Source organism: Equus przewalskii, chromosome 29, assembly GCF_037783145.1.
Source record: "Equus przewalskii isolate Varuska chromosome 29, EquPr2, whole genome shotgun sequence".
In the NCBI taxonomy this organism is placed as follows: domain Eukaryota; kingdom Metazoa; phylum Chordata; class Mammalia; order Perissodactyla; family Equidae; genus Equus; species Equus przewalskii.
Window position 1 is genome coordinate 35616265 of NC_091859.1, and position 68280 is coordinate 35684544.

At 53.4% G+C, this 68280-nt stretch overlaps 5 protein-coding genes and 1 long non-coding RNA gene across 7 annotated transcripts in view; 4 read left to right on the forward strand and 2 right to left on the reverse strand.

The window, feature by feature from the left end:
• The first annotated feature begins 17709 nt into the window (after nucleotides 1-17709).
• H1-0 (H1.0 linker histone) lies at nucleotides 17710-20068 on the forward strand. Its single transcript, XM_070600426.1, has one exon. It carries the CDS (start codon nucleotides 17879-17881, stop codon nucleotides 18749-18751), a length of 873 nt encoding a protein of 290 aa, XP_070456527.1. The 5' UTR covers nucleotides 17710-17878; the 3' UTR covers nucleotides 18752-20068.
• Nucleotides 20069-20090: 22 nt separating this feature from the next.
• Nucleotides 20091-26728, forward strand: GCAT (glycine C-acetyltransferase). Its single transcript, XM_008511755.2, has 9 exons — nucleotides 20091-20774; nucleotides 22200-22330; nucleotides 23586-23687; nucleotides 24157-24303; nucleotides 24816-24970; nucleotides 25103-25185; nucleotides 25388-25559; nucleotides 26010-26131; nucleotides 26409-26728. Exons 1-9 carry the CDS (start codon nucleotides 20306-20308, stop codon nucleotides 26558-26560), a joined length of 1533 nt encoding a protein of 510 aa, XP_008509977.2. The 5' UTR covers nucleotides 20091-20305; the 3' UTR covers nucleotides 26561-26728.
• A 3242-nt stretch (nucleotides 26729-29970) lies between these two features.
• On the forward strand, nucleotides 29971-33139 carry GALR3 (galanin receptor 3). The gene is made up of 3 exons (XM_070599476.1): nucleotides 29971-30342; nucleotides 31278-31655; nucleotides 32344-33139. Exons 2-3 carry the CDS (start codon nucleotides 31297-31299, stop codon nucleotides 33122-33124), a joined length of 1140 nt encoding a protein of 379 aa, XP_070455577.1. The 5' UTR covers nucleotides 29971-30342; nucleotides 31278-31296; the 3' UTR covers nucleotides 33125-33139.
• A 428-nt stretch (nucleotides 33140-33567) lies between these two features.
• On the reverse strand, nucleotides 33568-35727 carry LOC139080188 (uncharacterized). The gene is made up of 2 exons (XR_011534472.1): nucleotides 34614-35727; nucleotides 33568-33965 (listed from the first exon to the last, which is right to left on the reverse strand). It is a non-coding gene; the product is annotated as an uncharacterized lncRNA (long non-coding RNA).
• A 5666-nt stretch (nucleotides 35728-41393) lies between these two features.
• ANKRD54 (ankyrin repeat domain 54) lies at nucleotides 41394-53607 on the reverse strand. Of its 2 annotated transcripts, XM_070599198.1 has the most exons (8): nucleotides 53096-53607; nucleotides 51313-51360; nucleotides 46377-46475; nucleotides 44006-44077; nucleotides 43414-43461; nucleotides 43219-43343; nucleotides 42910-43017; nucleotides 41394-42559 (listed from the first exon to the last, which is right to left on the reverse strand). In XM_070599198.1, exons 1-8 carry the CDS (start codon nucleotides 53418-53420, stop codon nucleotides 42485-42487), a joined length of 900 nt encoding a protein of 299 aa, XP_070455299.1. In that variant the 5' UTR covers nucleotides 53421-53607; the 3' UTR covers nucleotides 41394-42484. The 2 variants fall into 2 exon arrangements, with proteins under 2 accessions (XP_070455299.1, XP_070455300.1); XM_070599199.1 differs by lacking the exon at nucleotides 46377-46475 and having other exon boundaries at nucleotides 53096-53589.
• An 8075-nt stretch (nucleotides 53608-61682) lies between these two features.
• The window catches only part of EIF3L (eukaryotic translation initiation factor 3 subunit L), a 24336-nt gene continuing 17738 nt past the window's right edge, over nucleotides 61683-68280 (forward strand). Inside the window, exons 1-4 of the mRNA XM_008544361.2 lie at nucleotides 61683-62086; nucleotides 62630-62678; nucleotides 63584-63794; nucleotides 67152-67231. Coding sequence (XP_008542583.1) covers nucleotides 62054-62086; nucleotides 62630-62678; nucleotides 63584-63794; nucleotides 67152-67231 — 373 coding nt within the window. The 5' untranslated portion in view covers nucleotides 61683-62053. The remainder of the gene's footprint in view (nucleotides 62087-62629; nucleotides 62679-63583; nucleotides 63795-67151; nucleotides 67232-68280) is intronic.

A 68280-nucleotide genomic window follows, 5' to 3' on the forward strand; every position in this document is an offset into this window, starting at 1 on the left:
TCCAGCACCTTTCACCTGTGTGACCTTGGGCACATCCCTTAACTTCTCTGAGCCTCCACTTCCTCATCTGCAAATGACGGAATGCTCATCCTTGCCTCAAAGGAAGGTCATGGAGGTGCAGTGATGTCATGACCCCAAGGCACTAGGCACAGTGCTAGGCACAGAGGGGCCCTCAGAAAACCCCCTCTGAGAGGTGAGGGAAGGGGCCACTGGACCCGGCATAAGTCTCTCGGCACTGGGACCGGGCTCGGGCTCGGCCACCAAGGGCCCTGGTGCTCTCTGAGTACAGCAGGAACCAGTTTCTTTGTCACTTTCTTTATATCCCCTCTAAGTTTAAAAAATGATTTACCATACAAGTGAGGTATGTTAACTTTTGAAAGTGAGAAAAACCAGGTAGCTAAAAGCAAAAAGAATCATCAATAAACCCACCACCTGGAGCTAAATCTGATTAGTTTATTGAATATCCTGTCAGACTGTTCTGTAACCCTGTGTGTACACATAACTACGGATATTTAAAGATTTTATTTTTCCTTTTTCTCCCAAAGCGCCCCAGTACAAAATTGTGTGTTTTTAGTTGTGAGTCCTTCTAGTTGTGGCATGTGGGACGCCGCCTCGGCGTGGCCTGGTGAGCAGTGCCATGTCCGCACCCAGGATTCGAACTGGCAAAACCCTGGGCTGCCGAAACTTAACCCTGAGCGTGCGAACTTAACCACTGGGCCACGGGGCTGGCCCCTGGATATTTAAATATTTCTTTTAATGTAAAATTTACATGCTTTTCACGGGATCACACTACACATAGGCTACTTGGAAATCTCAAAATGCTAAAAACTACCCCGTTGAAATACAGCTTTTTCACCTCCTGACGTACCACCATCTCTCCAGGCCAGCATATCGGGGCGCTCCATCGCTATTCTCCCCGGCTTCAGGAGACCGAGATTTATTCCACTGGCTCCTCCCTGACTGCTTCACACGGAAGTCTTCTCCAGTTTTTCTAGGGTTAAAAATAATGCCGCAGTGCATCCTCATATACAAATATCTGTGGGAGTTTCTGGTTATTTCCTTAGGCTGGATTCTTAGAAGTGGGCCTCTTCCATGTTTCAAAAGTTTTGGTCTCCCAAATGAACTGCATTCAGAAATAAGAGGTTCTGACACAGCCAAGCCCTACAGAACTGCCAGTGAGAGCTTGGGATCAGCAGGAGAAAACCCACTGTGCCCACTTTGAACTGACATAAATCTTAGCCCAGAGTAAAGACACTTGACATGTTTGTGAGTCTCCGCTGCCTCATTGTGGGTGAACACCTCATTTCCAGGTGTCTGAAATACCGACAATGATGACAGCTAACACTTAAACTGCAATGACTATGTGTCAGGCTCTCCTCTAAGTGACACATATATATATCATTTATTATGTACACATTACATACACACATATATATTTATATACATTTAGTCCTCATGAAAACTCTATCAGGTGGGTGCCACTATTATCCCCAGTTTGCAGGGGAGGAAACTGAGGCACAGGAGGGTCGTCTTGCCAAGAGCCTCATACCTATAAGTGGCAGGGCTGGGATTTGAACCCAGACAATATGGGTCTGTGGTGCTTGGGCCTCACCACTATGCTAGACTTTGTGGGCTTTCTAGTGGGTCAGTGAAGTCCATCCAAACCCTGAGAGAGTACATGTGCTCAGAGAGGGTTAGCCAACTACCTCAGGTCACACAGCAGATTACCCACCATCCCGCGTGCCTCCTAGGGTGTATTTAAACACCTTCAGTGCCCATGGGGAAAGGGTCCTAAACCTTTCTGAGGGAGCCACAGTGACCCAGAGTTTACTGATACTCATCCCAGGGAGCAGCACTTTGCTCTCCACCCCAGCCAGCACTGAATGTTTTGAACACCTGCAGGGAGTGATGCCAGCTGCATCTGGGCCCCAGGTGGGCATGGCCTTTGCCCATCGGCAGCCAGGACCAGTGTGTGGGCCTCCTCGCCATCCTGGGCATCCAGCCTCGGCTCCAGGTCCCTTTGGCCGCTGATGGTGCCCTCAAATATTTGAGACTGTGGTGCATGGGGTAGAAAAGCACAGTTTGCTCATCTGCCTGACCACTTTCCAGCTATAAGAGATTGTGCTTCTAATATGTTATATTTTAGAATCCTAACATAAGTGAGAATTCTAACATGAGTGAGTACAAGATTCTCAGCTTCCATAATTTGATTTTTCTGAATTTTTTGATTCTAGAAACCTTTGCTCTTCATTATTAAAAGCTGGGGCCGAGGAAAGCCATTGCTCCTTCCTCTGGACCGTGAGGATGTGGGGCTGCCTGGAGGACATCAAAGCACCGGGGGGGGGGAGCTGGTTTAGGTCCCTGGGACGGAAGGGGCCAAGACCTGTGTGCTTTGTCATCTTTTCCTGGAACTTCTGGTTTTATTTTGTGTTGTGTGTTGCTCCCAGGATGCCCTAGTCGTCCCCCTCCCCCGGGGACCCCTCCTTATCTCCTCCTCCAGGCGGGATCTCGCTCACGTGAGGGGCCCTATGGTCAAGCTCAGCTGACCGCTTCGATAGCAGAGCACGTGTCCCGAGGTTAGGAAAACAGCTGGCGCTGACGTTGGGTGTTATAGCTTTTTAAAAATAAGAAACACAAACAGCCCCACGTGCCTGGGCTCCCACAGCAGGGCCCGCACGGAGGGGCAGAAGCACAGCCTCGGAGTAGGGGTGGCATGCTCGGGGCCTCTCCTGGCAGACCCCTCCTCTGGGGCCTTCCTGGCTGTGGCTGCCCATCCACACGCTTGCCCATGGCTGGAAAACACCCAAACCCGGAGTTCCGGGGAGGATGGATGGGCAAGTCCCGTGAGGGAACCGTCCCAGGGCAGGGCCAAGGGAGAGACCCAGCAAGGAAGGTCATGGGCAGAGCCAGGACGGGACCCGCTCTGCTCGTCACAGCCCAGGTGTGAGTGCCAAGCTCTGGAACCAGGGTCGGGGTTTGACTTCATCCTGGGCCTCATGTGGGATGAGGGGTTGAGTCGCAGGGACTGGCTCAGGGATCCAGAGTGGGGCCAGAAGGGAGTAGGTATCGTGTGTTGTGAACCCACGCATAGGCCTGCAAAGGGTCTCCAGCCCTGAGGTGCTGTGGGTGGGGCTCTAAGGACCGGGGAGAGCAGGAGCAGGTTGGGTGGTGTTTGGGAGCAGGGCCAGGGCCAGCCTCTCTCACACAGGTGCGGGGCTGAGAATGGACTCGCTTGGCCTCGAACACTTTCCCTCCAACTTAGTCTATAGGTTTTCAAACCTACAGACGAGTTGCAAGAATAGTACAATAAATTCCCATACATCCCCTGCCCAGGTTCAAGATTGTTGCCATTTTGCGCTTTTTATTTCTCTCTTGCGCTCTCTCTTGACACCTGTGTCTACACATACACAGATCGTCGATCCATACAGCTGCATCATGTCTAAACACATGTATTTTGCAGACTGATCTGAGTTGCCGACATCACGACACTCTCAATCCTTCAGCACATGTCTCTCAAGCAAAAGGACACCCAGCCTCCACAACCACAATCCAGTGAGCACATTCAAGGCTGGAACACAGGGGCAGACCCTGTGGCCGGGTGGTTAAGTTCGCGAGCTCTGCTTTGGCGGCCCAGGGTTTCACTGGTTCGGATCCTGGGTGTGGACATGGCACTGCTCATCAGGTCACACTGAGGCGGCATCCCACATGCCACAACCAGAAGGACCCACAACTAAAATATACAACTATGTACTGGGGAGATTGGAGAGGAAAAGGAAAAATAAAAAAAGAAAAATCTTTTAAAAAAAAGACTGGAACACAGGCCCAATATCATGTAATATACAATTCACATTCAAATTTCCTCAATTGTTTCTATAACGTCTTTTAGAATCTTTTTTAAATCCAGGGTCCAGTCGAGGGGCAGGTATCGCACCTAGCAGACAGGGCTCTTCCGTCTCCTTCAGTCTGGAACGTCTCCTGCCTTCCGTAGTCTTCAGTGACTTCAACGATTTTGGAGGGCCCAGGCCTGTCATCTTGCAGAACGTCCCTCATTGTGGGTTTGTCCAGTTCTTTTTTCACGACTGGGTCCAGGTTGAGTCTGAACAATTCACGGCTCTGGATTCCTAGTGGCAAATTGTTATCTAACCACGCTGATCGAACGCACGGCGTCCCTGGTGAGCCGGGTCAGGGAGCGCCCCTCCCCCTCCGCTCTCGCCAGCACTGTTATCATTTCTAAGAATCTTGGTTAATGTGAAAGGGGACAAATGTGACATCACTGTTGCTTAAAGCTGCACGTTTTGCTGATTCATGAGATCAAATCAGCTCCTGGTATTTACTCGTCTATAAACGATCTGTTCACGTACTTTGTCCCATTGGGGCGTTACCATTTTTCTCTTGAGAACATGTAGCACTATTCTACACCATAAGGATGCTTAGCATTCGTCATATTTACTCTGAAGGGTTTTTTCTATATATATTTTTGCCTTTTCATCGTATGTAGGTTTTGACATTATGAAGGTTCTTTCTTTATTACAAAAGTAATACCTGCTTATTGTTTATCAAACTAAAACAATATAGATGTGTATAAAGTAAAAACTAAAAGCGCCCCATGACCCAATTCCACTTCTCAGAGAAAACTGTTGCCACTAAGGTGGCAGGCATGCAGGCACACACCCACGGCCCATTGGCCCAGCCTGGAGAATGACCCAGGTCACAGTGCCATGTGGCTGATTTTTCACCAATCTCTCGTGCACCCTCACGCATTTATTGGTAAGAAGCCCAGCGTCTCCCTCTTGAGGTGTCTTCCAGAATAGTCTGAGAGTCCTAAGGGATCCACTCCATCCAAAGGAGGCCAGTCTCACCACCACAAGGCCCTGCCCTGCCTGCCCGTGGACCCCGAGGGGATAGCCCTCTCGTTCATACCACGAGCTCAGTCCTTGCTCCCTGAAGCGGAAATGATGCCAGAGGGGTGGGCCCAGCAGCAAGCCCCACGTGGTGTCTGCCCCCATCCCAATGCCTGGCCTCTGGCTCTGAGCTTGGGTCACCTGTCCACTTCCCTTTTTCCATTGAGTGAGTACCCTCTTTTGAGGCACAGGCATCCTCTTTGCCAGCCGACCTTGGTCAGGACTGCCCCAGTGGGTCAGGTGGCCGCCAATCCCACTGACCTGCATGAGGAAGGGCTTGGCGCCCGGAGCTCATTCCTCCTGGGGCTCCTGAGGCCAGCCACAGATTTACCCACCTGGTCCCCTGCGTATGGGAGGGACAGCTTTGAGAGCTGGTTAAGAGATACAGTCCGGGGGCTGGCCCCGTGGCCGAGTGGTTAAGTTCGCGCGCTCCGCTGCAGGCGGCCCAGTGTTTCGTTAGTTCGAATCCTGGGCGCGGACATGGCACTGCTCATCAGACCATGCTGAGGCAGCGTCCCACATGCCACAACTAGAAGAACCCACAACGAAGAATACACAACTATGTACCGGGGGGCTTTGGGGAGAAAAAGGAAAAAATAAAATCTTTAAAAAAAAAAAAAAAAAAAAGAGATACAGTCCGATCCCTTTTGGCAAGTTCCTTGCCCATCTGTCCAAGGAAGTGACAATGACAGCGAAAGATCCAGGGCGTCAGTACCCATCAAGAGAGCACCTGGCCCAGTGCGGGCCTACAGTAACTGCTCAGTAAACGTGAACTATTATTGCGCACCTGTACGGAGCCCTCTAATTTCCCTATTCTATTAAAATGAGGGTCCCACACACACATTGTTCTTAGCTTGCTTTTCTCAGTGAACGTACCGTAGACATTGTCCCTGTCTACACGTGTGGCTCCTCTCCCGTGTGAGCGGCACGGAGCCTTCCCAAGATGCTGTCCACGCGGGAGGTTAGACTATCTCTGTGGGGTCAAAACCCTCGGTCTTTGCCTTGGTGATGTGTTCTGTTGCTTCAAATCCTGGGAAATTGGCTAAAGCTTAGTTCAGTGAACTCAGTTAAAGTTTAACTGTGAAGCTGTCACCTGCATGCTCAGGCCTCTGTCCTGCACTGTGAGTTTGTCTCTCTGTCCATCCTTTGACTCTCGATCCACGTGAGATTGCGATTGTTTTCCTAATTTGGGGGAAGCAGGTGAGAGGTCAGCTTCCACAGGGTGAAGCTGGATGAGGAGGGGCCTGGAGAGCTGCCAGTTAGGGCAGAAAAGGGGAAGGCCCACCGAGGAAGGGTCGTGGTGTCACCGGGCCATCACCAGCTTTGGACCCACCCCCATCCTTGCTTCTGCTCCAGGAACCAGGGACTCCTCCCTCAGGCCCCACAATGAAGCCTTTAGCAAATCCTGTGGGCTGGTCCTCCAGAATATTTCTCACATCTGCCCCTTCTTTCCACCTCCACTGCCACCTGTTAATTCAGTACCTGCAGAGCGGGGAGGGCCCCCAGTGGTCTCACCACCTTCATTGTGCCTTTCCCTAATCATCACCAAGACGGCAGCTTGTGAAGAGCAGCCGGCACGACCTGGTAAAGCCGAAGCTGTGCATATCGCAACTCCTTCCTGTTTGCGCCAGCGCACTTGCAGTAGAAAAGTCACAGCAACATTGCCTGGAAAGCAAGAAACTGGAAACAACCCAAAGACCCATCAACAGGAGTGTATGAGTTTCCAATGGCTGCTGTAACAAATTACCCCAAGCTTGGTGGCTTAAAACAACACGGGTTTATGCTCTTGTAGTTCTGGAGGTCAGAAGTCCAAAATGGGTCCCAGTGGGCTAAAATCAAGGTGTTTTTTGTCTTCTCCAGTTTTCAGAGGCAGCCTGCATTCCGTGACTCATGAGCCCTGTCCATCTTAAAAGGCAGCATAGGCCGGTTGAGTCTTTTCCATAATGCCGTCTCTCTGGATCTGACTTCTTGCTTCCCTCTTCTCCCATTTAAGGACCCTTGTGGTTACATCAAGCCCACCTGGATAACCCAGGATCGTCTCCCCAGCTCAAGATCAACACCCTTAATTCCATCTGCAACCTTAATTCCTTCTTACCATGTAACAGAACATATACCAGGGCCCAGGGATTAGGGCACGGGTGTCTTTGGGACCATGCTGCTGCCAAGAGAATGGAGATGAGCTGTGGCCTCTTCCTATATGGAACGTGCCACATTCTGGGACCAAGTCACTGTGAAGCTGACCTTGCTGAAGGCTTAGGGCCCCTCCGTTGCCCAAGTCCCTTGCAAGGCCCTGAGAGGGGTCCTAGCAACGTGGGTAAAAGAGTTAACTAGTAAAAATATTATATTTCTGGATTTTGTGATGCTTGTGATATTTATAAGCTTTAAAAATATATATATAATTTGTTGTGAGTTCTTTTCTCATTCTAAATATAAATCACTTCTTCCCTAGTATTCTAATTTTGTAATTTTTTTAAAAAGGACTCCAAAAATTGTATAAACTTCAGGTCCTCCAAAAGCACTATTTGCTCTGATGATAGCAGTGAAAAGCAATGAGCCACAGCTACTTGCACCAACGTGGATGACGTTCAAAAATACATGGAGTGAAAGAAGCAAGTCCCAGAAAAAAACACCCACAGTATGATTCCATTTGTATATGGTCCTAAAATAGGCAAAACTAAGCTGTATGGTGTATGGGGATAAGTACATATATGGGAAAACCATAAAGAAAAGCCAGACAATTGCTTACAATTTCAGGTCAGAGGTCACAGAGATGTGATCGGGGCACAAAGGGGGCTCCCGTGGCAACTGGTGATATTTCTTACGTTAACCTGAGCGATGGAAACACAGGTGTTTGTTTCCATATTAGTTATAGATTGTACATGCGTTGCATACTCTCTCGCATGAATGATGTGTGCTATAACTTAATTTTTTTATTTTAAAATATCTGGCTTCATTATTTTAAGAGACCTGAAATTTTAATCTTAAAATTCTGCAGTGGCTTCTCACTGCACTCAGAACAAAATCGACATCCCCTGCTGTGGCTTCCAGCCCCACGTGCTCTGGCTGGCTCGCCTCTCTGATGGTATCTCACGTCACACCCCCCCTCGCTGGCCCCATCCTAGCCACACAACCTTCCCGATCTACCTAAGCCCCCCGTCACCCCGTCATGGCCCCTAGTTCTTTTCCTCCTCGGCACTCGATACCACCACAATTTGCAATGATATCAATTCTGTCTCCCCCACTGGACTCTGGGCCCCATGAGGCCAAGCGCCGAGTCTGTCCTGTTCATCCCCAGCACCCAGCAAGTGAAGAGACTCAACTGGAGCCCGCCGGGGTGCCCTCGACTTCTGAGAGGCTTTAGCTTGTTCGGTTTGAGTGAAGGCTCACAATCTGTGAGGTAGACCAGGCAAAAGGGAGAACGGGGCCCCGAGGGAAAGGGAGCAGGACCTGGAGATGGAGGGTGGGGAGGACGGAGAAGGGGCCAGCAGACGGTCCCCTCACTCAGGAGGATGGCTGCTACACCCCGGAGGGCTAGGTCCCCTCTTCTCCACCAGGTTCTGTGGTTACTCTTTGTCTGGGGACTTGCTAGAAATACGAGCTGCCCATCACCCCACCAGGGCTAGATGTTGCGTAGATTCTTTAAACTGAAAAGCAACTGACGTTTAGGAGCCGTAGGAATCTAACGGAGTCCAGCCAAAGGGTTTTTACAAATGTCCCCACCTTTCCCAGCAGCCACACTGCTTCGAGGGGACCGGATGGTGGCCAAGCTGCCTCCAGCTCTCTGTCCAAGGAGGGACTTCTCAGAACAAGGGAACAGCCTAGACGGGAGCTGGGCCTCACCTGGTGCTGTGTGGTGCGGAGGGATGTCGCTCGCAGCCCCCAGGCCCTGCCGGGTTACGCCCGTAGTCAGCTGTGTGGGGGAGGCAGAATAACGGCTCCCCAAAGATGTCCACGCCCTAATCCCTGTGAAGATGCTATGCCACATGCCAAGGGGGAATTCAACTGACCTCGAGATGGGAGAGCATGCTGAATTATCCAGGTGGGACCAGGGTAATCACGAGGGTCCTCAAATGAAGGAAGAGGGAGGCAGAAGAGTCAGAATCAGAGACGGCGTCATGAAAAAGACTCGACCAACCAGCGCTGCCTCTTAAGATGGAAAGGGCCCACGAGCCAAGGAATGCAGGCCACCACTGAAGCGGAAAGGCAAGAAAACGGATTCTCCCCAGAGCCTCCAGGAGGAACGCATACCGGCCGACGCCTTGATTTCAGCCCAGTGAGACCCATTTTGGACTTCTGACTCCCAGAACAGCAAGAGAATAAACAGGTGTTGTTTCAAGCCACCACATTTGGGGTAATTGGTGCAGCAGCAGTGGGAGACGACACGCTGGGTAACCTATTCTTTTCCTCCCTCTCCTCAGGGGAGAAGAGAGAGCCCTGAGGACGGCAGGCTTTACTCTCTGACCTCATCTGGGGCCCTGCAGGGCAAAATGTTCTCTACTCCTAAAAGAAGCTGGATACACCCATATTCATAGCAGCACTATTCCCAGGAGTCAAAAGGTGGAAGCAACCCAAGCGCCCATCAATGGATGAAGGGATAAACACAATGCGGTCTGTCCGTGGGATGGGATATCACTCAGCCTTAAAAGGGAAGGAAGTGCTGACACAGGCTACTACATGGATGAACCTTGAGGACATTATGCTAAGTCAAATAAGCCAATCACAAAAGGATAAATGCCGTGTCATTCCACTTAGATGAGGCACCTAGAGGAGCCAAAGTCACAGAGACAGAAAGTAGGATGGTGGGTGCTGGGGCTGGGGGAGGAGGACTGAGCTGTTGTTTTCTTTAAACATACATACAAAATAGAGGAAGATTGGCACAGATGTTAGCTCAGAGACAATCTTCCTCACCAAAAAAAAAAAAAAAGTAAAAACAAAAGCTTCAAAAGTAGCAACATCATCTTAAATGACCAAGGATCTCTCACCAGGAAGAAAAATCTGCAGACTTTTTTTTCTCCCCTTGTTGTAATATGTATAATCTGTTTGCCAGGAAGGGACATACAAATTCATTCATTTATTCAGTAAACTAAGTAAGGGGTCCCTTATTTAAGGACAGTGGTAATAATCTATTACTTGATGAATTTCCAAGACAAGGAAGGATGGTCACAAGTGATTTTTTTTCATATGTGTATATATGACCACCTATGTGATTGGCATTTATTTTATTTTATTTTTTATTTTTATCTTTTGACCCCCTTCACCCATTTCTCCCACCCTTCACCCCCTCACCTCTGGCAACCACCAATCTCTGTATCTATGAGCTTATTGCTCTTTTTTCTTTTTGAGATTCCACATATAAGAGAGATCATATGGTAGTATTTGTCTTTCTCTGTCTGACTTATTTCACTTAGCATAATGCCCTTGAGGTCATCCATGTTGTTGCAAATGGCAAGATCTCATTCTTTTTCATGGCTGAATAATATTTCATTGTATATATATTTCATTTTCTTTGGATATATACCCAGCAGAGGAATAGCTGGGTCATATGGTATTTCTATTCTTAACTTTTTGAGGAAGCTCCATACTGTTTTCCATAGTGGCTGCACCAGTTTACATTCCCACCAACAGTGCACAAGGGTTCCCTCTCCACATCCTCATCAACACTTGTTATTTCTTGTTTTATTGATAAAAGCCATTCTAACAGGTATGAGGTGATAGCTCATTGTGGGGTTTGTTTGTTTTTTTTTAGGAAGATTAGCCCTGAGCTAACATCTGCTGCCAAACCTCCTCTTTTTGCTGAGGAAGACTGGCCCTGAGCTAACATCCGTGCCCATCTTCCTCTACTTTATATGTGGGATGCCTACCACAGCATGGCCTTCTGAGTGGTGCCATCTCCACACTCGGTATCCGAACTGGCGAACCCCAGGCCGCCGAAGCAGAATGTGCGCACTTAACGGCTGTGCCACCGGGCCGGCCCGTCAGTGTAGTTTTGATTTGCATTTCCCTGATGATTGGTGATGTTGAGCACCTTTTCACGTACCTGTTGGCCATCTGTATATCTTCTTTGGAAAAATGTCTATTCAGATCTTCTGCCCTTCTTAAAATCAGCTTGTTTGGGGTTTTTTTGCTGTTGAGTTGAACAAGTTCTTTATGTATTTTGGATATTAGTTCTCATCAGATACACGATTTGCAATTATTTTCTCCCATTTGGTAGGTTGCCTTTTCATTTTGCTGATGGTTTCCTTTGCTGTGCAGAAGCTTTTTAGTTTCATGTAGTCCCACTTGTTTATTTTTGGTTTTGTTACTGTTGCTTTTGGTGTCACACAGGTGATATGAAAGGGCCTCTGTCCCCTGAAGCATACTGGCTGTGTGACTTTGGCAGGTTACTTCGCCTCTCTGCCCCAGCTTCCCCATCTGTAAATCGGGGATAATAACAGTGTCCACCCCCGGGATGGCTCGGCAGATTTAATGAGTCTTGAACTAGCCCTGTGCTTGGCACACGCCAACATGTGCTGACCATCCCGGGACTAGAATTCATTGAAGTTCACATTGCGTCAAGTAACGTTCTCTGAGCATCTTTAACGAGAAAATTGAGCTTGGCACAGGGACAAATGAGGCAGGATGCCCCACCCTCAGGGAACCCCGACCTCACAGATTTTCTTTACACCACAGTTTCTCCACCTTGGCACTGTGGACATTTGGGGCCAGATACTTCTTTGTTGGGGGGAGGCACTGTGCTGTGGTAGGATGTTAAAACAGCATCCCTAGGCCGGCCCTGTGGCCGAGTGGTTAACTTTGCGCCCTCCGCTTCGGTGGCCCAGGGTCTCGCTGGTTCAGATCCTGGGTGCGGACCTAGCACCACTCATCAGACCATGCTGAGGCGGCCTCCCACATAGCAGAGCCAGAGGCACTCACAACTAGAATGTGCAACTATGTACTGGGGGGCTTTGGGGAGAAGAAGAAAAAAAAAGAAGATTGGCAACAGATGTTACCTCAGGGCCAACTATTAAAAAAAAGAGCTGTTTAAAAAAAAAAGCAGCATCCTTGGCTTCTATCCATTAGATGCGGGTACCATCTCCCCAGCTGTGGCAATCAAAAATGTTTCCAGGCATTGCCAAATGTTCTTGGGGGCACACAATCACCTCCATTTGAGAACCACTGATCTACACTGAAAGGCAGGAAGCTCCCAGTAAAGAACTAAACCGGGGGAGATGGCAAGTCAGCAGGCTTCCTGGAGGAGGCAGGCCAAGGGCTGGGACTTGAGGTTGGGGAGGATTTCCAGAGGAGCGAGGTCCTCACAGGGCCCTGGCCCTGAGCCCACCTCCCCATGGTTTTCGGCTCCTCTTCCTCCATCTGATCCTAAAACGCTGGGATCCCGGGGCTGTGTCCACGGCCCCTCCCCCAGTCTCTCTCCACACTTCCCTGGGAGAGCTCATGGACAAGGCTGACTCTTCACTGCAAACCCTTCAATTCCCCGTCTCTGGCCCCGACCTTCCTCCCTAAGCCCCTGATTCCTTGTTCAGCTGCCTCCAGACACCTCCGCCTGGAGCCCTGCAGGCTCTGCAAACCCCAGATGGCCAGAGTCACCCTCTCCCCTACCTGCCACAGTCCACATGCTGACACCCATGTTGACACTGTCAGCTTTCTCTCCCTCATCCCTCTCTTCAAGGCTTGTCAGTTGACCTCTTGGATGACCCTGCAGTCCAGCCCCCGCCATCCCCACAGCTGGCTTCACTGCCTCCACATTGGTCTCTCCTATTTCAGTCTCGTCCTCTCCAGTCCACCCATCACACTGCAGCCAGCGGTCCTTCTAAAATGCCAATCTGATCGTGTCACACCCTGCTTCCGTTGCACATGTACCTTCCGTGCCCCTCTGCCCGGCTGCAGGCCTGGCTCCCTCTCCCACCACATCTCCTGCGGAAACCATGCAGTCCCTCCCTTCTGCCTGTGAGGTCCCCCACATCCCTCCTCAGTGCCTTTACTCCTGCTGTTCCCTCGGAGTGGAACACCATCGCCCCATTGCCTGTGGGAATTCTATCCATCCTTCAAAGCCCACTCCCCTCTCCTCTTCTGGGAAGTCTTCCTTCAGCCCCCGGCCGCTGGCCAACTTTCTTACTTCCTCTTGTCCCTAAAGGAAAGACGTTTAAGAGCTAGGGGCTGGGGCTGGCCCTGTGGCCAAGTGGTTGGGTTCGCGCGCTCCGCTGCAGGCGGCCCAGTGTTTCGTTGGTTCGAATCCTGGGCACGGACGTGGCACTGCTCATCAAGCCACGCTGAGGCAGCGTCCCACATGCCACAATCAGAAGGACCCACAACAAAGAATATACAACTATGTACCGGGGAGCTTTGAGGAGAAAAAGGAAAAAAAATTAAAAAAAAAAAAAGCTGGGGGCTGAAACTGTGCCCCATCCCGAGCCCTGCTTGTGAGTCCCAGAGAGTTGGAAGGGCTCTGGGGATCCTCTGGTCAAATGTCTTCCTCTTCCTCAAGGACAGACGATGGCCTTCGCTGTCCTGGCCAGTGGCACTGGAGGGACTGGCCTCTCCCTCCCTACCTGACGCGCCTCCTTCCTCACTGGCCTCGCGGACGCCCCCTCCCGGGTTTTCCTCCCGCCTCTCTGGCTGCTGCTTCTTGGTCTCCTTTGCTGGTGCCTCCTCTTCACTCCCTCCTTCTCCTGTCAGTGTCCCCAGGCTCAGTCCTTTGTCCTCTTCTTGTCTGCCCTCACGCCCTCTGATCACGCCCAGTTCAGGTCTTCAAATACCAGCTCTCTGCTGATAGCACCCAAAGGTGCATCTAAGGCCCCAAACTCTCTCCCTGAACTGCAGGCTCAGATTCTTCTGTTTACCTGCCTTCTTAGCATCTCCGCTCACACATCTGCGAGACATCTCAAACCTAACCGGGCCAGAACTCTCCAACCTGCTCCACCCTCGTCTTCCCTGCCTCAGTTAATGACAGCTCCCTCTTCCATTGTTCAAGCCAAAAATCCTTGGAGTCCTCCTGGGACCTGACCAATCCCCTTCCCCTCCATTGCTGCCACCTGGGCCAAACTACCATTATCTCTCACCCGGATTACCACAACCGCCTCCTGACTCTGCTCTGTCCTTGCCCTCTGCAACCTCTTCTCCGCAGCGTGGCTAGAGTTAACTCTGGCTAACTGTTGACTGTGGGTCCCATCACATCCCTCTTCTGCTCAAAATTCTCCAGTGGCTCCCATCTCACTCCGAGTAAAAGCAAAAGGGCCCGCAACACCCTACATGACCTGTGCCTCCTTTACTCCCCTTGCTTACCTTTTAAAAACTCATCTCCTACTGTCTTCCTTGATTCAGCCGCCCTGTACACTCCTGCCTCAGGGCCTTTGCACTGGCTGTTCCCGCTGCTTGGGGGATTCTTCCTCCAAGAATAATAGCCCCCTCCCTCGCCTCCATGGCAAATCTTTGCTCACATGTCAGCTTCTTAAAGGCCTTCTCTGACCACCCTACTTAAAACTGCAAACCAGCTCCTCTCAGCACTGCCTATTACCTCCCCCTCCCCCTGCTCAGTTTTGTCTTTGCAATTATGGCTTCCCTACATACTATATAATTGACTTTATTTAGTCTGTTGCTTATCTATCTTCTCCTCTAGAATGTCAGCTCCACAGGGCAGGGATCTCCTGTGTCTTGCTCCAGCTGGATCCCAGCGCCTACCTCAGTGCAACACACACATCAAGCGAACATCTTAGCATTCCGAAGTCCAGAATGAGTGCGTGTCTTGCAAGGTCTCTGGAGACCACAGGAGGTGCAGTGGGAAAGTCACTGGCTTGGGAGTCTGTCGGCCTGTCACCCTCCTTCAGGTTGACCCATCTTGGACAAGGCTCTTAGCCTCTCTAGAGCTCCTGTCTGAAAAATGGAGATGTGTGTCAAGCGCTCATAAATGCTGGCACACGCACGCGCGCGCATCCGTGAAAACACGAGCGCTGGTATTCTCACGCCATTGACACTTTTCCATACAGGACTTCATTTCGCCCTCACAGCGACCCCAAAGGTGGGAAGAGCCCCTTTTGGACAGATGAGAAAACAGCAGGGAGGCCCGGCGCCTCCTCGCGCGACTGGACAGCCGAGGTCGGACCCCTCCCCACGCCCGGGGCGGCCAGCGGCTCGAGGGTCGCGAGGGTCCTGGCGGGCGCAGCGCGGGGCTGGGCGCCGGGGACTACATTTCCCAGGAGGAGTTGCCCGCAGCCCTGCGGCTCCCGGGTCTTTAAAGGGCTCGCGTTAAAGGGGCGGGGGGAGTTCCGCCGTCTGCCGGCGGGAAACTGCTCTGAGCTCGGGCTAGGGGGGGAACCCGAGAGCTGCCTGCGGGGGTGCCCGGGCGCGTCCGGCCCGAGTCCAGAAGACCCCAGGCCCTGCAGTGTCGGCGAGGCGAGGGGAGGCCAAGCCAATCTGGAGGCAGCCCTCCCTCATCGTGCCCCCCTCGGCCTCGGCCTGGGCGCCCGACTCCCGGGACCCCCTCCCGGTCCCCTCCAATTCTCCCCAACAGGGGGAGGGGCGGTGAAGCTCGCCGCCCGCAGGAGCAGGATTGTCGGCCGGCGGGAACCCCTGCGACCCTGAGGCGACCCCTCCCTGCATTTCTGGCTTCAGCTCCAGGAGAAAATTTACGGGTCGCTAGGATTGGGGGGGGGGGGGGGGGCGGTTACGGGATGTGAGAGCTACAAAATTAAGTGAAGGCCCGGGGGCGCCGGGAGCTGAACCTCACAGTGCGCCCCCATATCCATCCTTCCGAATGAGGTGATGGGGGATGTGATCACGTAACCTGCCTCCCCAGGCTGGAGGCGCAAAGGATCAAGAAACGGGTGGAGAGCGCTTTGTAAACTGTGATGCGCTGTGTAAATAAAATTATTTCATCATCGTGCCATTGGATTCATCCAGTCCTTATTCTAAGACACGCACGGACCTGGGGGGATGACATGTCTGGGGGAGAGGTGGAATAATATCTTGGACCTAGGGGTGTGCAAATAACACCTATTTCCCCATCCAGATCTTAATGGGAACCAGAAGAATTGGCTTTGCAAATAACCAAAACAAGCCCACCAGAATGTTGTGTTTTCAAATCAGGAAACTTCAGGGTAGTTGATAGCATCCAAATAAGAACCTTGACCTTTTGAACTAACCTAGCCCTTCGTTGCTTCTCTTCCCCGCCTGTGCCACCAAGATAAGCCCAGGGAGAAGGCGTCCGATGCAGATACCGAGTCTCAGGCCTCCCCTTCCCCCTCCCAATCATTTGGATTAATCCATCCCTTGGTGTAGGGGGGAAACCCATTAATTTCCCTGGCCTCAGAGACTTCCAAGTCCAATAGGAGCCCTCCCCCAGACACCCCCGAGCTGCGACCTGTCCCCCCATCTAAACCCTCCAATCTTTCCCCCCCTCCCCTCCCCAACAGCCAGTGTCTGCAAACAGCTCCCGGACCCTACCAGAGATGTCGTTCATCATTTTGACCAGCTGTAAAGCCCCACTCCCAGGGTATTGTTTAATTGAAGAGTGACGAGCCTCTTTCTTAGGGAACAGAGCAGGTTTGTTGTGGGAGGGGGCCCAGGGAACCAGCATCCCAGAATCTGGGGCCCCTGCCAAGAGGGACCCTGCACGTGAGTAGGATGTCTGTGGCAGACAAGGGGTCCCAGGAACTCTGGAGTCCCTTCCGCTGGCCTCTGGGCCCCAAAAGCCCTTCAGAGCCCCCAAGACTCCGTGTAGACGGTGGCGCCCCTTGTTTGCCTCTTCTATACCTGCCAGGCAGCACAGGAGAAGATGTGTACATTTTAACAAAGACATCGCATCCTCCCAGCAAAATGGCGGTGGTCCCGGCCACGGCTCCCTGAACAACTGCACACTTTCGAGGATTAGTCAGGACCCGAGGAACACTACCCCCTCCCCGACCGCTCCCCTAGAGCCCGGTTTTCCCAAGTTCCCAAAGCACTCAGGGCCTCTCCTCATCCCAGGGGCCCCCAGGACAGTCTCTTGTTTTAGCATTTAGGGCAGCTCCTCCATTGTGGACCACCGCCCGCTCTGCCTCCCCCCACCCCCAACTGCTTTCAAGGGGCTTTGGGAGGCGGACTGGACCCCCAGGATGGGCCTCAGGGGTGGGGGCAGCGAGCTCTGCCTCTGACACCCCAACACTCCTAGGCTGAGGGAGGTATAGAAATGAATTCCCGGTTAGGATACATGGGAGACGCGGGGGTCTTTGAGGGGAGGAGGCGACTCAAGAGACCCCTCCTCGTCCCCTCAGGGGACCCAGGCAGCATTGGGGGATTGGCCTCAGGAGAGACTCTGGATGCAGAGGTCAGGGGGCGCGCTGGGGGAGAGACGACAGAGGAGGGGGAAGGGACAAAGTTTGAAAGTGCCCTTCCAACTCTTCCAGGGAAAGTTTGCTTGGGGGCCCCATGGACAGAGAGAGGGTTGAGGTGCGGGGGGCCGGGTGGCGGGATGACCCCCGAGAGGTGACCGGACCCCGGGGGAGCGACCCCTCCCCCCTGTCCCGGCTCGGCCCGGCTGGGAGTCGCCCGGCTCGGGGCGGCGTGTGTTAGTTGCGGCCGCTTTCGGGCCGCTCCGCCGGGCTGGGGGGCCCCGCCGCGGGCCGGGAGCGGGGTCCCCGGTAGCCCCAGGGGGCAGCTTTGCTACGGGGGGTTTCCCGCACCGGGGCGCCCCGGCCCCGCAGAGCCAGCCCCCCGCAAAGGGGAAATGTGCCGGCGCCCCGGCGGTCCTCGGCGCCGTTTGGGGCGCGTGGCGGGCGCGGGGGGCGGCGGCCGGGCCGGCGAGGCGGCCGGCGGGGGAGCCCAGGGAGCCGGGCAGCGGCCCCGGGCGGCGGCGGGGAGCGGGAGGGCTCGGGCCGGGGCGAAAGGTCGGATTTGCTGGGCGGAAGAAACACAGATGGCGGCGGCGAGGCGCCATTCCGGGCCGGGAGCAGGCAGCCAGCAGCCCTGTCCTCACCGCGGTCCGCCCGCCGCCGCTAAATACCCGGATGCGCCGCCCGAGCGCCAGACGCGGAGCTGGGAAAAGGGAGGCAGAGGAGGCGGAGGCGGAGGCAGAGCCCGGCGCCGGGAGCCACCGACGGAGCGGCGGGGCTGGGCCACGCAGCGCCGGCCCGGCGAGTCCTCCCGCGACCCGAGCCGGGTCCCCGCGAGCCGCGCTGCGCGCTGGCCTGGGCGTCAGGGGCGCGAGAGCAGATCCCGAGGCGGGCTTTCCTCGGCCTGCGACGAGGGCTGGCCCTTCGGAAGGCACCTTCCACAGCAGGAGTGGGCAGGCCACCATGACCGAGAACTCCACGTCCACCCCCGCGGCCAAGCCCAAGCGGGCCAAGGCCTCCAAGAAGTCCACGGACCACCCCAAGTATTCAGACATGATCGTGGCTGCCATTCAGGCGGAGAAGAACCGCGCTGGCTCCTCGCGCCAGTCCATCCAGAAGTACATCAAGAGCCACTACAAGGTGGGTGAAAACGCCGACTCGCAGATCAAGCTGTCCATCAAGCGCCTGGTCACTACCGGAGTCCTCAAGCAGACCAAAGGGGTGGGCGCCTCGGGCTCCTTCCGGCTGGCCAAGAGCGACGAGCCCAAGAGGTCAGTGGCCTTCAAGAAGACAAAGAAGGAAGTCAAGAAGGTGGCTACGCCAAAGAAGGTAGCCAAGCCGAAGAAGGCTGCCTCTAAAGCCCCGAGCAAGAAGCCCAAAGCTGCCCCAGTCAAGAAGACCAAGAAGAAGCTGGCTGCCACGCCCAAGAAAACCAAAAAACCCAAGACTGTCAAAGCCAAGCCAGTCAAGGCCTCCAAACCCAAGAAGGCGAAACCAGTGAAGCCCAAAGCCAAGTCCAGTGCCAAGAGGGCCGGCAAGAAGAAGTGACAATGAGGCTTTTCTTTGGACACTCCTGCCTGTCTCCTATTTTCTGTAAATACTGTTCTCCTTCTCTCTTGATCCTCATCTGCAACCCTTTGGCCCTTTCTGTTCTGACTTTTTAAGAGACAATTTGGACTCTTCAGAAATTAGGAAATAATTCATTTTTCCTTAACCAGTCACGCAAGGACAGCAACAACCGATCTCATCTGTGTCATGATGAGAATGTACTTATGTTTTGTTTTGTTAATTTGTTATTAACCTACTTGTGGGGTTAGGGATTTGGGGGCGTGTGTGTTTTGTTTAGTTGGATGGTTTGGTCGCTAGGAAGGTAAAAGGGGGAGGAGAACGGGCAAAGCAACTTGTTCTGGCTAGATGAGAGGGAGCCTGGGAATCCTAAGGCTTGTAGGAGTATCTTTAAGGCCAGCGAGCTTGCTTTGAGTTGAGCACCCCTTGTGAGTTTCAGGACCCTGATGGGGAGGAGAGGAGAGGAGTGGCAGCCGCTGGGTGGCACAGGAGGGAGATGGAAAAATCTCTCTCTGGGCTGACTTCCACCTCCCAGTGGTGAGCAGTGGGGGGTCCAAATCCAGTCTCCTCACTTCTGTTAGTCTGCCCCTGTGGCCTCCCTATTGTCCTAAGGAAGGGGAGGGGGTAGAAGTGACAGCTGGCCCGAGAAGCGGTGGCTTTTCTCAGTCAGTTAGGAACCAGCTATTGGGGGGTCTTTGTGATTGGGGGAAGTCTCATGGTGAACGGAGTGGAAACTTTGGGGAAGGGTGGGGAGTCAGTCAGCCAAGTGCCTCAGTGTGCCCTGTTGAAACTTGGGTTTTTCCACACAATTGGATTGTATCTTAGGAGGATTTTTTTTTCTTTTTCCCTGGCTTTTTGTTCCTTTTTCCTGTATAGGAGGTGGCTTGGCAGACTGGTGGGGTCCGGCCCAGCCACCTGCCACTTACAAACCTTCCGACCTCTTTACTTCGGAGTCTTTTTTAAGTAGTTGTAGATGGGGGAGGGGTAGTGGGCGGGGAGTGGACAGTAAGACATACCGCAGTCGACTTTGAATTGCTAAGTAGTTTTACAGAGCTAGGTCTGTGTACGTGTGTATATGTATATATACATATCTAGGGCTAGTACTTAGTTTCACACCCGGGAGCTGGGAGAAAAAACCTGTACAGTCGTCTTTCTCTTATTTTTAATAAAATAGGAAAACGCGCAATTGCGCGTCATCCCCCCCCCCTTTTTTTTTTTAACAAGTGTTATTTGTGCCGGGAAGAATTTGCTGTCTTTGTAATTTTAAAACTTTAAAATAAAATTGAAAAAGGAAAAAAACTTGAGCGGTGTATTTTTCCTTACTTCCAAGACTGGAGGAGGAGAATGCGGAGCAGTTGGGCGGCCGAGCAGTGGGGGGAATCTGGGGGCGTTTGCACGTGAGAATGGGGGAGCGTTCTAAGAGCTCGACTGACCCGGGAAACCTCAGGGCTGGAGGTTAGCCTCAGCCTGCTTCTAGGCTCCCGCCTCTGGGGTCCAGAGGGCACCCCCTTCAGAAAGGCAGGGGTTGGGATTGAGATGGGGGTCTGGTGGTTTGGGCCCAGGCGCACCTTCCTCCGCCCCGTCGCCTCCCCTCCCCGCCTCGAGGACCGCTCCAGTCTCAATTTACAAATCAGTCCACTTTGGTCCTCTGCGGATCCCACCAGGCCCCGCCCACCGGTGCCTGGGCCCGCCTCCCCTGCCCCTTTAACACGCCCCCTCTCGCTCCGGTTGGCTGCCGCGGCCCGGCCCCCTGCACGTCACCAGCCGCGGCCACCGTGCGCCTGGGCCCGGGGCAGAGAGTTGGGCGCGATGTGGGCTGGCCGCGTCCTTCACGCGGCGCTCTCCGGGGGCCCCCGCGGCCGCCGCGCGCAGTCAGCGCTGGCCCAGCTGCGTGGCATCCTGGAGGAGGAGCTGGAAGGAATCCGCGGGGCTCGCACTTGGAAGAGCGAGCGAGTCATCACGTCCCGTCAAGGACCGCGCATCCACGTGGACGGCGTCTCCGGAGGTAACTGCTCCTCCTGGGAGTCGTCGGACCTGGCCGGGGGGTGAAGGGCCGTTCCGAGGTTTGCGCTGGAGTGGAGGTCCTGCAGGCAGTGGGCGCACCTGCACACTTGGCCACTGGCTCCTTTCCCGTCCATCAGGCAGACTATGGCTTCCCGGTGTTAACTCTAACCTGGTTAAACCCGTTTCCAGCGAGGGAGGTGATTTGCCCTTGACCACATTTTTGGCTCAGAGGGCAGGACTGGACTGAGACCCAGGCCTGTGAGACGTGAGAAAGAAAGAGAGACACCTGCTGGCTCCCATCATGGCACTTCAATGAGGGGTGGGAGAGGCAGCAGCAAGGAGCCCTGCGTTTCTGGAGCTGCTGCTGTGTGCAGGCCTCTACTCGCTGCTGCAGGGGCCTGGTGCAGACCTCCAAAGTAGGGCTGGCTAATCCCACTTCCCGGGCAGAGAGCTGCAGCTCAGAGATGTGAGTGGAGTGGTTTGCCCAAAGGCCTCAGGCAGCTGCAGGCAGAGCTGGACTTTGGCTGAGGCTCTCTGGTATGTTGGAGCTGGAAGGTCAGCTAACTGGCCAGAGAGGCCAGCTTCCCCGCCAGAGTCGCAGTGAGCAAGGGGTGCAAGGGCTGCTGCAGAACCCCATGAATTGGCCGCCAGGCCTCCCTCGTTTCAGTCTAACCGGTGGTCACTGCCTGTCTCGTCTGTGCCAGGCCCAGGTGGGTGCTGGTTATAAACAGGCCCCCGCTCCTGCCTTCTGCCCAGGACACATGCCTGGAGTCCTTGGTGCTGTTGTAGGCATTTGTAAAATGGAGGTCCCGGGACATCCCTGCCTTCCTCCAGGGGAAACTTGGAGCAGGGAAATTAGGAACCCAGCTTCTCGTCCTGTTTTTGCCTCTCCCAGGCTGAGTGAACCTTGCCCTCTTCGGGCCTCAGTTTCCTCCTCAGGTCAGGTGTGTTCACTTGGAGCTTTATAAGTCGGTGGTTGGGGTGTCAGGCACCCCCTTTGGGCATTCGATTCTGTACCAGTTGGCAAGGTCAACTGTGTGGAGTTTGAGGACCACGGTGGGCATCTGACCCGGCGCTCTTCTTTTACCCAGGGGGAAACCAAGGCCCAGACGAGGGGTTGCTGGTGGTCTTCAGGGACGGGAGAAGCCTGTGAGGCAGGGCTGAGTTCCTCCGGGGGTGGGATGTGATTGAAAGCCAGAATGTAAACCTCCTCTCCTTCAAGGCGCCACTCAGTCCCTTCCTGACCCTCCGTCTCTTGTAGTGGCGGATTCCGTGCCCCCTAGGGTGATCACACTGTGTGGTTGTCTCCTCCCCAAGGGTGAATCCAGGTTCATCTCCTCTCTGAGTCCCCAGGGCCTGGCACTGACACTTTCCAGGCCCTTCTTTGCCCTGAGCTGCTGTGTCTGTCCCCTCTCCTCCATCTCAGGAATCCTTAACTTCTGTGCCAACAACTACCTGGGGCTCAGCAGCCACCCCGAGGTGATCCAGGCAGGCCTGCAGGCCCTGGAGGAGTTTGGAGCTGGCCTTAGCTCTGTCCGCTTCATCTGTGGGACCCAGGTACACAGTGGGGGTTGTGCGGGTTGAAAGGTTGTCCCCAGCATTGGGCGCTGACCCCAGCTGTCTGCTTCTCACAGTCAGCAGGGCTGGTTTAGCCAGCTCAGCTCGACCCAGGGCCCAGAGCTGTCCTCTAGAAAGGCTGGGTTCAGGCTTCTGTTTTGCTGTGAAGCCTTGGACAAAAAACTTAACCTCTCTGAGCATCCATTTCCCCACGTGCAGAACAGAGCTCCTCACACCTGTTCCCCTTTGGGAAAGGAAGAATAGAAGGCAGGGATTGAGATGGAGGGTTCTGGGGCTGTTCTGCCTGAGCTCAGTTCCCTGCACCACCGTTTATTGTTTCTGTTACCAAAGGCGAGTGTCTTAAACTCTCCGTGCCTCAGTGTCTTCGTTGGTAAAGTGAGAATGACAGTCCTTAGTAAGATGGCTCCAAATTGAAGAATTAGCACACATAGAAATGCTGAGAACGGCGCCCGTCACGTAGCAGTGCTTGATAAATGTTATTATTTTATTTTATAAATGTTATAAAATAAACTTATATAAACATGAAACTTACCGTGCTTACTATGTCCCAGGTACTATTTTAAGAACATTACAAATATTAACTCATTAGTCCTGGTAACAATCCTAAGTGATAGGTGCTATTCTTGTCTCTGTTATAGAGATGAGGACACTGAGGCCCAGAAAAGTTAAGTGACTTGCCCAAAGGCACACAGCCTGTCACAGTGGGATGTGAATGCAGGTAGCCTGTGCTCCTGACTCCTTGTGATGATTATTACCTGTCCTCTCAGAAAAGTGAATGAATGTCAGGGGTGGTACTCCTAACTCGCACTCAGAGCCCTTTCCAACCAAACCCTCACCCAGATTGGACAACTTTCAAATCTAAGCATTTGAGGCCCAAATGAACCTGGAGTTACTAATGTAATCCTCTTCTTTGCCATTAAGCAACCAAAAAAGGCATCAATTTGTTATCAGAAAGGCACATCTTCACCGTCAGCCCGTAAGTCCACCCTCAGACCCCCATTACAAAACGAAGACACAAGCAGGAAGGGACACCTAGCAAGCCCCTGATTGCTCACTGAGAACCATCTGCCAGAGGCCTGTTGGCTCTGGGGGAACCGTTATGGTGAAGGAAGAGTGAGGCCAAGGCTGCTGGCTTTCTGGGCTGGGTCTGTTTCTGGCCCTCTAGCCTCTGTCCCCAGGACGTGTCCCATGCGGCCCTGCAGATATTAACACCTGTTTCACTTGCTTTCTTCAGAGCATCCACAAGGATCTAGAAGCAAAGATAGCCCAATTCCATCAGCGGGAGGACGCCATCCTCTATCCCAGCTGTTTTGATGCGAACGCTGGCCTCTTTGAGGTGTGTGGGGGCCGGGGGTGGGCTGGTGAGGCCAGCTGGGCTGTGGAAGCCTCGGGAGTGGGCGCTTAGGAGAACTGGCGGGACACCAGCACTGTGCCCAGAGGCTCCGGTGCCCATTTCTTATGGAGGTCAAGGTTGGGCCAGGCAGGTGCTCCAGGAGGCATCCTGGGGCTTGCAAGGAGGCCAGCTGCCTGGGCGTTTGAGGGGTAACCTACGTCACCTGGAAGGCTTGGGGTGGCAGGGGCCAAGCACTCACCAGATGTGTCCTCATCAGCTCTCACTAGAGCAGGACACTTGTCCAGCCCGGTCCTGGGGCTCTGGGGACCCAGAGAGAGGCAGAGGGTTCCTTCCCTCCCTGCCCAGAGGAACCCCCTGGCTGGCAGGGAAATTTGGACTTGTGGGGATTCATGGGGGAGAGACAACCCCAAGGGGGATGGGGGATGGCTCCACTCCCACTGCCTTCCTCCAGGCCCTCCTGACCCCGGAGGATGCGGTCCTGTCGGACGAACTGAACCATGCCTCCATCATCGATGGCATCCGCCTGTGCAAGGCCCACAAGTACCGCTACCGCCACCTGGACATGGCCAATCTGGAGGCCAAGCTGCAGGAGGCCCAGGTGGGGCAAGGCTTGGGTTCCAGGGGCAAGGCCTGGGCTAACCCACAGCCCTGCCCCCGGCGAAGGAAATGAGGCTCGGGGAGGCCAACTCCTCACTCACAAACAGCCTGAAAGTTTGAAACAGCCAAGATTTGAACCCAGATCCCTCAGACCAAAGTTTCATTCCGTTGCACCATGCTGCCTTGAGCGTTAGCAAGCACTGTACGTGTGGCAGGCCCCTGCTAGGCACAGAGTAAGATGATCTATGGCTAGAACTGGCCCGGCCTCACCCCGCCCTCTGGGAGAGGAGACTGAGGGCTTTCTCATGGTCCAGGGCTGAGTGTGGCTCCAGACCCCCCTGGAAGAGATGGGTAAAGGGAGAGTGTTGTAGCCCCGACACGGTGGGGCCTATGTGCCCGACTCGGTGCTGGGCGCTGGGCAAGGTGAGCTCCTGGAGCCCCAAGCAGCACAGAGGGCGGGTGGTTTGACCCAACTCATAACACCCCCACCACCTCTCCGTGTCTTCGCTACAGAAGCATCGGCTGCGCCTAGTGGCCACTGATGGGGCCTTTTCCATGGACGGGGACATCGCACCCCTGCAGGAGATCTGCCGCCTCGCCTCTCGATATGGTGCCCTAGTCTTCGTGGACGAATGCCATGCCACTGGCTTCCTGGGGGCCACTGGACGGTGGGAGCACCTGACACCTTAGGCCTTGGGTTGGGCTTCTAAGGGTGGGTGGGAAAGTGGGAGCCCCCAGCCCAGCCCATGATCCCTGGGCAGTCAGGCACGCAGTGGTGGCAGTGGCAGCTTCTCTTGCAGGGGCACGGATGAGCTGCTGGGTGTGATGGACCAGGTCACCATCATCAACTCCACGCTGGGGAAGGCACTGGGCGGAGCATCAGGTGCCTGCAGGGCTGTATCCCTGGGATCCCTTATCCACGTGCAGGGCCCTGGAGGGGTCTCGGAAGGTGGGGAGGGGAGACGTGGGGCTGTGGAGAGAGGGCGGCATGGACTGTACTCTCAGGAGGGGCTGGGGGCAGGCTCAGGCTCCTGGCCTCTGACCACCACCCTCACCCCCACCTCCACCTCTGACCTTGTTCCCAGGGGGCTACACGACAGGACCTGGGCCCCTGGTGTCCCTGCTACGGCAGCGTGCCCGGCCCTACCTCTTCTCCAACAGCCTGCCACCTGCCGTCATTGGCTGTGCCTCCAAGGCCCTGGACCTGCTCATGGAGAGCAATGCCATTGTGCAGTCTATGGCAGCAAAGACCCAGCGGTGCGGTCCCTGGCAGGGGTGGGGCAGGCTGGAGTGGGGGAGATGTGAGGGCCTGCCCTGTGTGCCTGCCCAGGCCCATAGCTCAATGCCTTCAGGTTCTGCTTCTGCCCACACCACGTCCCCAGCAGGCTGCACTGGGACTCAGCTCTCTCCTCCAAGGGCTGCCTGCTTGCCCACCTCCCTCTTCTCTCTGTCACTACCTCCTCTTTCCACTTCCTGGTGCATTTCTCTGCGATTGACCCTGTGTCTCCTCCGCATGCGCAGTCCTGTCTTCCTGTCTCCCTTTTTGGTCTGCCTGGCTCCCCGTCTGCCTCTCTGGCTCTGCATCTCTGTCGTTGTCGGTCCTTCCTGCAGACTTGGGCACACATCTTGGTTCACATGTCCATCAAGAGTAGGTGTGAATTCTCCACAGCCCCCCAGGTGCCTCTGACACCTGGCTTGTTCCCACAGGTTCCGCAGTAAGATGGAGGCTGCTGGCTTCACCATCTCGGGAGCCCATCACCCCATCTGCCCTGTGATGCTGGGTGACGCACGGCTGGCCTCTTGCATGGCAGATGACATGCTGAAGAGAGGTGAGGGGCCCAGGAGAAGAGGACCAGCTGTGGGTCCTGGGAGAAAAGAGGGGAACCCCTAGACTATGCATACTGCCCCTGACCCCGACCCTACTGCCCCTCTTAGTCCAGCTGTCTGTCTAAGCTTGAAAACCCCAGGCCACGGGCAGTCCCGAGTCTGAGAGACCTTGGGCAGCTCCCTTGCCTCCTGTGGTCTTCAGGAAAGAAGCTGTATGTCACACCCCCAAAGCCTGTCTGGCTCTGGTGAGTCCCAGGTTGGCCCTCTCTACCCTCCCAGGCATCTTTGTCATCGGGTTCAGCTACCCTGTGGTCCCCAAGGGCAAGGCCCGGATCCGGGTACAGATCTCAGCGGTGCACAGCGAGGAGGACATCGACCGCTGCGTGGAGGCCTTCGTGGAGGTGGGGCGGCTGCACGGGGCACTGCCCTGAGCCCTGGGCACTGACAAGCAGAGCCAAGGGCCCCGTCCCTCCACAGTGACAAAGAGGGCCTTTCATCAGCGCAGGCCAGAGGCTCTGAGCCCTGTCAAAGTCCTGCACTCAAGCTGGGGCCAGGCCTGTGCTCGTGGCTGTGTGTGAGGCAACAGTGTGGAAACTGGCTGTGACGTGTTGGTCTGCTTTCTTCCCCCCGGACAGGCCCCGTCCTGTGACTGGTTGAGGAATCAGGCAGGAGTTGGGGCTCAGGGCAGGCTCCTGAGGACTATGGTGGATCTCAGAGCTGACCACCTCCCCCAGATTAAGAGGGGACCCAGGCAGCTGGGGTAGTATGGGCAGGGGCCATCATTGGGTTCAGCTGGATTCTGTGCCGCTGTGGAGGGCAGCTGAGCACCAGCTCTGCAGGCCCTTCCTCACACCACCCCCACCCTACTCTACAGCCCCTTGAGTCTGGCCTTGGTGAACACCTGTCCTCTGCTCCCTGTCCAAAGGCCGGCCTACAGCTGCCCAGATAAGAGGAGGCTGGGTGCCCAAACCCATGTTTGGAGAGACGGAGGAGTCAGGCCGCAAGGGAAAGAGTGTGGGTCACTGCTGGAGAGGCCCCTGACAGTCTGGAGCCGGTATTCTGGCCCATTTTGTCCCTGACTCTATGGCCTCAGGCAGGCCCCATCCCCTCTGTGTGCCTCAGTTTCCTTCCCCTGTACCAAGAATGGATGTTACATTATCATCGCGGGCTTTTCCGTCTGGCTCATCCCAAGGCCCGCTAGCCTGATGGCCAGCCGCCAGGGGGCGCAGCGAGCTCAGGCTCCCGCCGCTCCGCCGCGGGTTCGCCCCGCCCTCTCCAGACCCCAGGCTTTGGACTCGGCCCCGCGGACAAGGCCGGGAGGGCCCACTTGCTGCTGTCAAGGCCCCATCCACCCTTGCTTCCCACAACGGCTCGCTACTCCCCTCCTGGAGATGCCAACGCCCCTCCCACAGTCGCTGCTCCTGGTCTTCCTCTCTCCCCTGCCCTCCCCGCGCAGCCTGATGGACACCTGGTGGGGGTGGGGCATGGGTTCTGAGTCACCGCTGCTAAAGCCTCTTAAGTGGTGTGGCCTTGGGAAGCTTGTAATTTGCTGGAGGTAGTGCAGGGAGGATGAAAAGGCCCTTCTTCATTAACAACGGGGAACTAGGACAGTGTCCCTGGCGCCCCACACCCCCAGCCCTCCCCTTAGCCTGGACGTCTAGGGGTGGACGATCTGGGCCAGCTCTGGCCCAGTCCTGCAGGATCTTAACTCTGTGGTTCTGGGAATCCTAGCCTGTGATCCAGAGGAGCTTGAGGTTGGGGTCCAGGAGCTGGGGGATGCGGCTTGGGGAAGGGGGCTGCTGTGGCCACATGAGCCGCATGAGCACTTGCATGCCGCCACCACGGGGTACGGCACCTGGCACACTGCTGCAGCAGGGAGTGCACAAGGCCTGGCGGCAGCTCCAGACCCAACCAGCAGCTTGATGTGTGTGGTCTGCGCAGGCCAGCAGGTCACACTGGGCGGTGACGAGCAGCCGCAGAGTGACGCGAGGCAGCCTGTGCGGCGTACCCAGCGGGGCCAGGCCACAAGACCCAGGTCCACCAGCCAGCGGCTGAGAGTGTGCGCCGCCGCCTCCTGCAGCTCCCAGGGGACGCCGTTGGTTGGCGCTGCGCTCCCCTGGGCACAGCGTGGGCAGCAGCAGCGCAGCGACATCCCAGACCAGCTTGCTGCGGGCCCTGGGCCAGCTCGCCGCTCAGTGTGCGGAGCTGCGCCGGCCCAGTCTGCCGCCATCCAGAAGGGGTCATAGAAGGCGCCAGCAGGCGCAGCAGTGCTTCGGCCTGGGCCCATGTCCTTCGGCCTGGGCGCCTATGGTAGTCGCCGGACGCCTGCGACGGGCTGGAGGGCTGCGCAGGGCCCGAGGGCCGACTGTGGATCAGCTGCACTTCTGCATCCTGTGGGGCCCGGGGTTCCGGGGACGCTCCCAGGACACACTGTCCACGTCCTCTGCATCAGGCGCCAGGTTCAAGGCCGCCAGGAGCAGCAGTTGGAGCAAGAGGGAGAGGTGGCACCAGGGGTCATGCCTGCCCTTCAGCAGAGCTCCGACCTTCCCTCCATCTCTGCCATCATGTCAGCCGTTCAGCCTTGCGGCTCCTGGGAGCTCCTTGCCGGTCCTGCCACAGCCCATCCAGAGCCCAGCCCTGATGGGGAGGGTCCTTGGGGGCTGGGGACTCCCAGGGGGAGGGAGGACAGTGTCAGGGATCTCAGGGGCTTCAGGGTCCAGGCGTGCCACATTCGTGTCTCCAGGCTTCTGGGAGTCTAGTGCATTACTTTCGCACAACACGGTTGTGGGCCTCTCACTCAGTGATTCTGAAATCCTGGCACACTGAGCGTGGAATCCTACGGTTCTGCCCTTTGGTCTACAACTCTGCTTCCTTAATTCCGTTCTGTTAGCTCTAGTTTGCCTTAGCAGAGTCTGGTGTGATTCCTAATATCTGCAATTCAGTGAGTCTTCTGCTGCCAAGAATTGCGGGACGCTCTGTGTCTGGGATGAGCGGGTCAGATCTGGAGAAGCCCCTCTGAGCGCTGGGGGAAATGCCGGGGCCTTTGAGGAGCTAGTTGGGAAGTTCTCCTGGCTTCCTCACGTTCCCCCAGGCTATTTTCTCTCCCTTCTCACAGACTCCCCTTTACATTCCCCCACTCTCCTGGCTTCTAGAAAGACTCCACACAAAAAGAGTGGAAAGAGTCCTTCCCGCCTCGTCTCTCCTTTAACTCATTGCAGACGGCCTTCTGCCCCACTACACTTGTCCAGTTTACCAACAACCTCCTTTTTGCTAAATCTAATGTACCTTCCTCCCCCACTCCCCCCAACCCCATGCTGACCTCTCTAACCCTCTGGAAGCAATTGGCCATGTGGCTCACTCCTCCAAGAACTGCATAACTGAGTCACACAGCCATTCACCAAGAACTGGTAACCTCTTTGGTTGTTACCTGGACAAGAGGCTCCTAACAGGTCACTCGTTAAACCACCCCCCCACGCTTTTTCACCCCAGGCCATAATAAACTTCTTACAAAATAAATGGAAAGGTCATGTCTCTCCTCAAGAACTTTCACTAGCTCCCCATTGCGCTCTGGCTAAAGCCAGACTCTGGATGGCACGTAAACCCTCTATTCTCCAGCCAGACTGGACTCCTGGAACAAACAGGGAAGCTGATGGGCCTCCGGATTCTCAGGCCCCAGAGGAGGAGTCTCCTCTGAAGTCTGTAGAAAAGGGACTCATTCTGGTTTCCTAGCCTAGGACACCCTGCTCAAGACTAGGAATCCTTTCTGAGCTTAGATGGGAGCCCTGCTTCAAGCAGGGAGGGGAGAGGATGGGGGGCGGAGTCATCAGGCGGGGCCACAGGAGGCAGCGCCAGGAACGGGCTGAGCCCTGGGTACGGAGGGGTTAACTACAAAGCGAAGCTCAGCGAGCGAGATCAATGGGTTACTCACTGCAGAAAGAGAGAGAAGCAACGCAGAGAGGCCGAGAAGAGCCAGGCAGAAGAGCATGCCTCCTGGGGGAAATTAGGGACTGACGGGGAGGTGTCCAGAGGCTCCTGGGGAGGGAGTGCCCAAGTCCGGCTCAGCAGAGAAGGGACCTTAAAGGAGAAGAGGGAGAAGTAGGAGGCAGACCTGTACCTGCAGGGAGGCTCCAAGGGACAGCCACTGAGCCAGGAGGCAGCCTCAGCCTGGCCGGGTCACCCAGGATCGAGCAGGGGCCCAGTGCCCAGGGTTGAGGTGGGTGTTGCCCATCCTGGGTTTCGGGGGTCTGCTGCATGCTGGGTGCTGGGGGCGGGGGGGCAGACAGCACCTTCCTTCCCTCCTCCCTGCTTGGTCCCCCTTGCCTTGAATTTGTCCCACCACCCCAGAGGTCCTGGGCATGCGGGGGGATCCACAGGTAGTAGCCGATGTGGGCTCTGGGGTGGGGCAGGAGTGAGAGTGGGCACAGCTTGCACAAATGCACGCACACACATGCAGGTTCTCAGAGGCACCACCTGTTACAGGCTCTCAGATGAGCGCTCCAGCCTGGGAATCAGGGTACCAGGGTGGCATTAGACCTAGATCTGCGAGAGTGTGGTATTAGCCTCCCACGTCCCCTCTCTGAGCCTCGATTTCCTTGTGTGCAAAAAAGGGGCAGTGACCTACATGGTCTTCCCAGCTGTGCCACTGTGGGGCTTTCAGTAGACTGGACTCTCCAATGACTCAAGGGTGTCACCTGAGGCTACAACTTATAGCCAGATGGAAGTCCATGACCCATGTCCGAGAGTCTTCCTTGAGCTTCAGATCCCACTCGGAAAATATACCAGCTCCTGGGATTGGAGCTGCCCCTCCTCCATCCGCCGTGTCCTCAGCTTGTTCTGCCTGTGTCTTACATGCATCATTGCCTGGCGGTATCTGTCAACTACCTAATCAGCCCTGTGCGCCCTGGGCTGTGGGGGGTGTTCCCTAGGAAACTGAGAAACCCACCCCCAAAACCAATGTGATTGTGCTAGCAGCTTGCACAGTGGGGCTCAGTAATGACTTTCTGCTCTGTTCCCCCACTCCCACCCCCATCCCCCACGAACTTCCAGCCCAGGAGACCTGGCGGGGCCCAGGCTTGGGGAGCTAGACCCCTGGGTCGAGTGACCAGAGCTGGGGGCTCCTGCCTGAGGACTCCAGCTTCTCTTCCCCAGGTGCCCATCTGATGGGGAGATGGCTGATGCCCAGAACATTTCGCTGGACAGCCCAGGGAGTGTGGGGGCTGTGGCAGTGCCTGTGGTCTTTGCCTTCATCTTCCTCCTGGGCACAGTGGGCAACGGGCTGGTGCTAGCGGTGCTGCTGCAGCCCGGCCCGAGTGCCTGGCAGGAGCCGGGCAGCACTACGGATCTATTCATCCTCAACCTGGCGGTGGCCGACCTCTGCTTCATCCTGTGCTGCGTGCCTTTCCAGGCTGCCATCTACACACTGGACGCCTGGCTCTTTGGAGCCCTCGTGTGTAAGGCCGTGCACCTGCTCATCTACCTCACCATGTACGCCAGCAGCTTCACGCTGGCCGCCGTCTCAGTGGACAGGTGTGCTGTGCGGGGCTTGGCGGGGCCTGGCTGGGCCTGGCTGGGTCTGGCTGGGGAGGGAAGATCTGAGCAGATTCCCATTGGCCACAGGAAGGAGAGAATGAAGGACCAAGAAGGGAGATGGGAGGGAGGGAAGGATCAGCTCTCTGGTCCCCACCGAACAGTGTCTGGGCACCTGCAGGGCATGCTTGAGGGGACCATCCTGCCCTCCCCGCAACTCCAGTGTCAGCTTCCCCAGGACATCTCTCTGTCTTGCGTGTCAGCAAAGAGCCTGGCACATAGTAGGTGCCCTGTAAGTGAAATGAATGGCAAAAGGAACACAATTAATTCATCGGGTATTTTATTACCGCCCACATCTGGCCCAGATTGTGCTCATAGCTGCTTTCACAGCTTGAAACTTGGGGTCAAATCCAGGCTCACGCTCTAGCTGATGACCTTGAGCAAGTCACTTCTCTCTGAGCCTCCGACCCAGCCTTGCTAGGTGCCAAGCGCGGCTCTAAGCGCTGTGTGTTAACTGCCTCCATGTTCCCACCCAGCCTGTGAGGCCGGGCGCGCGATCGCCCGTACCGTGCAGACGCGGAAATCCAGGCCGCCGGGCCCCCGCTCCCCCGGGCAGCGTGAGCATGGGGGCGCGGATGCGGGCCCGCCCGCCGCCGCGCTGACCCCGCGCCCGCCCGCTCGCCCGCAGGTACCTGGCCGTGCGGCACCCGCTGCGCTCGCGGGCCCTGCGCACCCCGCGCAACGCCCGCGCCGCCGTGGGCCTCGTCTGGCTGCTGGCGGCGCTCTGCTCGGCGCCCTACCTCAGCTACTACGGCACGGTGCGCTACGGCGCGCTCGAGCTCTGCGTGCCCGCCTGGGAGGACGCGCGCCGCCGCGCCCTCGACGTGGCCACCTTCGCCGCCGGCTACCTGCTGCCCGTGGCCGTGGTGAGCCTGGCCTACGGGCGCACGCTGCGCTTCCTCTGGGCGGCCGTGGGCCCCGCGGGCGCGGCGGCGGCCGAGGCCCGGCGCAGAGCCACGGGCCGCGCGGGGCGCGCCATGCTGGCGGTGGCCGCGCTCTACGCCCTCTGCTGGGGCCCGCACCACGCGCTCATCCTGTGCTTCTGGTACGGCCGCTTCGCCTTCAGCCCGGCCACCTACGCCTGCCGCCTGGCCTCGCACTGCCTCGCCTACGCCAACTCCTGCCTCAACCCTCTCGTCTACGCGCTCGCCTCGCGCCACTTCCGCGCGCGCTTCCGCCGCCTGTGGCCCTGCGGCCGCCGCCGCCGCCACCGCGCCCGCTGCCCACCGGGCGCGCGCCGCGCCCTCCGTCGCATCGGCCCGGCGTCCTCGGGCCCTGCCGGCTGCCCCGGGGACGCCTGGCCTCGCGGGAGGCTGCCGGCGGGCGGCGGCTGGGACGGGCAGCCCGCGGGGGAGCCTGCCCGCGGCGGAGAGGCTGGACGAGCCCTGTCTGCCCGAGGACCGGAATAAACCTTGTCCGCCTCCCCTCTGCTGGGTGTCCGTCTGTCTTTCCTCTTCCCCCAGGGCAGGACGCTACGAGGGATGGGGGCTAGGGACGGGGCCAACGCCAGGAGCCCTCTGAGGAGCAGGGCCTGAGCTGAGGCTCCAGCCCATTGGACACCCCTGGGCCGTGAAAATGGGTCAACGCAGCCAAGCGGAGCCTCCTAGCTCGGCAGCCCCAGACTGTGTCCACAGCCGGTGTGGCAGGAGGGCAGTCCCTCTGCCCATCTCTGCAACTTGCCAGCACCTGCCAGGCCCTGCCTTCCTCCACCACCCTTCACCGAGCCTCTTCTCCTTTCCAGGCCCCGTCCTGGGTCATTGAACACTAGCAGCTAATATAGCACATATTTATTAAGTACTTACTATGTATCTTGTCCAGGGCTACGTTCCTCAGTTTAATTATCGAAACAGTGTTGCAAGATAGAATTAGTTTATTTTATAGATGTGGAAATCAAGAATCAGAGAGGTTTAGTGGTTTGCCCAAGGCCACATGGCTAGTATTTGGCAGAGTTTGGATTCAAACCCACTGCTGTCTGTCTGTCTTCTGCTCAGTGGAACCTCCTTCCCCACCTCCGGGGCCTCTGCTCTCAGTTTCCATGGTTTTCAAGGTTTTTCTCGGTTCTTCCTGATTCTGCATCAGCCCTCTTCCCCAAACCTGCAGCTCCCTACGCTCGCCTGGATGCCCGGGAAGCCTCAGAGGGCTTCCAGTCCCCTCCCTCGCGGAGTTCTGTGCAGGTGCTCAGGCCAGTGGGTCCTGGGTCCATTGCCTGGCCCAAAACTCTTGCACTGTTCCTTCAGCCTTTTGGCATTCCTGGGTCAGGAGAGAAAATGAGCCACACTCAGGCCCCAGCTGGCCCCCAGCAGCAGCTGCTGCCTTGTGGCCCCTCCCTCCCTGTCCCTGCCTACAGCTGGGTAGTCTGTGGCTGTGGAAACCTCCTGGTTAACCAAGATATCAGTCTCCATGGCTGCAGACCTACCCACTTCCCTCCCTCCCTCACCACATGCCAATGTTTATTCGCTCTGGCCAAGGCCTGAGACCTCTCAGCCTCCGTGTCTCCCCAGCACACCTCCTGGCTGCTGGGCACCCAGGGAAGACCCCCTCCCTGACATTAGGCAGGTGCTGAGTCCTTGTCACTGCCTGCCACCTGCCACAGACCTCGGAGTCAGAGTGGCAGTCACCCTTTACAGGGGAAGGCTGAGACCCAGCTGGGGGAGTGACTGCTTCAAGGGCCCAGCACGAGGGCCTGACACCTGGTCCAATGCTCTTTTCCCCACATCTCTGCCAAGGTCGCACAGCTGACTCAGGCTTCAGGAGTGGGAGTGTGGCTTGCAGGGCAGGAGGTGTGAGGGTGCCCCTTCCACAGCATCCAGCGTGGCCTCTGTCTTCCTGGGGCCAGCACTCACACCGCCGCTGGATCATCTGTGCCTCGCACCAACCCTGGCAAGCAAGCGATGTTACCTTCATTTGCAGAAGCAAAAACTGAGGCTCCAGGAGGTGAGGTAGCTTGACCAGAGCTGAGCGGGAAATTTGCGAGGGCTGGGATCCTCCCGGCCTGAGGGCTAGCTCTCCCGGCAGCCCAGGCAGCATCAGGGAAACATCTCCGAGGAGCTGACATGGTTCGCTACGCGGCGATGGTGAGCTGAGTGCCTGCAAAGGAGAGGTAAGGAACAGAATCTCCACGGGTGACTCCTGCTGTGGTCAGTCCAGCCACCCAGCCGGGTTGCTGTCCTCCACAGTCACCTCTGTGGACACGGACAGATGACCGACTGGGAATAGCCTTCTAGGACAGGCAGGAGACAAGACCACCCAGCCAGGGAGTGGCAGAGCCAGAGTTTGAACCTGCTTGAAACCCGGGCCTGGGGCAGGGGCTTGGTTGGTGGAAGCCCTCCACAGTGGTCTGGGTCTCTGCTCAACTGGCAGAGGGACAGTTATACAGTCCAGGCCCCTGGCTGGCCTCTGAGGCCTCCTGCTTCTGAAGCAGGTCTCTCTGGCCCATGGGAGCCAGATAAAGAAGCCCAAGGGCCCCAGCTAATGGAGGAACGTGCAGCCTGGCCCTGAGCAGGCACAGCAGGTATTTGGTTCCACAGCCAGCGAAGGAATGACATGACCCTTCCTTCCTTCTTTCCTCTATCCCCAAACATTGGAGTACCTGCCCTAAGTTAGGCCTTGAGGGGAAGACAGAGACGGCATGATTCTGACCTGGGCCCTGCCTTCCAGGAGTGCTCATTCCAGCTGGAGAGCCAACTACCAACAGACGAAAGGACAGCAGCGTGTGACGGGGCCCTGACAGAGAAAACGCACAGTTCTGAAAGGGCCCTGAGGGGGAACTCCTGCTTTCCTGGGCAATCCAAGCGGGAAGCCCAGAGGAAGTGACATTTAATATGCATTTTCCTAGAAAAAGGTAGGAGGAGCTTGCCAGGTGGAACATCCACCTGTGCCAAGGCAGGGTACGGGAGGGGGCAGTCAGTGGTCTCGTGCGGCCGAAGTGGGGTCGGGGGGTGGGTCTGGGGAGGCCAGGAGGGCGCCTGCAGTGAGACCTGCGCCCCTGGGCCAGCTGGAGAGCAGGAATGTCAGCCTTCAGGCTGGCGGGGGTGCCACTGGAGGTTTTCAGAAGTGGAGGGGCCCCAGCAGCTGTGTAGTCACAAAGCCCCCAGGGTTGCTGTGTTGGAGATGCCAGGCCGGCAATGAGGAGCCCAATCCAGAGGCTGCTCTGTGAGCCCTTGGCCATGAAAGCCACCACCAAGGGCCTGGCCTAGGGCTGGGGAATTATTCTCGCTGTGGATTTGGCAGGAGGATTGATCGCCTGCTGCTGGGCTTGAGCTTGGCCCCCAAGCCCCCTGGGTCTGCGGCAGGGGCTAATGAAATGCCTGCAAGGGCACATGGCCGTGATACTTTGGTTACAGGAGAGCTGTGAGGCCTGTAGGGCCAGAGGCAGGCAACAGGCGCTGGAGTAGAGGCTGAATGAGCCCTGGTCGCTGCCACGGGACCCAGGAGAACCCACTCAACCTGAGCCCCCTGCAAGGTCTCAGGCTGGGCTTGGGGCAGCCTCGGGGTCCCGGGAAGGAGCCCCTCTCCGTTGGAGGGGTGTTTGAATTCTGCAGCCCTCTCACCCTCCTATTTGTGCAAAGCTCTTAGGGACGAGCCTGCAGCATTCATGTCTGAGCACCTCCTAGATACAGGGTTCTCCTGCAGGAAAGACAGACAGCAGCACAGGGGACTGTGGCAGCCCAGAGGAAGGCCCCAACCCAGCTTGGGGAGGCAGAGAAGACTTCCTGGGGGAGCTGGCGTCCGAGCCAAGTCCTGAAGTGGGAGTTAATCAGGGCAGATGGGGACGGGAGAGATGGGAGAACGTGTACACAGGCCACCTGCAGAAAGGCACAGCATGGTGCACCTGGGACAGGGGACACAGGAGCCCCAGCAGGAAGTGAGGTGGGAGAGGTGGGAGGCAGTTGCAAAGGATTCTGTAAGTCTTGTCTGAAACTGAGGCTGTGCTTCGACCTGAGGGCAATGGGGAGCCACTGAAAGGTTTCAAACAAAAAGGTGACCTGACCAGATGTCCTCTTTAGGGAGCTCTTCCTGTCTGCAAGGCAGGCTCCCCTGGGGAGGGAGAGCAGAGTGAGGCCGGGGCTGGGAGAGCAGGCAGGCGGATGGCGTGAGACTCCAGAGAGATGAAAATGTCTAAGACGTTGACAGTGGGTGGGGAGATGTGGACAGACGGGACAACCATTTGGGAAATACAATTGTTGGGACTCGATTAAACGTTAGGGAGGAGGAGAGGGGTGTCCCAGATGACATCCTGGACTTCTGGCTTGGGCTGTTGAGGGTGGCAGGGGGGATGAAGGGGGTCAGGTTTGGGGGGAAGTGTTGAGCTCGGTTGGAACATGTTGAGACTGAGCGGGCCTAGGGGACATGGTGGAGCCCCCTCCTGTGTTTCAGGCCTTGTGCTTGGCCCTGGAACGTGTGTCTCATCTGCTTTAGAGTTTGAAGATGGAGAAACTGAGGCACAGAGAGATTAAGGAACTTGTCCAAGATCACAGAGCTAGCCCAAAACAGAGCTGGGCTCTTTCGGTTCCACGGTCTTTAGGGAGAAGAGGCAGGAAGGAGTTGGTGGAAGGGGAGGAGGGAAGTTGAATGTGCGAAGGTGACCCCCTATCCCCCTGCCCTTTGTAGAAACTCAGCCCTGGGGAGGGTGGGCGAGGTGGGGGCCTGGCACGGCCACATTAACTGAGCCCTCTCCCTGCCTAAGGCTGGCAGGCACAGCGTCATCCATCAACTCCCAGCTGTGCACCTGGGGCCATCAATCCCAATTAACCACCTTGAGGTTTCCTATTAATGAACATCAGCCCCTCAGCCGGCTGCAGGGCTCATTTGTGAGCTGCTGGCTGGCTCCAAGATGGCATGAGGCCAGAGGCCCAGGCTGTGCAGGGGTGGAATTGTTTCTGGTTTAAGAGAACAAGACCCTGATTTATTGAGGCATCTGCTTGGTGCCAGGTTGTTTTAGTGGCCCAGGCTCTGTGGCCGAGACTGAAGCAGGAGGAAGGGTGGTGAGGGAGGTTGAGGGACAAGGCTGCCAGCTTGGAGCACCTGGGGTGCTCTGGATGGCCGTGGTGCTGGGGAGGGTAGAGGCCTGGGCATCTGGTGGACCTGCCAGGTCAACTCAGAGAGGTGGCACAGTGCAGGGGTCAAGGCATGGACTTTGACCACACTGTTGGGTGTGAATCCTGGCTCCTGCACTTCACGGCTCTGACCTCTGTGCCTCAGTGACTGTGTAACTGAGCCGTCTGAGCCAGCTCCCCTTGGAGGCAGAGTGCCTCGGGTTGCTCACCGCTGCTGCCATGTTTCAAGGGCTCTCTCCTAGGCAGATCCTTGTCTCCATCCAAACCCTCACAATCCAGCTGAGGTGCCGCTTGCCCACCTCTGCCGCTCTGGGCGTGCTGACCACCAGAGGCTTCTATAACACGTGCTATCCTCCTGGCCTTCCAAAGCGGGAGAAAGTCACCAGGCTGGCATGGGCCAGTCCCAGTGACAAGAGAACAAACACTCTGATCCCTGGTCTAGGGCTTCAGGCAAGACTCCTTTGCTGCTCTGAGCTCATTTGCTCATCCGTGAGGTGAGCTGACAGTACCTCCCTGCAGGCACGGAGGCCTCGGGTTGGCTCGAGAGTTTGCAGCAGGGCTTTGGGCCCCACAGCGGGGGGAGCAAGGGTCTCTGCTGGGATTCCCCGGGCCTCAGTCCAGCTTCCTGACCTCCTACCTCTGGCTTGGGCTCAGCGTCTCAAGCAGTCTGGGGAGCAGGCAGCCCTGGTGGGGAGAGAAACCCAGAAAACACCCAGAGGGTGTTTTCCCAGAGCTCGTGGTGCCTGCTCTGGGTAAGGATGCATCTGACCCCGAGTGGAGGTGACAGCCTGCCTCACCTGGTTCCTGCCACCTGGGCAAATCTTCAGACCTGGTCTGCAACCTGGTCTCACCTCCCTCTCTGGCCAGCCTCTCAGCCTCCTGGTCCCACAGCCAGCTCGTGCCCATCCCTCCACCCACTCATCTCTCCGACCACCTGGGGAGGCCTGTAATAGTTGACGCAGCCACCAAAGATCAGTGAGGACCACTCCAGACCCAGCTCAGCCCCATCACCTTGTACTGTCCTTTCTCTTCCCCAGGTGACAGGTGCACGCCTTGTCCACCAAGCACACTGCGTCATATGCTCAGCAAGGAAAGGGCCAGACCCTCTTCACCCCGAGATGGTCACAGAGACAGAGGTGCTCACGTAGTAAGGTCTGTCCGTTCCTACCAACTGTGTCCCAGAAACACTGGGGACACTGACGCTTTGGAAACCTTGGTAGAGATTCCGCTAGACCTAGGCTGGGCCCCACACGCAGCCATCTGACCTCAGGCAAGTTACTCTCTCGGAGCCTCAGTTTTCTGCATCTGTAAAATAGTGGCTCCCCACGTTGGCTCCCTAACATGTTATGGCAAAGAGAAAATCGAAGGGCTTGTGTAAAGGGCCTGCTGGCACACAGTAGGAGCTCAGCAAATGTCGCCCTTAGTTTTAGGAAACTGCTTCTGAGAGGCTCTCATTTCAGGCACGGTGGAAACAGCAGGAGCTCTGGGGGTGGGTCTGGGTTCCGGCCCAGCTGCCGGGTTGGGTCACGGTGGCAAACCTACATCTTCTCACCGACCAAAAGCAGCAGCAAGGCCAGCTGGCTCGCAGGATGGTTGTGAGAACCTGTGAACGTTCCTTTCCAAGCGCTTACCACGGTTTGCCATGGGTGACAGCTGGGATTTTGTCCTTTCCATCACTGCTGTGTCCCCACCTAGCACACTGCCCAGCGCACAGCAAGTGCTCACTACGTGTTACTAACATGGATGAAACGTGAGGTGTAAGGCACAGGACCCCGCCCAGAAGGTGAAATGGAGAAGCGGGGATTTCTTCCTCCTGCCACCACCAAGCTCCCCTCTGCCTCCCCCACTAACTCAGGACCCCAGAGCAGCTCTGACAGGATGAACTAAGTCCTGACAGGCAAACTCTGTGCTCTCCATCCTGCTGCCGGCCCAGCCCATCGAGCTCAGGGCCCGCTTGTGTGTTTTCTGACTCACTCCAGTGTCTGGGACTTTAACTGGCTGGCTCTTCAGGCAGGTTTGGGATTGCAGGAGAAATCCTGGCTGGAACGGGGCGAGGCAGATTGCCTGACTGCCTCGGGGCCCGGCAGCTGCTTGATGACTGGCCTACAAGCCACCTTCATGTGTCAAGCCCTTTGTTCACTGTCTACACGGCCAGCGAGGGAGTTGACAAGCCCCGTCACTTGCCCCAATGGCCTGTTCTTACGGTTACGTGGCTACAGGGCCAGAAGAGGGTGGGTGAGGAACCACAGGGATGGAGGATGCTGTAGGGAGGTGCTCCACTTTCCTGGGGGACGGCCTGGTTCAGGCCAAGGACTCGTTAGGAGGCAGCCAGTGAGTCTGTGTGTCAGCCTGTCCTACAGACACGCAGTCACCTCACAATTTCACCAAGTCCCAGCACGCTCCACTCATTCAGCTCTGCCAATACGAATCAGCCACCCTAGGGAATAACGGGTCCCAGAAGTCCCCAGGCAGCCCTCGGCAGGCCCCTCACCTATCTGCTCCCAAAGTCTGTAGCAAGAGTTCCTAACCTTTTCTGAGTGGACACTGCTAAGAAGGAGTGCCATGGGCCTTCATCAGAAACAACACACTCTCCCCACAAATGCCTGCACCCTTCAGGGGCTCAGATCTCTCTAAGGGCCAGTAATTGCACTCCTTGGACCCGAGGCTGAGAGCCCTTGCCTCAACTCCCTCCAGGGCGGTCAGCCCCGTGTGGTGGGGGGAGGCTCAGAGAAGCAGGTCCCAATGGGGGCCCCCCGCCGAGTTTGAGGCCCACTGCCTCCCGCCGGCCTCTCCACTGCCGCAGACTCTTCCCTGCCCAGCCCCACCCAGGGGGCCACGGGCACAGCGGCTGAGCCCCTGTGGGAGGGCAACTCAAATGTGGCCCCCGGGCCTGAGGGCACAGGCCCACCCGGAGGGAGGTGATAACATGGACAGGAAGGAAGGGAGAAAAGCCACCCCACCCGCCACACCTCTCCCACCTGCTCCGCGCCTCAGTCCGGCACATAGCCAGCCGGTAGCTGCCGCACTCGCAGCAGCAGCAGCCTGACTTCCATGGAAACGCTTTACTGCTGCCCCCGCCCCTCTCCCCCCAGGCTGGGGGCTACCACAGTTCTCCTTCCCCAGCCCTGCCCACCTGGTGGGGCTTTTGGCTTCCCCTCACACAGGGTCCTGGAGGCAGCCTGGGTTCTGTATCTCACACCCACAGAGACCTTTTTCTTCAGGGCCTGGGGAACGGCTGGGTTCCCTGAGTTCAATTCAGTCTGATCAAGCTGGGATCTGGGGGACACGCTCCCCTCCTCTGCAAAGTAGCCAGGATTCCAATTTGGTGAGAGGGATGGTGGGGCAGAGCCAGAGCGGACACGGACTGACGCGCAGGAAACAGCCTGTCTGCACTCCATAGTCATCCGCCTCCTGGGAGCGGGGCCTGCGGTGCCTTCCCTCAGGCCTCCCTCTGGTGGCTCACAGACCCCTGCCATGGCGGGTGCGGCCGTCTGCATGTGTCAGGCCCCAAGAGAGGGAACGCCTGCTCCTGCAGGGCGGGAGGGGGCACCTCCCTCACGGTGCGTGTGGAGTCCACTAGTGTGCTAGCTTCCTGTCGCTACTGCAACAAATGACCACAGACTTAGTGGCTTAAACAACAGACATTTATTCTCTTACAGATCTGGAAGTCAGAATTCTAAAATCTGTCTCATGGCTAACGTCAAGGTGTCAGCAGGGCTGGTCCCTTCTGGAAGTTCTGAGGGGAGAATCCACTTCCTTGCCTTTCCTGCTTCTGGAGGCTGCCTGCGTCCCTTGCCTTGTGACCCTTCCTCACATTAGTCCACTTCTTGCTTCCGTCACCATATCTCCTACTTCCTCTCTGATCGCCTGCTTCCCTCTCACAAGGATCCCTGTGATTACATCAGGCCCACTTGGACAATCCAGAATAACTGCCTCGTCCAAAGATCCTGAACTTAATTACAGCTGCGAGGTCCTTTTGCCATGTAAGGGCCCGTTTGCAGGGTCCTGGGATTGGCATGTGGGCGCCTTGGCGGCCACCATTCAGCCCACTCCAACTAGGCTGCAGAACTGCTACGCACTCCTGGTGCGTCAGGGATCGGGAGAAAAAGGTTGGGGATTTTATGCTTTGGGTGTGGCAGGGTCCTTTCTAACCCTGTACTTCAAAGGTCTGGGCTTCACCAACCCTCCCCTTGCAACCAGAGAAACTCACTGCAACGTCTCCTTGAGAGTCAGTGACAGGCTAAGTCTAAGTGCTGGTGAGAGGTGCAGGGCCAGCCAAGAAGCCCCAAGTCTCGGGGGGTGGGGGCGGGGGAGCCGGCCCGAAGCCCACACCCTGCTGGCTGCAACAAGGCCATGGCCAGCAAGAAACACAGAGAAGGGGCTGGGCCTGCTGAGGGGGCTAGGGGGCCGGGACGAGTGAGGCCTGCGAGGACAGTGCGTGTTGGCCAGTGCCGAGGCGTGGCTGCAGTGCTGCGGGAGCCAGAAGCAGCAGCTGGGGCGGGGTCCCTGCCCACAGAGATCACAGAGCGTGGCTGGGAGCGGCTCTGAGGTTGGTGAGAGAGCATCCCTGCCCACAGTGTCTGGGGGCGAGGGCGAGGGCCTCACCAGACAAGGATTGCTCCAAAGTCCCTGGCATCGGGCTTCCGCCTGGTGAGGAGAGCAGTGGGGCAGGGGTGGGGCGCTGGCGGAGCAGGAGGCAGGGAGCCTCTCTTGCTACCTCCTCTCCATGCTCTGCATCTGCAAGCTGAGGGAGGTGAAGCTGGCCAGGAGGTCGGTCACTTCATCCACCTGCAGGACCAAACCGAGGCTCTGTCACAGGGGCCTCGGACCCCGGCTCGCCTCCCCAGTCCCATAGGCATGAGGGCAGGCATTGTGTCTCCTCCCAGGGCATGTGATGGCCTCACTGTGACTATGGGACAGCTGTCCAAGGATTAATCCTTGACACCGGCTGGTCTCAGACTGCCCCAGAGAGAAGAGCCACGAGCAGCTTCAAGGGAAGTGGACGAGGCTTTGAGGTCCACAGTGGGCTGCAAGCCCACAGCCACGGCCTCTGTCTCCTCTGAGTGTCTGGCTGCACAGAGCAGGGATGGACTGGCCCTGAGGCTCCTGCTGGCCCCGGGTGTGGACCGACCACTCACCTGCTCTTTGGTGCTTGTCATCTGGAGGCGGGTGCAGAGGTCGTCCAGCCGTTCCCGCTGCTCGTGCCGCCCCAGGCGCTCCAGGTACTCCCTCAGCATCTGGATGACCTGCAGCGAGAGTCGGGGCTGAGCCGCTGGGGGCACAGAGAGGCCGGAGGCTGCTGCCAAGAGGCACAGTGGAGCAGGTGCAACTGGGGTCAGTGTGAAGCGACCCAGGAGCCCTGGCACTGGAGGCAGGCGTGTCTGTGGTTAGGGGAGCATCTGTCCGGTGCCTGCTTGTGCCATGGGTTCAGCATGAGAGGCACTCACCTGCTTCACCTCCAGCCGCACGGCCTCCAGGCACTGGGAGTGGCCTTCCTGCAGGATGTTCAGCTTCGACTTGGCCAGGTGCAGGGGTGTGCGGCCAGCTCGGTCCAGGGCATCCACACGGGCCCCTGCGGGAGCAGGGAGGGGTGAGCATGCTGGGGGTGAGGTTGAGGGGGGTGGGGGAAAGGGCCCACATACCTCCTCGTAGCAGGGTGGTGATGACAGGCACGTGGTTGGTGCAGGCCGCTGAGGAAGAAGAACAGGGATTTGAGAAGACAGGACCACCAGGGCTTGGCCCTGTGTGCCCACCGGAGGGAGCAGGACTGTTTCTGAGTGTGCCTGCACCACGTGATGCCTCCTGAGAAGGCATCACCAAAGTAGCAACTGGGCGGGACTCAGCAATCAAGTCCAATCCACCCCCGAGCCCCTGTCCCCCCACCTCCCCTCTCCCCCTGGGTAAAGCTGAGGAAGCTGAGGCTTGGAGATGGGACTGCCTCACGATGAGCCATGGTGTGAACCAGCCACAGGGCAGGAACCGGCTACAGGTCTCACCTCTCCTAGCAGAGATGCTGCTGAGCCAGTTTGGGCTGCTCATTCAGCTCTGCTCAGGGCACAGCCAACTAGTGAGGGACGAAGTCCATGGGACACAGACTGGCGTGTGGCCCTGAGGGCTCAGGCTCTCTCCAGATGACAGGAGATCCTGCTGGGAGCCTGCAGGACCCAGGCTCTCCATCAAAGGGGCCTGTCTGTGCTGCAGAGAAGGTGTCTTGGTGGCTTTTCAGGCACTTACCCAGGTGCAGCGGCGTGTTCCCCAGCCCATCTCTCTGGTTGGGATCAGCCCCGTGGTCCAGGAGGAGCTGCACTGGAGACGGGAAAACCCAAGAGGAGCTATCAGAAGCTTCTCTGAGCTGGACCCTAAGCCCCACCCCTAACCTAGCTAAAGAAGCTCACTCAAGGCGTGGAGCACTGAAAGCAAACACGGTTCCCCATGCTGTTTCTTTCATTCACTCACTCACTCACTCACTCACGCACACACGCACGCACTCAGGCACGCACTCACGCACGCACGCACAGAGCTCACGGGCAGGACTCCGAGGGCCAGGAACTGAGCATTCCAGGAGGGCCTCCTGGCCTAGGCAGGTGCTACAGGACCGAGATTTTAAAGGTTAAAGAAAGTTCTTCCAACAGCAATGGCTGCTGTGAGGGCTCTCAAGGGCATTTTCTGCTCCTTGCACAGCCAAGCGCCACAGTGGGGACTAGGCCAATAGAGGGTGCTGAGCACACCACCTTCAGGGTCTCCAGGCCACCTCAAGGGTAGGCTGTGGTGTCGCCAGGGCTCCTCAGTTACCCAGACGGATGCGCCGGCAGACTACAACCAGGGAGACCAGGCCGAGCCTCATGCCACATACAAACCAATCAAGGGGCCACAGACCTGGATGCGAAAGCTACAACAGTCAGGCTTGTGCAAGAAAACAGGAGAATATCTTCATGAGCTTGGGATAGGCACAGCTTTCTTAAATAGGTCACAAAATTACTAACCATAAAAAAGAAAAGATTAATAAATTGGATTTATTAAAATTAAGAACTTGTGTTCATCAAAAGACACCATTCAGAGAAAAGGCAAGCTCAGAAAAGGTAAGTCCTTTATATTTAGTAAACGATTTGTATGCAGAATAAAGAATTTCTACAAATTAATAAGAAAAAGACAGGCAATTTGTTAAAAGACATGGACAAATGACTTGAACAGATACTTCACAAGAGAAGATATAAAAAAGGCCAATAAATACACAAAGATGTGCTCAACATCACTGGCCATCAGAGAAATGCAAATTAAACCACAATGACATACCACTATACCAGAATGGCTAAAACTAAAAAGAAACAACACTAAGCATTGGCAAGGATGTGGAAAAACGCGGCACTCTCCGACACTGCTGGTGGGAATGTCCATGGTACAAGCACCTTGGGAGAAGTTTGGAAGGACCTACTGAAGCTGAATATATGTGTCCCCTAGTGATCCAACAATCGCACTCCAGCCTTACTCACAAGAGCCCAAACCTGGAAACCACACTCACGTCCATCCACAGTAGACTGGGCAAACTGTGGAGCATCACACAATGAAACACCATCCAGCAGTAAGAAAGAACAAACTACTGAGACACAGCGTTCAGAGATGAATCTCAAGGATATAGTTTTGTTGTTGTTGTTGTTTGTTTTTAAAGATTTTATTTTTATTTTTTCTCCCTAAAGCCCCCTGGGACATAGTTGTGTATTTTTAGTTATGGGTCCTTCTAGTGGTGGCATGTGGGACACCACCTTAACATGGCTTAATGAGCGGTGCCATGTCCGCGCCCAGGATCCGAAACCCTGGGCCACCGAAGCGGAGCGTGCAAACTTAACCACTTGACCACAGGCTGGCCCCTCAAGGATATAATTTTTTTTTTTTTGGTTTTATTTTCTTTTCGTTTTTCTCCCCAAAGCCCCCTGGTACATAGTTGTATATTCTTCATTGTAAGTCCTTCTAGTTGTGGCATGTGGGACGCTGCCTCACCATGGTTTGATGAGCAGTGCCATGTCCGTGCCCAGGATTCGAACCAACGAAACACTGGGCCGCCTGCAGCGGGGCGAGTGAACTTAACCACTCGGCCACAGGGCCAGGCCCCTCAAGGATATAATTTTGAATGAAAGAAGCCAAGATACAAAAGAGTGAAATTCAAAGAGAGGCAAAACCAGTCGATGATGAACAAGGTCCACATGGGGGTAAGGCCTAGAAGGGGGATGAAGCAGGCTGCTGGAGTGCTGAAAATATTCTATAGTTTGATCTGGGGGCTTGTTAGTGTATACACAAGAAAGTTCAGTTTTTAAGTTATACCACATCCAAAAACTCCGAAAAAAAAGGGCTGTCCCACTGCCGCCCTTGGCGCTGAGTAAATGTTGCCTGAACGTCTTGAAGGACTGGCCCCAACCCGAGTCCACCACATTCTCTCCCCAGGTTTGCCCCTTCCCCAGTCTGGCAGTGCCAGTTCCACAGGCGAAGGGAGTGAGGGGGTGGGTACCACCTTGCTGAGTCTTCCTTATATCCAGCACCTCTGGCTGTGCAGAGAGCAAATCATCCCCCAGCATCTCTCCAGAGACACTCCCTCTTCCCCCCCAGGACTCACCAATCTGGTCGTTGCCATTGCAGGAGGCAAAGTGTAGAGCTGTGCGGCCCTTGTCATCAGCTGCACAGGGATCCACGCCATCTTCCAGCAGCTGCTGCACTGACGCCACCAAGACAGAGGCAGGCAGGGGAAAGAGCAGAGTGTTAGCCAAGCTGCAGCCCCAGCAGGTGGCGAAGGATGCTCAGAGGCCCCTCCAGGCAAGGTGTCTGTAACGCGTGGGAGAGCCAGTCCCCCTTGGATGCTGGCCCCACAGGGACTGCCATGACAAGGGACTTATTTTCCTGAGGGTTCAACTGAGGGCCATGGATTCTGGGTGCTCAAACTATGTGTCTAGGCATAGAATGTCATAGAAGGATCTTGACCCTCAGGGTCAGGAATTCTGGAATCACAGAAGCCCCTAGCATAGACTTCGGTCCTCTCCCTCAACTTGAGTTTGGACGTGCATCCATTCCAGCTGGACACAGCTGCCCAAGCTGTGGGCTGACACCTACTTTGCTCCCAGGAGGCAGCCGTTTAGCGTGGACAGAGGCCAGGTTCTGGAACCACACAGACAAAGTCCTAGACTAAGCTAAGCAAAAAAAGGAGGAGTTGGGGCCAGCCTGGTGACGCAGCAGTTAAGTGCGCACATTCTGCTTCGTGGCGGCCTGGGGTTCACGGGTTCGGATCCTGGGTGTGGACATGGCACCGCTTGACAAAAAGCCATGCTGTGGTAGGCATCCCACGTATAAAATAGAAGAAGATGGGCATGGATGTTAGCTCAGGGCCAGTCTTCCTCAGCAAAAAGAGGAAGATTGGCAGTAGTTAGCTCAGGGCTAATCTTTCTCAAAGAAAAAAAAAACCTAGAAGTACAGTGGCAACAGCACAGGGCACTGGAGAGAGCTGGCTGGCAGGAGGACAGCCTGGCTTCAGGCCCCATTCACCAGCAAATGGGAATAACCTCTGCCCTGCCGATCTCCAGAGCTGCCGTGACAAGAATAATGGACATGAAATTCCCTCTGTGAAAAGGATGGAGCCATTATAAAATGTGAGGCATTATGTATTACATGGACATGACCAACGAAATGTAGAAATTGCTGCCAACCATCATTTTACAGCAAGCAACATTTCAGTCTCTCTCCCTCGCAAACCTCTCAAGGACTTGGGTCCTTCCAGATGAAGCCCAGACATGTCCTCCTCCACGAAGCTTTCCTGTCTCCCCAGGCTGAGTCAGCCACTCCCTCTCCCGCATTTCCTCAGTGCCCTGTCCACCCCGCCTCCCTGCCACCCTAACATTAACGGGCTGTGCTATTTTTGGGTAATTGCATCTGTACGCTGAGCACCAGCGAAGCGGAGGGTACCTGACTGCTAAGCCCCTCGACCACCCAGCGAGGGCTCGTGTCCATTTTACGGACCAGGTGACTGTGGCCCAGAGAGATCACGTGAAGCGCCCAAGCTCCATTCACCAGCTAACGGAGGCGAGGCCGGATATAAACCCACGTTCCCCTGGCTCCAGAACGTACACCTCCTCCAATTAAACACATCACTTCAGTTTTTCGGAGGTTTTCATTTTGAAAGTGGTATCACTTTATATTCTTTTTCTCCAACTATATTGTAGCTTTTTGTTTTATCTTAATACCTTGGACCAAGATATTGCTGTCCTGCTCAGTGGATGCTGCTGACTTAGAAATGAACAGAGGTGGGAGGAAAAGGCTTAAGGTAGTGGAGAAGTAAGAGCCTCAGGCCGGGGCTGGCCCCGTAGCCAAGTGGTCAAGTTCACGCGCTCCGCTGCAGGTGGCCCAGTGTTTTGTTGGTTCGAATCCTGGGCGCGGACATGGCACTGCTCATCAAGCCACACTGAGGCAGCGTCCCACATGCCACAACTAGAAGGACCCACAACGAAGAATATACAACCATGTACTGGGGGGCTTTGGGGAGAAAAAGGAAAAAAAATAATAAAATCTTTAAAAAAAAAAAAAGAGCTTCAGGCCATCTCTGCGTCCATCAGTACATTCCCCGAAAGACAGCCAGTGTCAGAGAGAGAAAACAGCTGGTTCCGTTTTGTGATTTGTGCAGTTATAGTCTTTTTGGAAAGTACCTTTAGCAACATCTATCAGAAGCCATCAAAATATGCATACCGTTTGAAGGAATAACCCCATACCTGGGAAGTTATCTTAAAAATGAAAAACCAAGGTGACTGACTAAAGAACTCTCGTCCCTTTGAAGGCATAGTGTGCACCCATTAAAAGCTGTGGTTATAATTGGGGAATGGAATGACAAAGTGCTTTTTGCTTTTTACTTTATAAGCTTAAAAAAAAGTCATACAGCCACGTATTCATTCTGTAAATAGGAAAAAAAATGATGCTTCCATTTTGAAAAAAACAAATGGTTTTATGAAAAAACAAAATGTCTAAGATACATAAAAAATTGGACAACAAAATTGTGTATTCAGCAGTTTGCAAGCCCATGAGGAAAATTCCTCTGCACAGGGAAAAGGACTGGAAAGATATTCACTAAAATATTAACGGAGATTAATATTTCACGGAATCAGCTTTTGCTGTTTATTATGGATGTTTTTCTTGTATATTTCTCTAATTTCTAAAACATTTTAAATGCATATACTATTTTCCTACTTAAAATATTTTAAATGATTATGAATTCATAGATAAGGACTTATGATTTAACAATAGCAGAGTATAAATTTTTTTTTTAAGATTTTTTATTTTTTTCCTTTTTCTCCCCAAAGCCCCCGGTACATAGTTGTATATTTTTTCATTGTGGGTCCTTCTAGTTGTGGCATGTGGGACGCTGCCTCAGCGTGGTTTGATGAGCAGTGCCATGTCCGCGCCCAGGATTTGAACCGACGAAACACTGGGCCGCCTGCAGCGGAGCACGCGAACTTAACCACTCGGCCACGGGGCCAGCCCCAGCAGAGTATAAATTTTATGTCCACTATAATTGCTAGACTATTTTTCGGTGGTGAACATGAGGCAATCTACACAGAATTCAAAATACATTATGATGTACATCTGAAAGTTATATAATGTCATAATCCAGTGTTACTGCAATTAAAAAAATTTAAAACTTAAAAAAGAAAAAAGATGAACTAGACTTTCTGTGGAAGGAAAGTATAATTAAAATATTCTCGGGGCCAGCCCGGAGGCATAGTGGTTAAGTTCAGTGTGCTCCACTTCAGTGACGCGGTGTTCACGGGTTCAGATCCTGGGTGCAGACCTATATACCTCTCATCAAACCATGCTGCGGCAGCATCCCACGTACAAAACAGAGGAAGATTGGCAACAGATGTTAGCTCAGGGCCAATCTTCCTCACCAAAAAATATATATACATAAATAAAACAAAACATTCTCTGGCCACACACTAGAGATATTGAAAAGAGAACACTTCTCATTTTTCCTTGAAAAGCTATCTAGGTTGCTGTCCAAATATTCAAAAATGTTAAAGTTCAGGGAAAAGAGACCAAAGTGAAGAGTTAAAAAGCCCTCCAGTTTCTAAGCCTGCTCACTACCGCTGTGCCACGGAGGAGGGAAGCATTTCCAGGCCCAGGCGCAACACCCCAGCTCCCTGAGGTGCAGGACCTCCTCTCCGCGCCTGCTGTACCTGAGCCCTCCCAGCCCACGGCCCTCAATCGACGCGCGCATCTTATCTCCTGACCACAGCACAGCACCCCACCACCAGCACAGAATGATGTCCACTTGAGGCAGGCAGAATGAGGGCACCCAAAGATGCCACACCCTCGTCCCCAGAATACCTCCCACAGCCAGAGGGACTTTGCAGATATGACGCAGGTGGAAGACCTTGAGATGGAAGAACGTCCTGGATTATTCAGGTGCAATCTAACCACAGGAGTCCTCCAACGCAGAGAACCTTTCCCTGCTGCGGGAAGCCGCGAGATGGCAGTGGGAGGACGCAGACCACTTGAGCCAGGAGTGTGGGGGCCTCTAGAGGCTGGAAGAGGTAGGGAAACGGATTCTCCCTAGAGCCTCCACAAAGGAATACGGCACGTTGACACCCTGGATCTCAGCCTGGCGAGACCCGGCTTGGACTTCGACCCTCGAAACTGCAGGATAAATTTGTGTGGTTTCCTACCACTTGTTTGCGGTAATTTGTTACAGCAGCCATAGAAAACTAATATACCACTTTTCCCTGATTCACAGAAAGAATGAAATCGGTGGATAAAACTAAAATTTTTAGGGCTGGCCTGCTGGCGCAGTGGTTAAGTTTGCGCCTTCCGCTTCGGCGGCCCAGGATTCTCCAGTTTGGATCCCCGGTGCGGACCTACATGCTGCTCAAGGCATGCTGTGGCAGGCAACCCATGTATAAAATAGAGGAAGATGGGCACGGATGTTAGCTCAGGGCCAATCTTCCTCAAAAAAAAAAGTTGAAGTTTTTTCCCTATAACTTGTCTTTGTACCTTTGATGCTGCTACTGTTTCAGTAGAGAGCAAACAATAAAAAAGTGGAGTGGCGGCCTGCTAGGGGCCTCCCAGGCCCTCCAGATGATCTGTCAACTCAACAAGCTTGAGGACCACTGATTCAACTGCCACAAGCCTCAGGGAGCAGTTGAAGGTGGTGGCTCTGTGAAGATGGTGGCCGCCCTGGCAGTTAAAGTTGAGCGTTCGTTCCCATTAACCGGAAGTTCCAAAAGCTCCTACTCTGCTGCTGGGCGCCAGGAATACGAAAGCAGACATGGTCCCCACCATCAGCGAGCCCACAAGGTGACAGACACTATGATGTCAGGAAGTTCACAGTGACAGGGAAGCATGGGAAGGGTGAGCATCTAAGCCAGACTGCTCTCTGCAAGGTGACTGCAGTTACAGAATAAATACAACGAGCCCGGTCCAAAGGGTGAGCTGGCAGACTGAAGTCAAGCACTGCCTCCCAGGGGGACCAAGCCCCTCCCTAACCAGCCCATGGAGCTGGCCCTGCTCTGCACACTCACCTGTTTCCACGTCGTTGGCGTTGGCCGAGTCCCTCAGCCTCTTCAGAGCTGTGAAGAGTAAGAGAGTGCTGGTTAGAAAAAAAAATGGCCACGATGAAGCAGAAAGTGGATGGCTTCCCAGTTAGCCCACCCTTGAGCCACGATAGCATCTAAAGGGAAAAAAGGTGCCAGGATGCAAGAGACACTGCCCTGGGCACAAGGAGAAGCGTGAAATGTGGCCCAGCTAGTGCAAAAGCCACACTCGGCAGCAAATCCTCCAAGCCCTTTGGAGCCAGATCTCGTCTCTGTCACTTGTAGTGGCTGAGTGACCTTGAGCAAGTTTGTTAACCCACCTGGGCCTCAGGTCTATCATCCACCAAACAAGCCTCAGCTCTGTCCTGACAGCCCTGAGTTGTTGCAAAGACAAAAGGAGATGTTTACACGACGCTCTCCGTGAGCAGCTTACATAGATAATCTTATATCCTCCTTCAAAGGAGGCCATTCCCAAATGACTGACTTAAATGTGGGAATTCCTAAGAGGAAAGTTTTTTCTCCTACAACGACACTACTGCTACATTAGAGGCTAATAGAAAGCCATGTCTTGTCATCAGAGAAATGATCAAAACTTGCAACTCAGATACGTGATTCCCTACATTCATATAGCACTTTGTGATTTATACAGCACTTTCAAATTCCCATTTACTCTTCATAACTCTACTAAGATGTGGGTGGAATTACAGTCCTAGAAGGAACCCTAAACATCCTCACTCTGGAATCTTTCAGGGCATTGGTTTTCACGCCATCCACAAAACGTAAAAGACTGGGGCCGGCCCAGTGGCGCCGCGGTGAAGTGCCCATGTTCCGATTTGGCGGCACAGGGTTCACTGGTTTGGATCCCGGCTGCAGACATGGCACCACTTGGCACACCGTGCTGTGGTAGGCGTCCCAAATATAAAGTAGAGGATGATGGGCATGGATGTTAACTCAGGGCCAGTCTTCCCCAGCAAAAAGAGGAGGATTGGCAGATGTTAGCTCAGGGCTAAGCTTCCTCGAAAAAATATTTAAAAAACAACAACAAAAAACAAAACGTAAAAGGGAGACATGCCCGAGCAGGAGTTTCGGTCTGGCAGACCTGGGTTCCAACACCAGCACAGCCACTGTCTAGCTGCGTAACTTGGAGCAAGGCAGTTTCTCTGAGCCTCAGCTTGCCCTTCAGTAGAATGGGAACAGTACCTGGATCTCAATGAGTCAATGTCAAGGTCAGGATCAGAAATGATCACGTATCACCTAACAGTGTTTGGCACACAACAAAGGCAGAATAACAGCTCCACATTCATTACCTTACTGAACCCTTGCAACATCCCTGTAAAGTAGGTATTGCACCCATTTTACAGATGAGAAAACTAAGCCTGAAAGGTTCTACAGTTTGCCTAAGGCCTAAACGAGGCAGAGGAGTTCAATCCAGGTCTGCGCATTTACACAAGTTGGCAGGACTTGCAGCCACAGGCTCTGGCCTCCCCTCTCTGACAAAAGCATTCTCCAGGGCCCCGGTTTACGACCTACTAATGAACACCTGGAGCCGGACAAAGTTTCTGTTCAGGAATTACCACGTGAAAAGTCTAGGATGACGGGCTCTGGGCAGCAAGACTTCTCGTCTACCTTCACGGTCCTTAGCAGCTACAATAACAAGGATCATCGCTGAAAGGACACTCGGGGGCCACTCCGGCCCGCAGCTCAGACGTCCGAGGACTCCAGACCCAGGGCCCGGGGCGGTCAGGGGCCCGCCTCCCGCCGCGCAGCTCACCGTGCACCTCCTTGCCGGTGGGCCCGAGCCGGCGGTGGGGCCTGGAGGCGCGTCTCAGCCGGCCGGCGGGGATCTTACAGAGCAGCTCATCGCGGGGCTCCGCGTCCTGCTGCCACAGGACGTGGAGGTAGCGCAGCGGGGACTGGGCCCCGCCGGACGCCCGGCCCGGGAGGCCCGCGCCGCCGCCCAGCGCAGACCCGAAGTCGGCGAAGGAGAACAGGCCCTCGGGGCCGGTCAGCGGCTCCGGCGCCACCGCGCACTCGCCATCCGAGCTCGAGCGGCCCGAGCGCGGCTCGTCGTCCGCGCCCCCGGCGGCGGCTGCCATGGCAACAGCGCGGCGCGGGCCAGGCCGCCCGAGCCTCGTTCCCGGCCGACCAACGGACCCGCTTCCCTCCGCCCTAAGCCTCGCTGTCAGCGGGCGAGCGGGCGGGCCCGGCCTGCAGCCACGGCAACCGAGAGGGGGCGGGCTCGGGTCGCGAGCTGGCGCGTTCCGGACCAATGAAAACCCTTCCAGCCGAATCCCCTCCCGTCCGCCGGTCACCGTAGGGCAAAAGGATTGGCTTCCGGCAGCGTGACTGACGGACATAAGAACCAATCACCAATTTGAGATGCCCACGTCCTCGCTGTACGTAACTACTGGAGCCAATAAAAAAGCTGAGCGTCAGCCGCTCTTCCTTTTTCCATTTTCCCCCGTCGGATCATGGGAACGGTGACGGGCAGATGCCTTAGCCAGTCACGTTGAGATGTTCTGCAGCCAATCACAAAGGAAAGTGAAGAAGTCAAATCATACTTTAAATCAATGAACGTAAAAGAACTTCCCGCAAACGCGGAGTGTAAGTAGGAAAGTGAGAGTGTGTTAAAATTTGGAGCTATCACCACGAGCTGTGGAGTGATAGCTTCTGAATGCAGAAGATCCCTTTAGTTCTCTCGGTAACCCCGACATTGATGACTGATCTACCAAGAATTATAACTCAACGTAATTACACCAGAGCGACACTTCAGTCCGAACCAGGTAGCTCTCTGTGCTGGGTCCTGGACGCAGGATGCGACTCAGTGCCCTTCGAAATGCATGTTCATGGCCCAATGGGAGAAGTCAAAGCCGGAAACAAGGAAGTCGCAAACAACGATGAGCTTAGCAACCCCTCACGTGTGCACTGTTCTATGAGTTTTCACAACCCTGTACCCCACAAACCCTTCTACAAAGTGGGCAAGGAAGATCATCCCCTTTTTATAGATGAGGAGCTGAGACCAGAGAGATAAGGGACTTTTCATGGACGCCTAGCTCTCTTAGGACGGAGGCTTGTGTCCAGGCAAAAGTTCTTCCCTCTCATTCAGCTCACTTAAAATGTAGTCTTTCTCTGACAGCTGAAAAGCACTTTCAGATTTTGCAGTGCTCTCAGAACACCATGGTGAGGTCTATCATTGTACGGAGGAAAATGCTGTTTATTTGAACTCTCCTCCTCTGCACCGTAATTGATAAGGACGTGTGCCAATTCCACTTGTAGCTAGAAGGAAATAGAGGAAAGAAATAAACACTGAACACGGACCATTTGCCACGTGGTTGACACATGTATTATACATTTCAATGGTATGTCTTAGTTCTCCCTCACAAGAGACTTACCAGGTAGATATTATTATACCCACTTTGCAGATCAGGAAATTGAGGTCCTGAGATGTTATACGAATCGTACAAGAGTATGGGGCTAGAAAGTTGAAGAACTGAGATTGGAACCCAGAAAAGTCCTCTCTCCATCGCACTGCTTTCTTTAAAGATTTTTTTTTTCCTTTTTCTCCCCAAAGCCCCCTGGTACATACTTGTATATTTTTAGTTATGGGTCCTCTAGTTGTGGCATGTGGGACGCCGCCTCAGCATGGCCTGATGAGCGGTGCCATGTCGACGCCCAGGATCCAAACCAGCGAACCCCAGGGCCACCCAAGTGCAGTGCGCAAACTTAACCACTCAGCCATGGGCTGGCCCCACACTGCTTTCTTTAATGAAGAGTCTGCTGGAAACCTGGCTCCAGAGAGTTTAAGTGACCTCTAGGTATTTACACCTCACTCCTGATGAACGTACCCCAAAACCATTATTCATTCCTCCTCTTTTTCCGTGTCATAACTGCCAAAGTAGTCTTTATCTCTCCAGTCTCTCTGTGGAATCCAAGGTGTGCTTGCTGCCTGAAGCACAATTCTCTTCACATCTCTAGGCTCTGCCTGCCCATTGAGCTCGGGCTAAAGTCCAAACCCTTTGTCCTAGAGCATTGTCTTCTGCCTGCCAGTGGGTCTGGTCTTCAAGCCATCTGGTCTACCAAGATATTTGCGTTGTCACAAATCTTTTAATTTGAACAGGATCCCTAAACATCTAGAGGTGGTTGTTACTTCTAATTTTTAAATGAACTTTGTTGAAGTCTAAATTACATAGCCCAAGCCTCCGTGTGTTTCAAGAACCACTTGTTGTTTTGGATTAGAAGAATAGGATGCTGCCCTAATGCATGTATTATTTCTCATCCACATAAATATTAAGCCCTGAGAAATTTATACAGGTCTTCCTTGACTTACGATGGAGTTAGTCCCAATAAACCCATCATAAGCTGAATATATTGTTCAGTTGAAAATGCATTTAGGGGCCGGCCCCGTGTCTGAGTGGTTAAGTTTGCGCACTCTGCTTCTGCAGCCCAGAGTTTCGCCGGTTCGAATCCTGGGCACGGACATGGCACCACTCATCAAGCCATTCTGGGGTGGCGTCCCACATGCCACAACTGGAAGGACCCGCAACTAAAAATACACAACTATGTACCAGGGGGCTTTGGGGAGAAAAAGGAAAAAAAAATATTTAAAAGAAAATGCATTTAATCCACCTAACTTACTGGATGTCTAGTTTAGCCACGCCTACCTTAAATGCACTCAGAACACTTACATTAGCCTATAGTGGGGCAAAACCATCTAACACAAAGCCTGTTGAATAATAAAGTGTCGAACATCTCATGTAAAAAAAACAAAAAAAAAGAATAGGATGTTGAATGTGAACCCAGTTAGCCCCAGCCTCAGGGTTTTAGACTGGAACTTGGGTCTATGAAGTTGTATTCCCCTGTAATGCCTGGCTCAGCAACTGGTGCCAACACATTGTAGCTATTTGACTGACTGACTGACTGATTGAACAAATGAATGAATGAATGAAATGGTAAAGATAGTATAGTCCAGTGGTTAACACCATCCACTTGGGAACCATCAATGTGGGGGGCTATGGCTTTGAGCAAGTGACTTGACCTTTCTGAGCCTCGGTTTCCTCATCCGTAAGATAGAGGTGACAGTGGTGCTTATATCGTGTACTCATCAGAGGACTAAATGATATGATGTAAGTAAAGCACCTAGTACAGAGCTTGGCATACAGTTAGCGCTCAAAAGATGGTAGCTATTGTTGTTGTTATTGTAAACAAGGGTAGGATGCAGGCCAGGGCCCATGCAAACCCTATACCAGAGGGGCCCATCACACTGCCTTGAACTGGACCTAAGGGCACTGCAAGCATCACACACAAGTCATTTGTGTTTGGTCAATCAGCAGATAAAACAGGAAGCACTTGGTGGGAGACAAAGAAAGTACCTGTAATGTTTGCCTTGTGGGAAAAGCTTCTGCCTGGGAACCCAGGGACTTGTGTGCTAAGTCTTGTCCAGCCTAAACTCACCTCCTGATTTTGGGGTAAGTGTTTCCCTTCTTAAGGCCTCAGTCTTCCTGTCCAAAGGTATTGTTCTAGGTCAGATGTGGACACTGGCTCAGGCCTCATTAGGCAGGTTGGCGTTCCTTTCATTCTTTCCCTCATCTTGTTGGTCTTCACAGTATTTTAGAGCAATTTGAACTGGTCGCCAACATCTAAAAATTGAGAGGTTTCACATAAAATGTTTTATTTCCAGATTCTCTTAAAAACAGGAAGATATGGCAATACAGGACCAGCTCTCCCACATGGCAACAGTTGGCTGGGGCTGCATAGCAACTCCCCCCTTTCAACGGGGCACAATGGTGTTCTGGTTTGCCACAGTCCCCACCGCTCTCTGTTGCCTCCGCATTGAAGCCCAAAGGCAGTGGCCGTTTTCCGTTGTGCTGGTGCTGTTGTTTTTCTTAAGTAGAGTTCACAGGAAATTAAAACATTTCTTGTCTTTATCAAATGTGGAATAATGAAAACTAGTGTGGAGAAAAATTACCTAGTGTCTGAAAACATGACATATGGGGATTATGTGACTTTTTAATATCATGCTAAAGAATTTCTAATAAACCCATATAAGGGACATCTGACTCCCTGGAGAAATTTAACAATTGATTAGCACCCAGTAATGTTTTACAACTCGGTAAAGTTAGAGGTTAACTTATAGGAAACTGATAAGGTACAATAATTTTTGTATGTCCAATGGAGAGAGAACCCCAAAGGTTATAGTTTTATCCCTCTGTAGAGCAGGAAACAGGTTTGGCTCTAACTCAGCAATCACATTTTAGCATTCCTTTGCTCATCAACTATTCTCAAATTATTTTCTTTCTTTCTTTTTTTTTTGAGGAAGATTAGCCCTGAGCTAACATCTGTTGCCAATCCTCCTCTTTTTGCTGAGGAAGGCTGGCCCTGAGCTAACATCCGTGCCCATCTTCCTCTACTTTATATGTGGGTTGCCTACCACAGCATGGCTTGCCAAGCGGTGCCATGTCCGCACCCGGGATCCAACGTGCAAACCCCGAGCTGCCAAAGCGGAACGTGTGCACTTAACTGCTGCACCAGCGGGCCAGCCCCTCAAATTATTTTCAAACCAGCTGTCATAATGTTACTTCCTTCCTTAATGATTAGATAAGCCCACTCTTTATTGGTATGAGAATTATGTTTTTAATCTCTTAAAGGTATTACTCTTTTGTCTATTGTATAAGTTCCCAAAAGTTTTTTGGTTAGTTATTTGTCGTTAATCTTACTTATAACTTTTAAATCAACTTTATCGTTTTAAAATTTTTTTTGTGTGAGGAAGATTGGCCCTGAGCTAACATCTGTGCCAATCTTCCTCTACTTTACATGGGATGCCACCATGGTGTGGCCTGACTAGCAGCGCTAGTCTGTGCCTGTGATCTGGGCCTGCGAATCCCCAGCCGCTGAAGCAGCAGGCGCCAACTTAACCACTACGCCACCCAGCCAGCCCCAAGGGCAATGATTTTCGACAAATGTATATACTCATGTGCCCACCACCCCTATCAAGATATAGAACATGGCAATTATATTTTTAACTATTTGACAATTTTAACTGATCTTTTAGACTACAGAGAGAGGGCCCTGTGTTTTCAGAAAAGCAACTGAATATTTATTTGTAGGAAAGAATAAGAGTCTTCAGCATTTATGGTGAAAGAAGGGATACAGCCTAACATGTGGTCAGGAAGCAGCCCGCTGCTTCAGTTTTTTTCTATCTAGTGGACTCCTGGACCAGATGATGCCTAAGGAGGCTTCTAGCCGTGATTTGTGAAGACTGAGCCATGCTCTCCCAGGGCCCACACAGGGCTGCAGTAAGAGGGGTGAGATCACACTCAGGGGAGTGACACAAACAGGACGGGATGTAAACTATGAACACACACCAGGTTCTTGGGGAGTGCAGCTTGAAATGGACCCAGCTGAAAAGCCCAGGCAGACCGTAAAACATACCTAATGGATTTTGAGTCAGAGATTCCTGCCTCAAATCCCAGGCAAAAGAAGATCAAGAGAAACAGGGCAGCTTTTCAGCTGCTAAATCCTCTCGGCAACTCTCCCAGGTAAAATTATTCCGGGAGCTTTGGTCTGTCCACAGTTTTTTTCCCTTTGAAGTACTGCTTCCATTAACAGAGAGCCTTGCAAAATCAAACACCCGGGGCTCAGACATTTCAGAGTCTGTAATGGGGTTCCAGCTGCTTTCGGGTCAAAGTCGCATTTCCAAGCAGACTTAATGTGCTGCCAAGCAATGGCCTAAGTTTGAATTCAAACGCAATTCTACAAATACGGATTGTGAATTGGAGGCAGGAAGGGTGAGGAAGCCATTAGAATATAAGTGAGATGACGGTGGCTTGGACGAGAATGATAGAGACAAGGTGGTGAGAATGGCGAGTCTGGGAATATTTTGAAGGCACAGCTAACAAAGTGCAGATGCACTGAACGTGTGGTGTGAGAAAGAGTCAAGGTAGGGGTGGTTCTGAGGGCTTTGGCCCCAACAACTGAAAGAATGAAGTCACCCTTAACTAAGACGGGGAAAGCTGTGAGAGGAACAAGGAGGAGGCAGAAAATCAGAAGCTCACTTTGGACGTGTTAAGTTTGAGGTGATTGTTAGAGATGTGGGTACTCACACGGGCCATTGAGGCCACTTCAGGGGTGAGGTCCAGAGGGAGACATAAACGTGGGGAGTCAACGGCAGATGGATGATATTTAAAACTACCGGACGGATGAGACACCCAGGGAGTGAAGGTAGATGGAGAAAAGAGCAAGCCCAGGGAGAAGGGGCAGTCCACTACTCAGCGATTGGAGAGAGGAAGAGCAACCAACAAAGGAAAGTGAGAAGGAGTAGCTGGTGAGGAAAGTCCTCTCAGAGCCTTCACTAATCGCTAAGTTAGTGTGCATTCTGGAAGAGGTAGAAAGTCATAAATAAATAAATAAAATATATATTAGATGGTTGTAAATAAGGGATCCATGTTTCTGGTGACTGAAGCTTACATGAAGAATAAAGACTAGAAAATTGCAAGACAGAAACTAGGCAGGAAAGAAAATATTTATTCAGAACCAGAAATCACAACACAAATTGTGGGAGAAATCATGCAATTACAAATTGCAATTTGTAATTTTTAAAAGCTGACAATACAAACATCAACAAAATCCAGAAAAGAAATATATTTGTTAATTTTCTTAAACACCCCTATAATAATTTTTCTTTTTTAGGCGGAATATGCTTTGATCGCCTCTTTATATGCCAACAATTTTATATCATCATTTTTCATAATGAGAATGGAAAGAAAATTTAGCCTTTCCTCTAGCTTGTTCCATCAAATTTTTTATGGATAATTTTGAAAAACTTCCAATTTCACAATTCCTTTTTAGTAATGTCATGAACATTTTTTTTTCTTTTGAGGAAGATTAGCCCTGAGCCAACTACTGCCAATCCTCCTCTTTTTGCTGAGGAAGACTGGCCCTGAGCTAACATCTATGCCCATCTTCCTCTACTTTATATGTGGGACACCTACTACAGCATGGCTTTACCAGGCAGTGCCATGTCCACACCCAGGATCTGAAGCGGTAAACCTCGGGCTGTCAAAGCGGAATGTGCGAACTTAACCGCTGCGCCACCAGGTGGCCCCTTGTCATGAACATTTTGAGAATTTTGTCAAAGTTGGGGGCAACCTGTATCAAATTTTTGTCACATATGAACTGTAAAATTTCAAGCTTTCTAGTACTCTGATTCACCTTAAATACTCCTTTCATTGAGGACACTCACTCATCACAGTGGATGGGAGGTATAGCTACACTCAGAAGGCCAGCAATAACTTAGCTATACTCCCAAGAGTATGGCATAAATATATTCTACTGAACTCAAATGTTCCCAACTGGATTTCCTGTAGCTGGATCTCAAGCGCCATTAAACACAAGAGGAAGCATGACAGAGGGGAAGTCTAAGTAGAGAGAGCGGTTTTAAGCGACTGCAGTAAAAATATTACTTTCGCAAATTTTACAGAAACATAGGACCATGTGAGCGCATTGCTGGGGGCCCTCCTTGAGCCATGGAAGAATCCCAGGGAATCGAGGGGCCCTAAACGCAAGCTTTAGTTCCACGAACTCAAGTTTTACTTTTGGTCTCACTTTTCCGTGATGATGCAAAGGCGGAAGGCAAAGTAAAAATGCGGCACATGGAGTTGGGGCGGGACGTTGCAATTCTAAAAGTGTAGGATGCTCTGAGTCGCTGGCATCAGAATAAACAACTGAAGGGGGTGATGGAGCCAGCCTTGTGGCTATCTGGAACATCTGCATTCTAGAATCTAGATCAGGTAAATGTGAATGCAAAAGCCCCAAGCAGGCGGAGTGTGCCTCGCTGGGAAAAGCAAGGAAGGCTGTGTGACAAGAGTTGGCGGAGGATGGGGCCTAGAGACCGTGAGACACGCTCCTGGTCACACAGCAAGTCAGTGGCAGAGCAAGAAGGACTGGAACCCAGATTTCCAATAGGTGTTGTGGAGGGGAAGACGCCTAAACTAAGGCCCTTGACCACATACGAGTTTGTGTTGGTTTGTTTTGTAACCCCGTCCCTAACTCCAGCGAGTCCCCGGGACGCGAACCCACACCACAGAGGATTCCGAACACCACCCAGAGGCTGGACGCTCACGGCCTTACGGCTGGGTCCCAGGACTCCCAACAGGGCCTCACACCACAGCTGGCCACATCATTGCCTGCTCCAACCTTAATGTCCAAAGTCGGGAGGCGCCTTTTCTCAATGCCGTCTCACTGCATGGGACTGAGTCTCAACTTTTACGCCAGTAAGTTTAGTCTTTTGAGGCCAGAACGTTTGAAGACATTTCTCGCCGCAGGCAAGCCGCTTACATCTAAATCCAACATCAGGCCCCTGCATAGCTGAATTTCCCTTCACGCGAGAAGTGGACTCGAGAAAGTTGTCAGCCATCTTTTGTGTGGCACTACTTCTGGTTTCTCTTACTCTGCCCATCCTTTATTATGCCGAACTATTTCATGTCTTTACTTCTGAACTTACGCAAGTACTGTAGAGTCACCTTCCAGGCAAAGTCCCTATTTGAAAAGGGAAGAAAAGTTTAGGTGTTCGTCGTTTTTGTCCTTCCTAACGTGGCTGTCTGAGATTGCCGGCGGCCCTGGAAGGGCTTCCGGTTTCCCGGCAGGCCTTGGTGGGGCTGAACTTCCGGCCTCACGACACAGGGGCGGGGCGGTCCCTTCGGTCTCTGCCGCGGTGTTCGCGAGCGCTGCAGCCATGTCTTATCCGGCTGATGACTACGAGTCCGAGGTAACCTGGGCCTAAGGGTGTGCTGGGCTCCGCGGTGGGGGCAGGGCTCTCTGGATGCTGGGCTCCGCGGCGAGCCGGTGTCCGGGCCTCCCTGGGAGCCCCGGCGGGCCGACCAGGTCCGGTCCGCCTCCCCGCCTGCGCGGCCCGCGTGCTGCTGCCGGCTCCTCGTCAGTCTTGTCTCTGCCCGCCCACTTCGCGGCGCCGGTCCCCTCGTCCTCTCCTTTCCCAGGACCCGGGACGGAAGCTGGTTATGGGGTTCTGTGTTTCTGTAACTGAGCTCTTCTCGTGGTCTGGGCTCCGTCTGGTCAAACCCCGCTGATTCCCACGGCCCCTCGTGCTTTGCTTACCTTATTGCACCCGTAACGTTGTGTTGTCATTGTTTGTTTTTCCTTTTCTTGCAGGCGTGTGAGGTCCTCAAAGGCAGGGACTGTGTCTTACCCATTTTTGTATCTTCAGTAACCTGCTTGGCACATAGGCCCTAGAAAGAGCGTTTTGGATTCACGATTTGGTGACTTTTATTGTCTTTGTCTCTTTCGTTAACAGGCTGCCTATGATCCTTATGCTTACCCGGGCGACTATGATATGCATACAGGTGAGACCACTGGCTTGGCTGGCTAGCTGGGCACTTGTAGGGACTGGCACCTTTGTTAATGTCTTGGAACAGCTCTGACGCGCACCTGTTTAAAACTGCTTCTTGATGGTCCATGTTTGGAGTTGGTTATTAGCTCTCTGCAGAAGGGTGATATAGAGCCTAATAAACCAGGCCTTTTTCATGGTCCACCTCAAAGTCTCAGAAGAGAGGGGTTGCTATCCTGGCTGTGGTTTTCTTATTTAAGCTATTAGCCGAAGAAGAAAAGCTTGTTGTGAAAAATTAAAGTGATTCAAACCAAGTCCAAATGGACTCTCTTTGGAAGGTATTTGAGGTTTCCTGAAATGTCATAGGGACATGGCTTGACTTAGCACTTGCACTGTGCTGGGCGCTTTGTGTGAAGTATTGCATTTAGTCCTTACAACAGTTCTATAAAGTACGTAAATTAATGTGATGTCCATTTTACAGATGAGAAAAGTGAACACAGAGAAGTTTAGTAACTTGCATTGGGTCATAGAGGTAGAAAATGGCAATCATTCATTCAAAAAGTATTAAGTGCCTCCTACTTACTCCCCCTTCCCACGGTCTTCCAGTCTTCCTCTCTCTTCTGACGTACCCTAACTATTTTAGGTTCTGAGGGTACAAGATAGACAAGGTTCTTGCCCTCGTAGACTTTAGATTCTTGTTGGGGAAACATAAGAAGTAAACAAATAACTTTGAGTAGTGGTAAATGTTCTAAAGAAAGGTGATGAGGTTGGGAGTGACTTGAGGAGGATACATCTCTGAGTGTTTAAAACAGAATTATATCCGATTTTATAGACTTTAGTTTGGGGGATGGGATTGCCCTTTTCCTACGTCATCCATCTGGGTTTGAAAGCACGTTGTAAGGTATCGTATCCAACCTCTAGGAGACCCAAAGCAGGATCTGGCTTACGAACGTCAGTATGAACAGCAGACCTATCAGGTGATCCCCGAAGTGATCAAAAACTTCATCCAGTATTTCCACAAAACCGTCTCGGATTTGATTGACCAGAAGGTGTATGAGCTACAGGCCAGTCGTGTCTCCAGTGATGTCATTGACCAGAAAGTGTATGAGATCCAGGACATCTATGAAAACAGGTACTAGCTGCTGGCTGAAATAACCTCTTTTTGGGTGGAACTGGCTTAGTGATGCTGCCCCTAAAAAGGGGTGATGTTTAATCATTTTTCTGTAAAGAGAGTGCCCAAGGGTTTTCTGTCATTCCTTGGGGCTAGGGACGTGCTATTTTGTTGGTCTCTGTATCCCCAGAACGTGTACAAGGCCTAAGATAATGTCAGTATCAATAATTACAATGGCAATTAGTGTGTATAATCAGTATATACCAGACAATGTTTAGGTTGCTTTTCCCGTATTTTCTCGTTTACTTTTCACAGTAACCCTATGAAGTAGGTACAGTAGCCTCCCCTTATCCACGGTTTCCTTTTTTGTGGTTTCAGTTACCTGCAGTCAGCTGTGGCCCCAGAACATTAGATGGAAAACTCCAGAAATAAACAATTCATAAGTTTAAAATTGCATGCCATTCCGAGTAGCTTGATGAAATCTCGCACTCTCCCTCCTGGGACGCGAATCGTCCCTTTGTCCAGTGTATCCACGTTGTATATGCTACCTGCCTGTTAGTTACTTCGTAGTTTTCTTATTACAGTACTTGTATTCAGTTAACTCCTGTTTTACTTAATGGCCCCAAAATGCAAGAGTAGTGATGTTGGCAATCCAGATGTGCCAAAGAGAAGCCGTGAAGTGCTTTAAGTGAAAGTACAAAAGTTCTGGATTTGAGGAAAGAAAAAAACTCGTATACTGAGGTTGCTAAGATCTATAGTAAATTTTATTACAGTGTATTGTTAGAATTTTTCTGTTTTATTCTTGTTCTCATCGTTAATCTCTTAATGTGCCTAATATGTAAAGCAGACTTTATCATAGGTAGGCATATGTAGGAAAAAAGTACAGTATACATCGGGTTGGTGCTGTCTGCGGTTTCAGGCATCTGCTGGGAATCTTGGAACATACCCCCTGCGGATAAGGGGGGACTACTGTACTAGTGTGTTCCTCTGTTTTGTAAAGATTGGCACTTGTGCTAACAACTGTTGCCAATCTTCTTTTTTTTTCTTTTACCCTACTTTTTCTCCCCAAATCCCCCCCAATACATAGTTATATATTTTAGTTGTGGGTCCTTCTAGTTGTGGCATGTGGGACGCCGCCCCAACATGGCTTAATGAGCGGTGCCATGTCCGTGCCCAGGATCTGAACCACTGAAACCCTGGGCTGCTGAAGTGGAGCGTGCGAACTTAACCACTCAGCCATGGGGCGGCCCCTGTTTTCCTCATTTTACAGATGAAGAAACAAGGCACAGAAAGGATGGGTCACAGAGCTAGTTAAGTGGGTGTGCTGAGTTTTGAACCTGCACAGTCTGACACTGGAGCCTCATTTCTGGACTGTGCTCTACAGCTTTTCAGTGCATAACAGGGTGAGCTAAGCTTTGAGTGGTTGCTTCTTGTTTTGAGGGGACTGCCCTTGTAAAATGGGCATTAGAGAAGGGACAGGCCAGTCAGGGTTGAGATAGTCAGGAAAGACTTCACCAAAGAAGTAGAATTTCTACAAATAGCAAATAGCTAAAGGCTTGTTGGGTCAGTGACTAGGAGTTAACCCCTGTCCTGTGTTTCCTTCATCCCCCAGGTCTTTCTGGTTAGAAGTATATAGAGCAGTGCTGTCCAATAGAAATAATGCTTACCTGATGTAATTAGGATTTTTTCATCAGCTACAGTTTTGAAAGCATAGCAGGTGAAATTAATTTTAACGGTTTATTTAATCCAATATATCTAAAATATTTCTGCGTATAATGAGTATTAAACTTTATTTTTTGGAGGAAGATTAGCCCTGAGCTAACATCTGCTACCAGTTCTCCTCTTTTTGCTGAGGAAGTCTGGCCCTGAGCTAACATCCGTGCCCACCTTCCTCCACTTTATATGTGGGACGCCTACCACAGCATGGTGTGCCAAACGGTGCCATGTCTGCACCCGGCATCCGAACTGGCGAACCCTGGGCCCCTGAAGCAGAACGTGTGAACTTAACTGCTGCGCCACTGGGCCAGCCCCAGTATTAAACTATTAATGAGATATTTTACTTTCTCTTTGTAGTAAGCCTTTTCAATCCCATATCTTACGTTTATAGCACATCTTAGTTTGTGTGCACGAGAAATACTTGATCTTTTTAGGTTTCATAACATTTACAATTGGAAAAGTAGATTCATATACCCGATTTGTTCCAAATATACTTTAAAGTTTTCCAATAACTGAGTTAAGTATTGTTTTTTAAATTTAATTAAAATTACCTAAAATATGAAACTCGGTTGTTTAGTCACATGTGGGCCATGGCTACTGTATTGGACAGTGCAGGCGGATAGAGACAGCAGTCGAAGCCAGGCTTGTGGTAGATGTGTCCCTAGGAGAATGTGGGTGAGAACGGCTGGCATCTTGGGAAATACGTTCCTGTGGGGCTGTGGGCAACGAAGGAGGAAACAGTAAAGGAGACAGCAGAAAGTGTAAATGAGCAAAGAGAAGTCTCAGAAAAATAGGCAGTAAATCAGCAGAAAGAAGGGTCACAGAAAGCAGAGGGAAGAGACTTTGAGGAAGGGAATGGTCAGCAGATATTAGCTGTCCAGCAAGGTGGAGATGAGAAAGGCGCTGGTTGAATTTGGTGTTTTAGAAGGTCCTTGGTAACCTCAGCAAGGTCAGTTTCAGTGGAGTGGTAGAGGCAGAAGCCAGGTGACGCTGAGGCAAGAAATGGGGGTTGAGGAAAGGGAATTGGTAAGTGTAGAGGACTCATGGGCTCCTTGAGACACTTTCTGTTCTGTATGTTGAAGGGGGACTTGAGCATTTTCCATGCTGCACTGAGAGCCGAAGAGGAGGGGAAGGTGGGGCTTGGAGAGTGGGGAGGTTGAAAGGAACAGAAACCTCTTGCAAGGTTGGGCAGCATCTTGGGCAGCAGCATTTGGGTTGGATGCCCTAGGTCCGTTGTGGCATGAGACAACACACTGATTGCGTGTCCGTGTTTGGAGAGGAGGTGTAGGCACAGAGCTCCAGCAAGTGGCCACAGGACTGCTAAGGGAGAGGGGTGGGAGTGTCTAAAAAGTAGTTCTCAAATCTGGGGACAGCAAGCTGTTAAATATGGTTGGAGTCCATGATACAGGGCAGGGGACGATCCTGAAGAGCTTGGTGGGCGCTTAACTGAGAGAAAAGGAGTGTTCTACGTATTAAGAAAGGTTGTCTGAGGTACAGAGTTGGGTTGAGGAAAGTTGTAGACTTGGAAGGCTCTGACCTTGGCTCTGTTTCTGTGACATCTTCTCCTTTCTGAGCCTGAGTCCTTCTCTGTAAAATGTGAGGGTTGCTTTCCTCTGGTCCTTCCTCTTTTGGAGTTCTAGAATTTTTCTTCTTGGTTTTCAGCTGGACCAAGCTGACAGAAAGATTCTTCAAGAATACACCTTGGCCTGAGGCTGAAGCCATTGCTCCACAGGTTGGCAACGGTAGGTGTGAGCTCTTTGTGTCCTGTGTGCTGGATGGGATCCTGTGACAGGGCATCATGGAAAGCTTGGTGATCTGTGTCTGTTTCGTTCACCCTTTTATTTCTCCAGGGCTTGGTATGTAGTAAATCCTTAGTAAATAACTTGTTGAATGAAGGCTGAATCATTGAAGAGGACAGATCTCTCACGTGACGAAAGCAGAAATCGAGATCTTGGTCCTGATTTGTTTCCACTCCCTCTGTGATTTGGGGGTGGTTATGGTCACTCTGGAATGGGCTCTCTAACCTCCTCCCAGCTTTCCCTTTCTGCTGGGATCTGTTATATATGCTGTGAAGTAGGAGGATCCAACTTCATCCTTTTGTATGTGGATATCCAGCTCTCCCAGCACAGTTTTTGAAAAGATCAATCCTTTCCCATTGAATTGTCTTGGCACCTTGTCGAAATTGGTTATCATGTGAGTGTAAGGGATCAGCTTGTCAATTTCTGCAAAGAAGCCAGCTGGGATTTTGATAGGGATTGTGTTAATTTGAAGACGAATTTGGGGGACTATTGCCATCCTAACAACATTAAGTCCAATCCATGGACACAGGATGTCTTCCCATTTATTTAGGTCCTCAGTTTCTTTCAACAGTGTTTTGTAGTTTTAAATGTATGAATCTTTTGCTATAGCTAACATTTTTTTTTGATGTAGTTTTTTGTTTCTGTTTCTTCTCCCCAAAGCTCTAGTACTTGGTTGTAGGTCCTAGTTGTAAGTCATTCTGGTTCTTCTATGTGGGATGCCACCACAGCATGGCTTGCTAAGCAGTGTGTAGGTCCGCACCCAGGATCTGAACTGGTGAACCCTGGGCTGCTGAAGCGGAGCGCATGAACTTAACCACTCGGCCATGGGGCTGGCCCCCTAGCCAACATTTTTGCACACTTATTACTTTATTATCAGTATCATCATCATTACGTAGGTTTAGAATTTCTGAAAGAAATGTTATGTTGCTCAGACTTTATTCTGTGTTTAATATAGAGCCTATATTATAGAGCCTGTTTGCCTGTAAAGAATG

Coding starts and splice junctions, on each gene's coding strand:
- H1-0 (XM_070600426.1), top strand. CDS start 17,879: ATGCGCCGCCCGAGCGCCAGACGCGGAGCTGGGAAAAGGGAGGCAGAG.
- GCAT (XM_008511755.2), top strand. CDS start 20,306: ATGGGGGTCTGGTGGTTTGGGCCCAGGCGCACCTTCCTCCGCCCCGTC. Junction 24,304..24,815: donor CCAAGCTGCAGGAGGCCCAG/GTGGGGCAAGGC, acceptor TCTTCGCTACAG/AAGCATCGGCTGCGCCTAGT. Junction 25,186..25,387: donor GGCACTGGGCGGAGCATCAG/GTGCCTGCAGGG, acceptor CCTTGTTCCCAG/GGGGCTACACGACAGGACCT.
- GALR3 (XM_070599476.1), top strand. CDS start 31,297: ATGGCTGATGCCCAGAACATTTCGCTGGACAGCCCAGGGAGTGTGGGG. Junction 31,656..32,343: donor GCCGCCGTCTCAGTGGACAG/GTGTGCTGTGCG, acceptor GCTCGCCCGCAG/GTACCTGGCCGTGCGGCACC.
- ANKRD54 (XM_070599198.1), bottom strand. CDS start 53,420: ATGGCAGCCGCCGCCGGGGGCGCGGACGACGAGCCGCGCTCGGGCCGC. Junction 44,078..46,376: donor CAATGGCAACGACCAGATTG/GTGAGTCCTGGG, acceptor TCCCGTCTCCAG/TGCAGCTCCTCCTGGACCAC. Junction 42,560..42,909: donor TGACAAGCACCAAAGAGCAG/GTGAGTGGTCGG, acceptor TTGGTCCTGCAG/GTGGATGAAGTGACCGACCT.